Source organism: Vipera berus (genome assembly GCF_964194415.1).
Source record: "Vipera berus genome assembly, chromosome: 2".
Taxonomy (NCBI): domain Eukaryota; kingdom Metazoa; phylum Chordata; class Lepidosauria; order Squamata; family Viperidae; genus Vipera; species Vipera berus.
This window is the reverse complement of record NC_138203.1, coordinates 125524856-125596944: the sequence shown is the minus strand read 5'-3', so window position 1 is coordinate 125596944 and position 72089 is coordinate 125524856. Positions and strand designations below refer to the sequence as shown.

General features: G+C 42.0%; 2 protein-coding genes across 9 annotated transcripts; both read right to left on the bottom strand.

Moving 5' to 3' along the window:
* Positions 1–25679: 25679 nt before the first annotated feature.
* Positions 25680–44851, bottom strand: LOC308663862 (uncharacterized protein). Of its 2 annotated transcripts, XM_081320631.1 has the most exons (8): positions 44729–44851; positions 43259–43482; positions 42910–42998; positions 42644–42761; positions 29292–29516; positions 28814–28902; positions 28548–28665; positions 25680–25930 (listed from the first exon to the last, which is right to left on the bottom strand). In XM_081320631.1, the coding sequence occupies exons 2-8, from the start codon at positions 43386–43388 to the stop codon at positions 25800–25802; spliced, it is 900 nt and encodes a 299-aa protein (XP_081176757.1). In that variant the 5' UTR covers positions 43389–43482; positions 44729–44851; the 3' UTR covers positions 25680–25799. The 2 variants fall into 2 exon arrangements, with proteins under 2 accessions (XP_081176757.1, XP_081176758.1); XM_081320632.1 differs by lacking the exon at positions 44729–44851 and having other exon boundaries at positions 43264–43311.
* A 2664-nt stretch (positions 44852–47515) lies between these two features.
* On the bottom strand, positions 47516–70435 carry ARAF (A-Raf proto-oncogene, serine/threonine kinase). 7 transcript variants are annotated; one of them, XM_081320626.1, is made up of 16 exons: positions 70404–70435; positions 63945–64176; positions 58182–58288; positions 56935–57037; positions 56293–56447; positions 56096–56182; positions 55159–55306; positions 53919–53946; positions 52812–52954; positions 52324–52526; positions 52047–52223; positions 50425–50471; positions 50019–50137; positions 49730–49861; positions 49087–49221; positions 47516–48034 (listed from the first exon to the last, which is right to left on the bottom strand). In XM_081320626.1, exons 2-16 carry the CDS (start codon positions 64164–64166, stop codon positions 47942–47944), a joined length of 1899 nt encoding a protein of 632 aa, XP_081176752.1. In that variant the 5' UTR covers positions 64167–64176; positions 70404–70435; the 3' UTR covers positions 47516–47941. The 7 variants fall into 7 exon arrangements, 6 of the variants coding, with proteins under 6 accessions (XP_081176752.1, XP_081176756.1, XP_081176753.1 ...); XM_081320630.1 differs by having other exon boundaries at positions 63945–64105; positions 70404–70431; XM_081320627.1 differs by lacking the exon at positions 70404–70435 and adding an exon at positions 70241–70308.
* Between the last annotated feature and the right edge of the window lie 1654 nt (positions 70436–72089).

The following is a 72089-nucleotide window of genomic DNA, read 5'->3' as shown; positions in this document are numbered from 1 at the left end:
TAAATATGTAAAGGCTACTGCTAAGCTTGTAAGCCGCCCTGAGTCTTCGGAGAAGGGCGGGATATAAATGGAATAAAAATAAATAAAATAAAATAAAAATAAATCTTTTAAAGTCAATACAGATGCAGCAGCTTCGGGGGGTAACTTCAAAGACTGCGTTCCAGATTGCTGAACTAACAATGCCTCCGGACTTTTAAAAACAGGTCTATGCGGTTTGGGAGCCATTTTTGCAACTAATGACTTTCAGTACACACTTTCACTTTCTAGTCCATTTATTACTTTGTAGTAAAACTGTGAAATAACCAAGTCTTGAAAATAACTTTTTAGCACCTCCAAATTATAACTAGCTCTTTTAAGGTTTAAAAGTCCATTTTACATATTCCTACTCAGTTCAAACAATTACTTTACTTTGAAGAAAAACACTTTCATTTCTTGTTAAAAAGAGGAAAAAAATCAGTCAGGCGCCATCTTCCCCTTCTTTCAAAATGATCGTTGGAGCAGGAAGAGAGTTTAAGTTTCAGAGTTAAAGCTTTGTACTTGATATTTATACTGCTCCTGCATCAGCTCTGCTGCTACCATCACTCAAGATGTCAATCAGATCTGGCAGGAGTGGATTCAGCATCTTGTTCTGCTAAAGCAGAAGAGTCCTTCGTCCGGAGCATTTCCAGGCTTCGGGGGGGCTCTCACACTTCATGCCCCAGAACATTTGTTCTGGGGCTCTAGGGGAGCTCTACCCCTACCTGGAAGCTCCCCCTCCCCTCTTTGCCCAAGGAGAAGGGTTTTCGAGCGGCGGAACAGCTGATTGTCAGCTATTCCGCCGCTTCAACGGGATCTAAGGGCCGGCGGTCAAATCCGACCGTCCTTGCCGCTGAAGCGTCACCCGGAAGTCTGCTGCTGAAATTTGTTGTTGTTGTTGTTTGTTGCGAAGTCATGACCGACCCATCGCAACCCCATGGACAATGTTCCTCCAGGCTTTCCTGTCCTCTACCATCTTCTGGAGTCCATTTAAGCTCACACTTACTGCTTCAGTGACTCCATCCAGCCACCTCATTCTCTGTCGTCCCCTGCTGAAATAGACAGGGCCAAAACCGATGTCTGCACAGTGGATGGCTGAGCGCCACATACTGTATATAAATTTATCAGTTTTCTGATAATTTTATTCCTTTAGCCTTAGTATACAGGCAGTGTAGTTTAAAGGAAAGTGTCCTATCATGTGTCACACCCAGATACTTTGGTGTAGTGCAATGCTGTATTCGATTCTCCTGTCATGAAACATTCAACTCGACCCCTGCATCTTGATTTCAACGATGAAAAGCTCACACTTGGGTCTTGCTTGGATTGGATCTCAAATGATTAATGGTGTGATACCATTCTAATTTTTCAAGTGCTGCAGTGAATCTTTCAACTAACTCATCAAAACCTGATCCTTGTGTGACCACTGCTATATCATCTGCATAGATAACAAATCATGTTAAGTCAGAGACTGGTTGACCATTTGTATATATGTGATGCAACATCGGAGAGAATGCACTTCCTTTCCTAGGGCTGAAATGGCTTATGTCACCAGCTACTTTTATGCCTGACTAGAAGTTCCTAACCTACCTGCCTTGCCCACTACACCAAACTGGCTTTCCTAGAGAGTTTTTTCCTCACCTTATTCTCCGTTACTCCTGGGTTCTTCTCCAGAGGCAAATTTGGTTCCCTAGTGCATTCTCCTGGTATTTAAAGCTTCCCCTCACTCCTTCTCCCAATTTTTCTTTTTCCTTGATATTAATAGTTGCCATTCAAACTAGCCACACTTGATTTCTCAAAGAACTGGCAGCATAATATGTCCCCGTTTGGTTTGCTTGAATAGATCAGATTTCTGGAAGACAGGTTTGGACACAGCATATCTTATGTTATCTGAGCATAAAAATCAGCCATTTGTGTTTCTGGCATCAGCTCTTCTCTTCAGTAATTAATGGGGGGAGGATGAGGAAAAAATATCTCTGCTAGAGAGAAGTTCCCCGAGTCCAAAAGCCTGGAAGACTAACCCTCTGCTCCCAGTGACTGAGCCAGGCTGGATCCTGCAACATTATACTGGGACACGTTTATTCACCTTCATTCAAAAAATAATAATAATAACTGTCCAAGACTTTTGCAGACTTCATGATATAGGGATCTTGGCTGCCAAACCTATTTGTTTATTAACAGATGAGCAGTTATGCTTTAATCCCAAATCACGTGAGAAACTGAAGTTGTGGAATAACCAGATTTAAAAATGACAGAGAAGATGTTTTGCTAGAAAACCTGGGCTAAATAAGAGATCAAAATCAGTTGATTTCAAATGTTTTAACAGTTTGAGTGATTCTGACTTGAATATTATCTACAATTATGTACAATCTTTCCTTGGCTAGATATGCAGCTGAAACATAAGCATAGAAGAGTATGGCCCAGAACTTCTAAAAGCCTCCTGCAACTTGAGGAGCTGTAAGAAATGCAGTGGTTGAACCAACAATTCATTTTTATCAAAAATTAAAAAGTAAGATGGAACCATTAGTTACATATCTGAACTGTGGAATGAAGAATTGGACTATCTAGTTTTAGATACTCAATGGTTTCAAGTGTTAAGAAATGTCAAATATACTCATGACCTAAACATGACATTAGCTGCTCAGAAAATATGATTTTCCTTATTGGACCCCGTGAAAGAAAATTTAAAAAGACCTAGATGATCATATTTTTTATACCATTGTTGTAATAAATGAGGTAACTAATTAACTAAGGTTCTGTACCCAAGACTGGACAGTGGCAAGAGGAGGATACTATTAGATTTGAGATCCCGGTGGATTATATTGTTAGCATGACTATGTTTTCTTTACATAATCATTCTTAGGTGTGCCCCTGATTTCTCTGTGTGCTTGGCCTGCATCTATGTTGGGGAATAGATTATATGGATTAAGCGGTGTTATGTATGGGGTTTAAGCAGCAGCTCAGCAAATACCACCAGGTGGCGCTGTACCATTACCGTATTGGCTGGTTAGCTTTCGGTGGGAGATTCAGTTGAACGGATTGGCCGACAGCGTACCTGGCAAGGTATATAAGGGGTACAGGTAACCCCCTTTGTTCAATACAGTCCTACTCACAATAAAGAGCTGTTGCTGTACTCATCTGCCTGCTGTCTTCCATGGGGTCCAGAACCCACTACACAATAAGCGGGTCTTCCTTTCTTTCTTCTGGCACCTCACCATTCTCTTGTATCAGTTCAATTCCTCAGAGCTCAGCCCCCATGAATATAAACGTGGTTCCCAGGTTATGACTTCTCGTTCAGCAACTTTTTAAAACTATGGTAGCCCTGGGCAAAGGGTCCTGGTGATGGGTCCTCAGCATTCCAGCCATTGCAATGTCCCAGCGGTCATGTGATTGCAAGTAAGACTCTTTCTGATTATGTCCTGACATATTAGCAGAAGAATCCTTTTGCTTCCTGTTTACTTCGGCTGCTCAGTTGCTTATTGAATGTCTGCAGTGAATTGCACTGCTGAATACTCATTGCACCTTGGATCCCCTTGTAGACATTCTTCAGATGTTCAAATATTACAGTAGTGGCCCAAATTGTGGAAACCTTTTGGGAAAATTGTACAGTAGAAATGCCACCTTTGGTTAGGTTTCCACCAATTTTTCTTCTATATAACTGTAGCCTTGTTCACTTAATAATACTATTTTACATTGCTTTCTGGGCAACCAGTCAACTCTTTGCAACATTACTTTAATTTTATTATCTTTTACAAGCTCACTAAACGAACGAACACAAAAAAACCCAACCAACTTGATAGCATAACACATAACACACTGACAAATGTCCTCCTCTCAGGTTCAATACATGACATCGATAACTGAATCCTACTGTGATCTGATTGGCTCATTGCTAAAACAAGATGACACCTGATTGGCTCTCTAAACACTCATGCTCATTGGCTACAATCAGATAAAGGAAAGCTACCTGATATCAACCTAAGCAGGTTGTGCATTCTTGATTAAATTATCTTTCCATTGATATATAATTTTATGGTACTACTCCAAACAAAAGTGGTGTTATTAGCCATCAAACCTGAAAAGCACACTTTTCCCAAAATGTTTCCACAATTTTGGCCACTAGTATAGATACAGAAATGGTGATCTCCCTTCCTTTGCTGCCAGTATGGGTTGTGGTCACAGAATCTCCTATTCCCCAGTTGAAAATCTGTAGAGCTAGTTTGAGAGTTATTCTAAATTAGGACTACCAGATGTGGGCAAAGAGTAGGCAGCAACAAGCAGTTGTTACTTTCTGTTTACTTCTGCTGCTGAGACACATTGAATCCAGAAAGTGGTGAATGACTCAGTGTGGGTGAGAAACTGCAATACCCCCCCTCTTTAAGAGCCACAGCCCACATCTGACACATTGGAAGACCACCCCATCAGAAGCCTTCCTTCTGGGGAGAAGATACTGACAAGGCAACCACAAAACTCTGGAGAAACTGTGTTTTTGGGAGGGTCCCTTTCAGTCAGGATTTATTCCCAGGCCGGTGAAAAAAAAAACTTTGGTTGTATTGATAATGACCTTTTCCAGGACTTTGTTTGGGGTAGTTCCCCACTTCTAGTACTGTTGTACTATTCAGTAGTTTGTATACTATCAATCCTGTTATTCTTTAGATCACCTGCAAAGTTTGGGGACTGGTTTTGGGCTGGTTTTGTCTAATAGAGCCCTACGTGGCAGGCATTACAGTATCTTCAGGACCACCTTCTCCAACCAGGTTTGACATTTAGAATACATAGATCATAATCACAGCAGTCCCAGATTTCTATGAACTAAATGGGACTGAAAGGAGATTAGGAGATTATGCCATTCCATCACAGCACCGACTCTAGGGAACAGCTTCCCTTTTGGAGAGAAGAGGGTCTCCCCTACCTCACTCTCGCAGAAAGTGATAAAAACTGAGCTTTTCCATACTTGAATGGCACCTTGCTATTCAATTAACTTGTGAGCTGTTGGGAAATTATCATAGAATTGCTATGTCTCAGGAAACTGTTTTTAGCATAGTAAATTCTAGCGTTTGTTTACCTGCCTTATCAATGATATTTACTGTGGATGGTTTATCATTTGTATATAAGAAGTTGGAATGACATTAAAAACATACACATCTGATAAATAAATAACACTCTGAAATCAATATTTTATTTCATTTCATTTATTAGATTTATTTGCCACCCAGCTTGTTTTGAACATTTGCATTCTTGTAAGAAGCATTCAGCTTCATCTAGTTTATTTGTCCTTCTCTAAGCATTAGCATATTGTCAGCGATGGCCCTGAAGTTTATACCTTTGCACAAATGTTGCTGCAGTCCTTACCAGCGAGACCCTGGAGGTTCATTTTCTGTCTATCACTTACTTTATCCCACGGTTTTGCAAAGCTGCACATTGTGATGTGAGCACGATCTTCATAAAATGTCCCTTTTGAAATAGAAAAGATACATAAAAATGGAGTCAATATGTGACTGTAAAGATTTGTTCACAGTGACTTGTCAAAACCTCTTGAAAATTTGTTGGTGTTTGCTCTACATTTTAAGTAGGGAATGATGTCAGTTCCAAATAAGCCATGTTTCTCCTTTTCTCAACATTTATTATTTGTTTAGCCTATGGCATCCAATGTCAGGGAAATCTACACATACTAGACCCAATGCAGGCTTGGCAGCCTAGATTGCTAGTTCATCTATTTGATGCTTGAGTGCATATCCTTGGTGGCAAACTAGCTTTACACCAGCAAAGAAGCAGTGCTCAGGTTGCTGGCTCTTCTGGGCCCATCCTGTAGTCTCGCCTCACCTCAGGTCACAATGGCTTGCATCTGGCCAGGTCCAGCTTTGACTTCTGCTTTCTGCATACATGGATGCAGGTTTCCCATTGAAGTGGTACCCATTTATCTACTTGCAATATTGTACACTTTGTGTTATGTACAGTATGTGTTCCTGTGTCATGTATATGTTCCACTTGTGTCATGTATGTGTTCCACTTTGAGAGCATGCAACTAAATTTCATTTTTTACGTGTGCCGTTGTGCCCACAGTAAAAAAAATGACAATAAAGGTCGCCTCGCCTCGCCTCGCCTCGCCTCGCCTCGCCTTATCGAATGGCTGGGTGGGAAGGAGCTAGGGATCTAGTTATGGGATCTCATTCTGTCTCACAGAGCTGGGCTCTAACCACTTCTGGCCTGCAGTTCCAGTGTCATTAAACCACTGTGTCACCCCATCCCCTCTTCTCAGAAAATCTATAGCAGACATGTCAAACACAAGGCCCGGGGGCCAGATCCGGCCCGCGAAGTGGTTTCATGCGGCCCGCAAAGCCATCCTGGAAACAGTGAGGGAACGGCCCCCACTGCCTTGGCCCTGGCCCAGAGACCCTCCTTCTGCCAGAGACCCTCAGATCTGTCCCACTCCTGCCCAGGCCCCCATAGGCACCCTTGATGCGAACGATGTAGAGTTGGCCACGCCCACCCAGTAGGCCATATGCACTCTAGCCACGCCCACCCAGTAGGCCACGCCCACCCTGGCCATACTCACCCGGCCCCTTGAGGGCAACCGCAATGCTGATGCGGCCCTCAATGAAATTGAGTTTGACACCCCTGATCTTATCCCTCTAAAAATGGGATGGAAAGTGACCAAGAAATAACATAGACTAGATTAGGAATAACGATAATGTTGAAAACATTGGTATGCAATGTGCCATCCTTTTTAATTTATATACAGTATGTATTAATTGTGTTGTTACTAGATTATTGGTATTCTCTACCTGAAATTAGGTAGTCATCTTCTTGGAAAGGGCCTTTATGTGTATATCCACAGAAAGTATCTGATCCTGGCGAGTAGAGAAACCGTGCATTTACTGCTGGCCATGAACCCTTGAATACCTTCAGAAAGAAAAATAATTCAGTATATGATAGAGTACATCAGGAGAATTCGTCATGAGAGGAACAATATCCCTTCACAAAAGGTTGAACATCTGCCATCTTGCTCTTCGTCATATATTTCAGGAAGATGAGAGGCTTACCTGAACAGGCTGAATAGAAAATTTATTTATGTGTATATACGAAGGAGTGTTAGGATCTCGCTGGACACCCATAAATAGGACCCTCATCACTGGAGAAGGAAGGAGAGAGGGGGTGTATGAGAGATATTTTTCAATAAGAGGTTTTAAATTGCAGATTTTTCAATACAGAACAAACTCAGTGGTGCTGGTTAGTCTTATTCACAAAGGATTCTGAAATAAGTAATGTACTCGGCTTTCATGACATACTGTAGGAATGCTTTTGCTACAGCTGGAGGGATTAATACTGGCAGCAAAACCTACAAAGTAGAGAAATGGGGAGTGGTAAGGGATGGGAGAAAAATATTCATTTCCAAAACTCACCAAAGGTATGTTGGCAACATGCTTTCCGGAGACCCATTGGCTTACACATGCAGGCCTCAGTGAGATCCCCCAAGAGCACGAGGACAAGGAAGCTGGCTAGGAAAAATCCACATGATCTTGTAGTATCCATTTCTTGCTTTGTATGAAGCCACTTGCTTAGGACAGAGGTAATCTTTCCTTTCTGCAGCGGTCTTTCTGGAAGAGCGTTGAATGAGAGAGCACCAGCTACAGATTAAGGACAAATTGTGACTCCTAGTTGGAAATGGATGATTCAAGTACTGAAGTATAAGGGAAGGTCACGGGTGTTTCATCTTGTGGAACAACTTCTTTACAAGTCTGAGTTGTAAAGAAGAAAAGTGTGACAAGTTAGGCTCAAGGACACTTCAACTCTCAACAACAACAGAGCTTCCTATGCCAGCCCAGGAAAGACAGTTTTGCTACTTACGTCTTCCTAGGGCATTATTTTATTTCTTTATTTATTTTGTGTCCAGAACAAACCTTAAACTACCAAAATGAGGCCACCTTTTTAGCTTTATTGTTTGCCAGAAACTAATTTCTTTTGGTGCACTCTATTGGTAGTAATGGAGAGACCAACAAATTCTTGTCTCCCACATTCACACTGCATGTTCTTATCCTGCTGCAATCTCTATTTGAGCACATTGGTCTTACATTTAGGGACTCCCACCCTCAGCCTATTCTATGTCCTCCACGTAACATAGGGGATATCAAATCCCTCAGTCATGTTTTCCTCTGGGCTTATTTCTTGTTCTGTAAATTCTCTGATCCATCTTCTAATTCGGTTTTTCTCCTGCATGCCCTCAAGCATATTTGTTCTTGCCACAAAACTCTTTCTAGATCTAAATCAATGAATTTGGGGCATGTATCTATTCAGAGGATGCTGGAGATCATTCTGTTGCTAGGTTCTCTCCACATCTGCTATTACGTCTTTCCTAATTCTAGGTGGAGCAATACCAAGAAGAGGATACACTTTCTCAGTTGATGTGGGTTTAAGGAATCTTGTCACTATGCACGCTGCTTCATTGGCAGCAATGTCAACTTGCTCTGCATGTGTAGATGCACTGTGTAGGAAAGGCAAATTGGTGTAGGGGGGCATGGCACTGGCTCAGAAGTACCTTGACCGCCACACCTCTGCTGCTGATTTTTTTTATTTTTTTTATTAAAAAGTTTTAAAGTACATTTTTGAACATAAACCCCATCCCCCCTACCCCTAACCCATACCCTAACCCACCCAATACCCCTACCTCCCCCAGTCCCCCCCCGACTTCCCAAAGCAGAATACAGGGTATTATTTTCACAATCTTAATCTAAAATATACTAACTAACTATAATTACACTTTAAATCCAGTCGCGCTTTAACTCTCCTTAAACATCATAATATATCTCCATTACAAATATTCTTCACATATTCCAAATTCTACTATTTCTGATTCAAAACTTTCAAAATCTATTCTTCTATAATAAACAAATCAGCCTTCTACCAATATAACAGTACCAAAAATTCTACTATAGTTATTAGTTCTTACATATTCCACTAAATTACTTTAACTTTTAAAATTGTAATCTTTTACAATTCAACCATACATAATAATACATTGCATCATCGCAACCACATCTTCAACATTTAGACTTAACAATTTAAATACATACATACTAATTTTTAAGATAACAAGTTCCATTTCTAAATCTTATTTCTATCAAAGTCCTCCTTTAATCTCTACTGTTGTTATTATTATTATTATTATTATTATTATTATTATTATTATTATTATTATTATCATTATCATTATTATTATTATTATTATTATTGTTATTATTATTATTATTATTCTAAATGCAGCCCATGTCATTCTTTGAATCTTAAGATCTTTAAATAAAACCAAGGATTGCACAGCTTCCGAAACTATTTCTTGTAACTGTTGCTCTCCTTCTTCCTTTCCTTTTTTGACTTCTGAGGATGACGGTAAGCCTGCTTTCAATACCTTAAAATAAAAATCACGTGCCTTCCCTACTGTATTAAGACAATATCTTTGTCTAGAATAATTCACCGCAATCCCCATTGGTATCTCCCACTTGAACCGAAGCTGTTGTTTCTTTAATTCATCTGCCAGAAAGAAAAAATCTTTCCTTTTTCTCAAAATTCTTGAAGGAATCTCTTTCAGAATCAAAACCTCCTGATTAGCCACTTTAAGTCTTTTATTATAAGAGATTTGAATGATCTCATTTCTAATCTTTCTCTTTGTAAAATACACAACCACATCCCTTGGCAGTTTCCTTTGTTTAGCAATCCAAGAATTAACACAAAATACTTTATCTATCTTCCCAAAAAAATCCTCAAGTTGAAACCCCAAAATAGGCGCCAGGGCATCCACTAACGTCTCTTCCAGATTCTCCTGTGGATTTTCTTTCAAACCTCTGATCCTCAGGGCGAATTCCATATCTTTATATTGCATCATCATCATTTCATCTTCACGTTTTTCCATTTTATTCTCCACTTCACCCATTTTAGCCTCCAGCATCAGATTGTTTTGTTTCACTGCTTCCACACGTTCCCTCCAGATTCTCAATACAGCCTGAAAACACTTGAAGTGCCATCAAAGTATCCTCCCTTATTTTCTTGCTCTCCTTTCCAATAAATTCTGCCACCTTCTCAAATATTTTTTCAGACTGAATTTTTAAGGCATCGTTTAGAGCATATTGTAAATATGTAAAGGCTACTGCTAAGCTTGTAAGCCGCCCTGAGTCTTCGGAGAAGGGCGGGATATAAATGGAATAAAAATAAATAAAATAAAATAAAAATAAATCTTTTAAAGTCAATACAGATGCAGCAGCTTCGGGGGGTAACTTCAAAGACTGCGTTCCAGATTGCTGAACTAACAATGCCTCCGGACTTTTAAAAACAGGTCTATGCGGTTTGGGAGCCATTTTTGCAACTAATGACTTTCAGTACACACTTTCACTTTCTAGTCCATTTATTACTTTGTAGTAAAACTGTGAAATAACCAAGTCTTGAAAATAACTTTTTAGCACCTCCAAATTATAACTAGCTCTTTTAAGGTTTAAAAGTCCATTTTACATATTCCTACTCAGTTCAAACAATTACTTTACTTTGAAGAAAAACACTTTCATTTCTTGTTAAAAAGAGGAAAAAAATCAGTCAGGCGCCATCTTCCCCTTCTTTCAAAATGATCGTTGGAGCAGGAAGAGAGTTTAAGTTTCAGAGTTAAAGCTTTGTACTTGATATTTATACTGCTCCTGCATCAGCTCTGCTGCTACCATCACTCAAGATGTCAATCAGATCTGGCAGGAGTGGATTCAGCATCTTGTTCTGCTAAAGCAGAAGAGTCCTTCGTCCGGAGCATTTCCAGGCTTCGGGGGGGCTCTCACACTTCATGCCCCAGAACATTTGTTCTGGGGCTCTAGGGGAGCTCTACCCCTACCTGGAAGCTCCCCCTCCCCTCTTTGCCCAAGGAGAAGGGTTTTCGAGCGGCGGAACAGCTGATTGTCAGCTATTCCGCCGCTTCAACGGGATCTAAGGGCCGGCGGTCAAATCCGACCGTCCTTGCCGCTGAAGCGTCACCCGGAAGTCTGCTGCTGAAATTTGTTGTTGTTGTTGTTTGTTGCGAAGTCATGACCGACCCATCGCAACCCCATGGACAATGTTCCTCCAGGCTTTCCTGTCCTCTACCATCTTCTGGAGTCCATTTAAGCTCACACTTACTGCTTCAGTGACTCCATCCAGCCACCTCATTCTCTGTCGTCCCCTGCTGAAATAGACAGGGCCAAAACCGATGTCTGCACAGTGGATGGCTGAGCGCCACATACTGTATATAAATTTATCAGTTTTCTGATAATTTTATTCCTTTAGCCTTAGTATACAGGCAGTGTAGTTTAAAGGAAAGTGTCCTATCATGTGTCACACCCAGATACTTTGGTGTAGTGCAATGCTGTATTCGATTCTCCTGTCATGAAACATTCAACTCGACCCCTGCATCTTGATTTCAACGATGAAAAGCCCACACTTGGGTCTTGCTTGGATTGGATCTCAAATGATTAATGGTGTGATACCATTCTAATTTTTCAAGTGCTGCAGTGAATCTTTCAACTAACTCATCAAAACCTGATCCTTGTGTGACCACTGCTATATCATCTGCATAGATAACAAATCATGTTAAGTCAGAGACTGGTTGACCATTTGTATATATGTGATGCAACATCGGAGAGAATGCACTTCCTTTCCTAGGGCTGAAATGGCTTATGTCACCAGCTACTTTTATGCCTGACTAGAAGTTCCTAACCTACCTGCCTTGCCCACTACACCAAACTGGCTTTCCTAGAGAGTTTTTTCCTCACCTTATTCTCCGTTACTCCTGGGTTCTTCTCCAGAGGCAAATTTGGTTCCCTAGTGCATTCTCCTGGTATTTAAAGCTTCCCCTCACTCCTTCTCCCAATTTTTCTTTTTCCTTGATATTAATAGTTGCCATTCAAACTAGCCACACTTGATTTCTCAAAGAACTGGCAGCATAATATGTCCCCGTTTGGTTTGCTTGAATAGATCAGATTTCTGGAAGACAGGTTTGGACACAGCATATCTTATGTTATCTGAGCATAAAAATCAGCCATTTGTGTTTCTGGCATCAGCTCTTCTCTTCAGTAATTAATGGGGGGAGGATGAGGAAAAAATATCTCTGCTAGAGAGAAGTTCCCCGAGTCCAAAAGCCTGGAAGACTAACCCTCTGCTCCCAGTGACTGAGCCAGGCTGGATCCTGCAACATTATACTGGGACACGTTTATTCACCTTCATTCAAAAAATAATAATAATAACTGTCCAAGACTTTTGCAGACTTCATGATATAGGGATCTTGGCTGCCAAACCTATTTGTTTATTAACAGATGAGCAGTTATGCTTTAATCCCAAATCACGTGAGAAACTGAAGTTGTGGAATAACCAGATTTAAAAATGACAGAGAAGATGTTTTGCTAGAAAACCTGGGCTAAATAAGAGATCAAAATCAGTTGATTTCAAATGTTTTAACAGTTTGAGTGATTCTGACTTGAATATTATCTACAATTATGTACAATCTTTCCTTGGCTAGATATGCAGCTGAAACATAAGCATAGAAGAGTATGGCCCAGAACTTCTAAAAGCCTCCTGCAACTTGAGGAGCTGTAAGAAATGCAGTGGTTGAACCAACAATTCATTTTTATCAAAAATTAAAAAGTAAGATGGAACCATTAGTTACATATCTGAACTGTGGAATGAAGAATTGGACTATCTAGTTTTAGATACTCAATGGTTTCAAGTGTTAAGAAATGTCAAATATACTCATGACCTAAACATGACATTAGCTGCTCAGAAAATATGATTTTCCTTATTGGACCCCGTGAAAGAAAATTTAAAAAGACCTAGATGATCATATTTTTTATACCATTGTTGTAATAAATGAGGTAACTAATTAACTAAGGTTCTGTACCCAAGACTGGACAGTGGCAAGAGGAGGATACTATTAGATTTGAGATCCCGGTGGATTATATTGTTAGCATGACTATGTTTTCTTTACATAATCATTCTTAGGTGTGCCCCTGATTTCTCTGTGTGCTTGGCCTGCATCTATGTTGGGGAATAGATTATATGGATTAAGCGGTGTTATGTATGGGGTTTAAGCAGCAGCTCAGCAAATACCACCAGGTGGCGCTGTACCATTACCGTATTGGCTGGTTAGCTTTCGGTGGGAGATTCAGTTGAACGGATTGGCCGACAGCGTACCTGGCAAGGTATATAAGGGGTACAGGTAACCCCCTTTGTTCAATACAGTCCTACTCACAATAAAGAGCTGTTGCTGTACTCATCTGCCTGCTGTCTTCCATGGGGTCCAGAACCCACTACACAATAAGCGGGTCTTCCTTTCTTTCTTCTGGCACCTCACCATTCTCTTGTATCAGTTCAATTCCTCAGAGCTCAGCCCCCATGAATATAAACGTGGTTCCCAGGTTATGACTTCTCGTTCAGCAACTTTTTAAAACTATGGTAGCCCTGGGCAAAGGGTCCTGGTGATGGGTCCTCAGCATTCCAGCCATTGCAATGTCCCAGCGGTCATGTGATTGCAAGTAAGACTCTTTCTGATTATGTCCTGACATATTAGCAGAAGAATCCTTTTGCTTCCTGTTTACTTCGGCTGCTCAGTTGCTTATTGAATGTCTGCAGTGAATTGCACTGCTGAATACTCATTGCACCTTGGATCCCCTTGTAGACATTCTTCAGATGTTCAAATATTACAGTAGTGGCCCAAATTGTGGAAACCTTTTGGGAAAATTGTACAGTAGAAATGCCACCTTTGGTTAGGTTTCCACCAATTTTTCTTCTATATAACTGTAGCCTTGTTCACTTAATAATACTATTTTACATTGCTTTCTGGGCAACCAGTCAACTCTTTGCAACATTACTTTAATTTTATTATCTTTTACAAGCTCACTAAACGAACGAACACAAAAAAACCCAACCAACTTGATAGCATAACACATAACACACTGACAAATGTCCTCCTCTCAGGTTCAATACATGACATCGATAACTGAATCCTACTGTGATCTGATTGGCTCATTGCTAAAACAAGATGACACCTGATTGGCTCTCTAAACACTCATGCTCATTGGCTACAATCAGATAAAGGAAAGCTACCTGATATCAACCTAAGCAGGTTGTGCATTCTTGATTAAATTATCTTTCCATTGATATATAATTTTATGGTACTACTCCAAACAAAAGTGGTGTTATTAGCCATCAAACCTGAAAAGCACACTTTTCCCAAAATGTTTCCACAATTTTGGCCACTAGTATAGATACAGAAATGGTGATCTCCCTTCCTTTGCTGCCAGTATGGGTTGTGGTCACAGAATCTCCTATTCCCCAGTTGAAAATCTGTAGAGCTAGTTTGAGAGTTATTCTAAATTAGGACTACCAGATGTGGGCAAAGAGTAGGCAGCAACAAGCAGTTGTTACTTTCTGTTTACTTCTGCTGCTGAGACACATTGAATCCAGAAAGTGGTGAATGACTCAGTGTGGGTGAGAAACTGCAATACCCCCCCTCTTTAAGAGCCACAGCCCACATCTGACACATTGGAAGACCACCCCATCAGAAGCCTTCCTTCTGGGGAGAAGATACTGACAAGGCAACCACAAAACTCTGGAGAAACTGTGTTTTTGGGAGGGTCCCTTTCAGTCAGGATTTATTCCCAGGCCGGTGAAAAAAAAAACTTTGGTTGTATTGATAATGACCTTTTCCAGGACTTTGTTTGGGGTAGTTCCCCACTTCTAGTACTGTTGTACTATTCAGTAGTTTGTATACTATCAATCCTGTTATTCTTTAGATCACCTGCAAAGTTTGGGGACTGGTTTTGGGCTGGTTTTGTCTAATAGAGCCCTACGTGGCAGGCATTACAGTATCTTCAGGACCACCTTCTCCAACCAGGTTTGACATTTAGAATACATAGATCATAATCACAGCAGTCCCAGATTTCTATGAACTAAATGGGACTGAAAGGAGATTAGGAGATTATGCCATTCCATCACAGCACCGACTCTAGGGAACAGCTTCCCTTTTGGAGAGAAGAGGGTCTCCCCTACCTCACTCTCGCAGAAAGTGATAAAAACTGAGCTTTTCCATACTTGAATGGCACCTTGCTATTCAATTAACTTGTGAGCTGTTGGGAAATTATCATAGAATTGCTATGTCTCAGGAAACTGTTTTTAGCATAGTAAATTCTAGTGTTTGTTTACCTGCCTTATCAATGATATTTACTGTGGATGGTTTATCATTTGTATATAAGAAGTTGGAATGACATTAAAAACATACACATCTGATAAATAAATAACACTCTGAAATCAATATTTTATTTCATTTCATTTATTAGATTTATTTGCCACCCAGCTTGTTTTGAACATTTGCATTCTTGTAAGAAGCATTCAGCTTCATCTAGTTTATTTGTCCTTCTCTAAGCATTAGCATATTGTCAGCGATGGCCCTGAAGTTTATACCTTTGCACAAATGTTGCTGCAGTCCTTACCAGCGAGACCCTGGAGGTTCATTTTCTGTCTATCACTTACTTTATCCCACGGTTTTGCAAAGCTGCACATTGTGATGTGAGCACGATCTTCATAAAATGTCCCTTTTGAAATAGAAAAGATACATAAAAATGGAGTCAATATGTGACTGTAAAGATTTGTTCACAGTGACTTGTCAAAACCTCTTGAAAATTTGTTGGTGTTTGCTCTACATTTTAAGTAGGGAATGATGTCAGTTCCAAATAAGCCATGTTTCTCCTTTTCTCAACATTTATTATTTGTTTAGCCTATGGCATCCAATGTCAGGGAAATCTACACATACTAGACCCAATGCAGGCTTGGCAGCCTAGATTGCTAGTTCATCTATTTGATGCTTGAGTGCATATCCTTGGTGGCAAACTAGCTTTACACCAGCAAAGAAGCAGTGCTCAGGTTGCTGGCTCTTCTGGGCCCATCCTGTAGTCTCGCCTCACCTCAGGTCACAATGGCTTGCATCTGGCCAGGTCCAGCTTTGACTTCTGCTTTCTGCATACATGGATGCAGGTTTCCCATTGAAGTGGTACCCATTTATCTACTTGAAATATTGTACACTTTGTGTTGTGTATGTGTTCCTGTGTCATGTATATGTTCCACTTGTGTCATGTATGTGTTCCACTTTGAGAGCATGCAACTAAATTTCATTTTTTACGTGTGCCGTTGTGTCCACAGTAAAAAAAATGACAATAAAGGTCGCCTCGCCTCGCCTCGCCTCGCCTCGCCTTATCGAATGGCTGGGTGGGAAGGAGCTAGGGATCTAGTTATGGGATCTCATTCTGTCTCACAGAGCTGGGCTCTAACCACTTCTGGCCTGCAGTTCCAGTGTCATTAAACCACTGTGTCACCCCATCCCCTCTTCTCAGAAAATCTATAGTCTCATAAAGCAAGCTTTATATCTCTACAGGAACTGACAATATCTCACTGACACTTGCTTATCCCTCTAAAAATGGGATGGAAAGTGACCAAGAAATAACATAGACTAGATTAGGAATAACGATAATGTTGAAAACATTGGTATGCAATGTGCCATCCTTTTTAATTTATATACAGTATGTATTAATTGTGTTGTTACTAGATTATTGGTATTCTCTACCTGAAATTAGGTAGTCATCTTCTTGGAAAGGGCCTTTATGTGTATATCCACAGAAAGTATCTGATCCTGGCGAGTAGAGAAACCGTGCATTTACTGCTGGCCATGAACCCTTGAATACCTTCAGAAAGAAAAATAATTCAGTATATGATAGAGTACATCAGGAGAATTCGTCATGAGAGGAACAATATCCCTTCACAAAAGGTTGAACATCTGCCATCTTGCTCTTCGTCATATATTTCAGGAAGATGAGAGGCTTACCTGAACAGGCTGAATAGAAAATTTATTTATGTGTATATACGAAGGAGTGTTAGGATCTCGCTGGACACCCATAAATAGGACCCTCATCACTGGAGAAGGAAGGAGAGAGGGGGTGTATGAGAGATATTTTTCAACAAGAGGTTTTAAATTGCAGATTTTTCAATACAGAACAAACTCAGTGGTGCTGGTTAGTCTTATTCACAAAGGATTCTGAAATAAGTAATGTACTCGGCTTTCATGACATACTGTAGGAATGCTTTTGCTACAGCTGGAGGGATTAATACTGGCAGCAAAACCTACAAAGTAGAGAAATGGGGAGTGGTAAGGGATGGGAGAAAAATATTCATTTCCAAAACTCACCAAAGGTATGTTGGCAACATGCTTTCCGGAGACCCATTGGCTTACACATGCAGGCCTCAGTGAGATCCCCCAAGAGCACGAGGACAAGGAAGCTGGCTAGGAAAAATCCACATGATCTTGTAGTATCCATTTCTTGCTTTGTATGAAGCCACTTGCTTAGGACAGAGGTAATCTTTCCTTTCTGCAGCGGTCTTTCTGGAAGAGCGTTGAATGAGAGAGCACCAGCTACAGATTAAGGACAAATTGTGACTCCTAGTTGGAAATGGATGATTCAAGTACTGAAGTATAAGGGAAGGTCACGGGTGTTTCATCTTGTGGAACAACTTCTTTACAAGTCTGAGTTGTAAAGAAGAAAAGTGTGACAAGTTAGGCTCAAGGACACTTCAACTCTCAACAACAACAGAGCTTCCTATGCCAGCCCAGGAAAGACAGTTTTGCTACTTACGTCTTCCTAGGGCATTATTTTATTTCTTTATTTATTTTGTGTCCAGAACAAACCTTAAACTACCAAAATGAGGCCACCTTTTTAGCTTTATTGTTTGCCAGAAACTAATTTCTTTTGGTGCACTCTATTGGTAGTAATGGAGAGACCAACAAATTCTTGTCTCCCACACTCACACTGCGTGTTCTTATCCTGCTGCAATCTCTATTTGAGCACATTGGTCTTACATTTAGGGACTCCCACCCTCAGCCTATTCTATGTCCTCCACGTAACATAGGGGATATCAAATCCCTCAGTCATGTTTTCCTCTGGGCTTATTTCTTGTTCTGTAAATTCTCTGATCCATCTTCTAATTCGGTTTTTCTCCTGCGTGCCCTCAAGAATATTTGTTCTTGCCACAAAACTCTTTCTAGATCTAAATCAATGAATTTGGGGCATGTATCTATTCAGAGGATGCTGGAGATCATTCTGTTGCTAAATTCTCTCCACATATGCTATTACGTCTTTCCTAATTCTAGGTGGAGCAATACCAATAAGAGGATACACTTTCTCAGTTGATGTGGGTTTAAGGAATCTTGTCACTATGCACGCTGCTTCTTTGGCAGCAATGTCAACTTGCTCTGCATGTGTAGATGCACTGTGTAGGAGAGGCAATTTGGTGTAGGGGGGCAAGGCACTGGCTCAGAAGTACCTTGTCCGCCACACCTCTGCTGCTGAAATTTTTTAATTTTTTTTTATTAAAAAGTTTTAAAGTACATTTTTGAACATAAACCCCATCCCCCTACCCCTAACCCATACCCTAACCCACCCAATACCCCTACCTCCCCCATTCCCCCCCCCGACTTCCCAAAGCAGAATACAGGGTATTATTTTCACAATCTTAATCTAAAATATACTAACTAACTATAATTACACTTTAAATCCAGTCGCGCTTTAACTCTCCTTAAACATCATAATATATCTCCATTACAAATATTCTTCACATATTCCAAATTCTACTATTTCTGATTCAAAACTTTCAAAATCTATTCTTCTATAATAAACAAATCAGCCTTCTACCAATATAACAGTACCAAAAATTCTACTATAGTTATTAGTTCTTACATATTCCACTAAATTACTTTAACTTTTAAAATTGTAATCTTTTACAATTCAACCATACATAATAATACATTGCATCATCGCAACCACATCTTCAACATTTAGACTTAACAATTTAAATACATACATACTAATTTTTAAGATAACAAGTTCCATTTCTAAATCTTATTTCTATCAAAGTCCTCCTTTAATCTCTACTGTTATTATTATTATTCCTTAAATCTAAATGCAGCCCATGTCATTCTTTGAATCTTAAGATCTTTAAATAAAACCAAGGATTGCACAGCTTCCGAAACTATTTCTTGTAACTGTTGCTCTCCTTCTTCCTTTCCTTTTTTGACTTCTGAGGATGACGGTAACCCTGCTTTCAATACATTAAAATAAAAATCATGTGCCTTCCCTACTGTATTAAGACAATAGCTTTGTCTAGAATAATTCACCGCAATCCCCATTGGTATCTCCCAACTGAACCGAAGCTGTTGTTTCTTCAATTCATCTGTCAGAAAGAAAAAATCTTTCTTTTTGCTCAAAATTCTTGAAGGAATCTCTTTCAGAATCAAAACCTCCTGATTAGCCACTTTAAGTCTTTTATTATAAGAGATTTGAATGATCTCATTTCTAATCTTTCTCTTTGTAAAATACACAACCACATCCCTTGGCAGTTTCCTTTGTTTAGCAATCCAAGAATTAACACAAAATACTTTATCTATCTTCCCAAAAAAATCCTCAAGTTGAAACCCCAAAATAGGCGCCAGGGCATCCACTAACGTCTCTTCCAGATTCTCCTGCGGATTTTCTTTCAAACCTCTGATCCTCAAGGTGAATTCCATATCTTTATATTGCATCATCATCATTTCATCTTCAAGTTTTTCCATTTTATTCTCCACTTCACCCATTTTAGCCTCCAGCATCAGATTGTTTTGTTTCACTTCTTCCACACGTTCATCCAGATTCTCAATACAGCCTGAAAACACTTGAAGTGCCATCAAAGTATCCTCCCTTATTTTCTTGCTCTCCTTTCCAATAAATTCTGCCACCTTCTCAAATATTTTTTCAGACTGAATTTTTAAGGCATCGTTTAGAGCATATTGTAAATCTTTTAAAGTCAATACAGATGCAGCAGCTTCGGGGAGTAACTTCAAAGACTGCGTTCCAGATTGCTGAACTAACAATGCCTCCGCACTTTTAAAAACGGGTCTATGCGGTTTGGGAGCCATTTTTGCAACTAATGACTTTCAGTACACACTTTCACTTTCTAATCCATTTATTACTTTGTAGTAAAACTGTGAAATAACCAAGTCTTGAAAATAACTTTTTAGCACCTCCAAATTATAACTAGCTCTTTTAAGGTTTAAAAGTCCATTTACATATTCCTACTCAGTTCAAACAAGTACTTTACTTTGAAGAAAAATACTTTCATTTCTTGTTAAAAAGAAAAAAAAATCAGTCAGGCACCATCTTCCCCTTCTTTCAAAATGATCATTGGAGCAGGAAGAGAGTTTAAGTTTCAGAGTTAAAGCTTTGTACTTGATATTTATACTGCTCCTGCATCAGCTCTGCTGCTACCATCACTCAAGATGTCAATCAGATCTGGCAGGAGTGGATTCAGCATCTTGTTCTGCTAAAGCAGAAGAGTCCTTCGTCTGGAGCATTTCCAGGCTTCGGGGGGGCTCTCACACTTCATGCCCCAGAACATTTGTTCTGGGGCTCTAGGGGATCTCTACCCCTACCTGGAAGCTCCCCCTCCCCTCTTTGCCCAAGGAGAAGGGTTTTCGAGCGGCGGAACAGCTGATTGTCAGCTATTCCGCCGCTTCAACGGGATCTAAGGGCCAGCGGTCGAATCCGACCGTCCTCACTGCTGAAGCGCCACCCGGAGGTCTGCTGCTGAAATTTGTTGTTGTTGTTGTTAGTTGCGAAGTCATGACCGACCCATTGCAACCCCATGGACAATGTTCCTCCAGGCCTTCATGTCCTCTACCATCTTCTGGAATCCATTTAAGCTCACACTTACTGCTTCAGTGACTCCATCCAGCCACCTCATTCTCTGTCATCCCCTGCTGAAATAGACAGGGCCAAAACCTGCACAGTGGATGGCTGAGCACCACATACTGTATATAAATTTATCAGTTTTCTGATAATTTTATTCCTTTAGCCTTAGTATACAGGCAGTGTAGTTTAAAGGAAAGTGTCCTATCATGTGTCACACCCAGGTACTTTGGTGTAGTGCAATGCTGTATTCGATTCTCCTGTCATGAAACATTTGACCCCTGCATCTCGATTTCAATGATGAAAAGCACACACTTGGGTCTTGCTTGGATTGGGTCTCAAATGATTAATGGTGTGATACCATTCTAATTTTTCAAGTGCTGCAGTGAATCTTTCAACTAACTCATCAAAACCTGATCCTTGTGTGACCACTGCTATATCATCTGCATAGATAACTAATCATGTTAAGTCAGAGACTGGTTGACCATTTGTATATATGTGATGCAACATCGGAGAGAATGCACTTCCTTTCCTAGGGCTGAAATGGCTTATGTCACCAGCTACTTTTATGCCTGACTAGAAGCCTTGGTGGAGCAGTGGGCTAATGCCTCCTTAAGTAACACCAGCTGCCTGCAATTAGTGCAGGTTCGAGTCCCACCAGGCTCAAGGTTGACTCAGCCTTCCATCCTTCCGAGGTAGGTAAAATGAGGACCCAGATTGTTGGGGGCAATTAAGCTGACTTTGTAATAATGCCGCTTGGGGAGTGTGTGAAAGCCCTAATAAGCAGGCATATACATAGAATGAAGGCTACTGCTAAGCTTGTAAGCCGCCCTGAGTCTTCGGAGAAGGGCGGGATATAAAAATGGAATTAAAAAAAAAAAAAAAAAAAAAGTTCCTAACCTACCTGCCTTGCCCACTACACCAAACTGGCTTTCCTAGAGAGTTTTTTCCTCACCTTATTCTCCGTTACTCCTGGGTTCTTCTCCACAGGCAAACTTGGTTCCCTAATGTATTCTCCTGGTATTTAAAGCTTCCCCTCACTCCTTCTCCCAATTTTTCTTTTTCCTTGATATTAATAGTTGCCATTCAAACTAGCCACACTTGATTTCTCAAAGAACTGGCAGCATAATATGTCCCCGTTTGGTTTGCTTGAATAGATCAGATTTCTGGAAGACAGGTTTGGACACAGCATATCTTATGTTATCTGAGCATAAAAATCAGCCATTTGTGTTTCTGGCATCAGCTCTTCTCTTCAGTAATTAATGGGGGGAGGATGAGGAAAAAATATCTCTGCTAGAGAGAAGTTCCCCGAGTCCAAAAGCCTGGAAGACTAACCCTCTGCTCCCAGTGACTGACCCAGGTGGGATCCTGTAACATTATCCTGGGATACATATATCCACCTTCATTCAAAAAAATAATAATAATAACTGTCCAAGACTTTTGCAGACTTCATGATATAGGGATCTTGGCTGCCAAACCTATTTGTTTATTAACAGATGAGCAGTTATGCTTTAATCCCAATTCATATGAGAAACTGAAGTTGTGGAATAACCAGATTTAAAAATGACAGAGAAGATGTTTTGCTAGAAAACCTGGGCTAAATAAGAGATCAAAATCAGTTGATTTCAAATGTTTTAACGGTTTGAGTGATTCTGACTTGAATATTATCTACAATTATGTACAATCTTTCCTTGGCTAGATATGCAGCTGAAACATAAGCATAGAAGAGTATGGCCCAGAACTTCTAAAAGCCTCCTGCAACTTGAGGAGCTGTAAGAAATGCAGTGGTTGAACCAACAATTCATTTTTATCAAAAATTGAAAAGTAAGATGGAACCATTAGTTACATATCTGAACTGTGGAATGAAGAATTGGACTATCTAGTTTTAGATACTCAATGGTTTCAAGTGTTAAGAAATGTCAAATATACTCATGACCTAAACATGACATTAGCTGCTCAGAAAATATGATTTTCCTTATTGGACCCCGTGAAAGAAAATTTAAAAAGACCTAGATGATCATATTTTTTATACCATTGTTGTAATAAATGAGGTAACTAATTCACTAAGGTTCTGTACCCAAGACTGGACAGTGGCAAGAGGAGGATACTATTAGATTTGAGATCCCGGTGGATTATATTGTTAGCATGACTATGTTTTCTTTACATAATCATTCTTAGGTGTGCCCCTGATTTCTCTGTGTGCTTGGCCTGCATCTATGTTGGGGAATAGATTATATGGATTAAGCGGTGTTATGTATGGGGTTTAAGCAGCAGCTCAGCAAATACCACCAGGTGGCGCTGTACCGTTACCGTATTGGCTGGTTAGCTTTTGGCAGGAGATTCAGTTGAACGGATTGGCCGAGAGCGTACCTGGCAAGGGATATAAGGGGTACAGGTAACCCCCTTTGTTCAGTACAGTCCTACTTACAATAAAGAGCTGTTGCTGTACTCATCTGCCTGCTGTCTTCCATGTGGTCCAGAACCCACTACACAATAAGCAGGTCTTTCTTTCTTTCTTCTGGCACCTCACCATTCTCTTGTATCAGTTCAATTCCTCAGAGCTCAGCCCCCATGAATATAAACGTGGTTCCCAGGTTATGACTTCTCGTTCAGCAACTTTTTAAAACTATGGTAGCCCTGGGCAAAGGGTCCTGGTGATGGGTCCTCAGCATTCCAGCCATTGCAATGTCCCAGCGGTCATGTGATTGCAAGTAAGACTCTTTCCGATTATGTCCTGACATATTAGCAGAAGAATCCTTTTGCTTCTTGTTTACTTCGGCTGCTCAGTTGCTTATTGAATGTCTGCAGTGAATTGCACTGCTGAATTTTCATTGCACCTTGGATCCCCTTGTAGACATTCTTCAGATGTTCAAATATTACAGTAGTGGCCCAAATTGTGGAAACCTTTTGGGAAAATTGTACAGTAGAAATGCCACCTTTGGTTAGGTTTCCACCAATTTTTCTTCTATATAACTGTAGCCTTGTTCACTTAATAATACTATTTTACATTGCTTTCTGGGCAACCAGTCAACTCTTTGCAACATTACTTTAATTTTATTATCTTTTACAAGCTCACTAAACGAACGAACACAAAAAAACCCAACCAACTTGATAGCATAACACATAACACACTGACAAATGTCCTCCTCTCAGGTTCAATACATGACATCGATAACTGAATCCTACTGTGATCTGATTGGCTCATTGCCAAAACAAGATGACACCTGATTGGCTCTCTAAACACTCATGCTCATTGGCTACAATCAGATAAAGGAAAGCTACCTGATATCAACCTAAGCAAGTTGTGCTTCCTTTTTCTGGTTATTTGGCTATAACCTTTCATAGAATACAGTACAGATACCGTAATTGAATAAACATTGTTGCATTACATTCTTGATTAAAGTATCTTTCCATTGATATATAATTTTATGGTACTACTCCAAAAAAAAGTGGTGTTATTAGCCATCAAACCTGAAAAGTACACTTTTCCCAAAATGTTTCCACAATTTTGGCCACTAGTATAGATACAGAAATGGTGATCTCCCTTTCTTTGCTGCCAGTATGGGTTGTGGCCACAGAATCTCCTATACCCCAGTTGAAAATCTGTAGAGCTAGTTTGAGAGTTATTCTAAATTAGGACTACCAGATGTGGGCAAAGAGTAGGCAGCAACAGGCAGATGTTACTTTCTGTTTACTTCTGCTGCTGAGACACGTTGAATCCAGAAAGTGGTGAATGACTCAGTGTGGGTGAGAAACTGCAATACCGCCCTCTTTAAGAGCCACAGCCCACATCTGACACATTGGAAGACCACCCCATCAGAAGCCTTCCTTCTGGGGAGAAGATACTGACAAGGCAACCACAAAACTCTGGAGAAACTGTGTTTTTCGGAGGGTCCCTTTCAGTCAGGATTTATTCCCAGGCCGGCGACAAAAACAACTTTGGTTGTATAGTTAATGACCTTTTCCAGGACTTTGTTTGGGGTAGTTCCCCACTTCTAGTACTGTTGTACTACTCAATAGCTTGGGTTGTTATCAGCCTGCTATCCTTTAGATAGCAAAGTTCGGGGACTGTTTTACAATAGTTTAACTCTTTTCTTAGGCAGTTGCTATGAGAGGGTAAAAGGGACGCAGTGGGTTAGGACGCTGAGCTTGTCAATCAGAAGGTTGGCAGTTTGGTGGGTCGAATCCTGAGTGAGCACCTGTTACTCGTCCCAGCTTCTGCCAACCTAGCAGTTCGAAAGCACGTAAAAATGCAAGTAGAAAAATAGGGACCACTACGGTGGGAAGGTAACAGCGTTCCGTGCGCCTTTGGTGTCTAGTCATGCCGGCCACATGACCACGGAGACGTCCTCGGACAAGCGCTGGCTCTTCGGCTTTGAAACGGCCCCTAGAGTCGGAAACGACTAGCACGCATGTGCGGGGGAACCTTTACCTTTACCTTTATGAGAGGGTAATGTGTTCAATGCCCTGCACAAGTTACTGATAATTTTCTGAGTGAATATCCAAGGGCTGGTTTTGTCTGACCCCCACGTAGCTGGCACTACAGTATCTTAAGGACCACCTTCTCCAACCAGGATTGACATTTACAATACATAGATCATAATCACAGCAATCCCAGATTTCTATAAACTAAATGTGACTGAAGGGAGATTAGGAGATTACGTCTTTCCACCTTGCTATTAAATTAACTTGTGAGTTGTTGGGAAATTATCATAGAATTGCTATATCTCAGGAAACTGTTTTTAGGATAGTAAATTGTACAGAGTTTGTTTGTTTGTTTACCCAGGCTTATCAATGATATATATTGTAGATATTTTATCCTTTTGTATATAACAAGCAGGAATTGCATTGACAACATGCACATACGATAAATAAAAGATACTCTTAAACAACATTTCATTTCATTTATTAGATTTATTTGCTGCTCATCTTGTTTCCAGCATTTGCTTTCTTGTAATAAGCATTCAGGTTCATCTGGTTATTGTCTTTCTCCAAGTATTAGTATGTTGACAGTAAAGGTCATGAAGTTTATAAGTTTGCACAACTTGTACTGCAGTCATTACCATTCTTTAGTTTATTTTTCATTTCAGAACTTACTTTTTTCCATGGTTTTGCAAAATTGCACATTGAGATTATGGGGCGGTTGTCAAAAATTGACCCTTTTGAAATAAAGAAGGTAAAGGTGGTGTCAATATGTAACTGTAAAGATTTGTTCACATCCCTAACCCTAACCCTTATACATTTTTTGATGTTTGCTCTACATTTTAAGTAAGGAATAATGTCAGTTCCATATAAGCCAACTTTCTCCTTTTCTCAACATTTATTATTTGTTTAGCCTATATGGCATACAATGTCAGGGAAATCTACACGTGGCCAGACCCAATGCAGTCCTGGCAGCTTAGATTGCTAGTTCATCTATTCAGTGCTTGAGTGCATATCCTTGGTACCCCTAGGGGGCAAACTAGCTTTACACCAGCTAACTAGCACTGATCGGTTTGCTGGCTCATCCGGACTCATCCGCTGGTCTCACCTCGCCTCACCTCATGTCGTGATGCCTCACATCTGGGCAGGTCCAGCACCAACTTTGACTCTTTGCACACACGAATGCAGCTTTCCCACCAAAGTGGTACCCATTTATCTACTTGTAATATTGTATGCTTTCAAACTGCTGAATGGGCAGGAGCTAGCAGTTTAGTTATGGGATCTCACTCTGTCTCAAGGAGCCACACTCGAACCACCAGAGTGCAGACCATTTCTAGCCAGCACTTCCCGTGTCATTAAGCCACTGCACTACCGCATTCCCTTTTCTCACCAAATCTATAGTCTTGTAGAACAAGCTTCCTATCTCTATGGGAACTGACAATACCTCACTGATATTGGCTTATCCCTCCAAAAGTGGGATGGAAAGTGACCAAGAAATAATATCAAAGTAGGAATAATGGCAATGTTGAAAATATTTATTTATTTATTTATTTAATAATATTTCTATACCGCCCTTCTCCCGCAGGACTCAGGGCGGTGAACAGGGCAAGAATAAAAATACAAATTACAAAAGTTAAAACTAAATTAAATAAATGCCCACATACTAAAATACATATTTAAAACCTAATAAATAGCAATAGCAAACCCACCCCCCGATCCCCTCATCAGGCCAGGCCAGCTTGTTTAAAAAAGTATGTTTTTAGCTCGCGGCGAAAGGAGCGAAGGTCGGGCGCCGTCCGGAGCTCAACCGGGAGCTGATTCCATAGCTCCGGGGCGCCCACAGAGAAGGATCTCCCCCTGGGGGCCACCAGTCGACATTCTCTGACCGGAGTCACCCTGAGGAGGCCCTCTCTGTGGGAACGCACAGGGCAGAGGGAAGTCGATGCCGGCAGCAGGTGTTCCCTCAGGTACTCCGGACCCCTGCCATGTAGGGCTTTGAATACCATTACTAGTACCTTGAATCTCACCCGGAAGGCAACTGGTAACCAATGCAGCTCACGGAGCAGAGGTGTAACGTGGGACTATCGGGAGACTCCCAACACAACTCTCGCGGCTGCATTCTGTACCAGGTGGAGCTTCCGGGTGGTCCTCAAGGGCAGCCCCATGTAGAGAGCGTTGCAGTAGTCAAGTCGAGAGGTCACGAGCGCATGAGTGACCGTGCATAGATCATCCCGGCTTAGATAGGGCCGCAACTGGCGCACCAGGCGAACCTGGGCGAAAGCCCCCCTAGTCACAGCTCCTATATGGTCTTCCAGGGTGAGCCGTGAATCTAGGAGGACTCCCAAGTTGCGAGCCCTATCTACGGGGGGTAATAATTCACCCCCCATAGTGAGAGGTGGAATGTCCGAATAAACCCGGGATGAAGGTATGCAAAGCCACTCGGTCTTGTCGGGGTTGAGTTGAAGTCTGTTCCTCCCCATCCAGACCCGAACCGCCTCCAGGCAATGGGACATCATGTTGAGGGCATCACTGGGGTGGTTTGGGGTCGAAAGGAAAAGCTGGGTATCATCAGCATACTGATGATACCCAACTCCAAAACCACGAATGATCTCACCCATCGGTTTCATATAGATGTTGAACAGGAGAGGCGAGAGGACCGACCCCTGAGGAACTCCACAAATGAGAGACCTCGCGGTCGACCTCTGCCCTCCTGCCAACACCGACTGCGAACGTCCCTGGAGATAGGAGGTGAACCACTGTAAAACCGTGCCTCCCACTCCCAATCCCCTGAGACGCCACAGCAAGATACCATGGTCGATGGTATTGAAAGCCGCTGAGAGGTCTAACAGGACCAGAACAGAGGAATGCCCCCTGTCCCGAGCCCTCCAGAGATCATTCACCAGCGCGACCAATGCCGTCTCCGTGCTGTACCCGGGCCTGAAACCCGATTGGTACGGGTCTAGATAATCCGCTTCATCCAGGACCAGAGGGAGCTGATGTGCCACCACACTCTCAACAACCTTCGCAAGAAAGCGAAGGTTGGAGACAGGACGAAAGTTGTTCAATACAGCTGGGTCCAAGGCAGGCTTCTTGAGGAGAGGCCTCACCACCGCCTCTTTCAAGACGGCGGGGAAGCTACCCTCACTCAGAGAAGCCGATATAACTGCCTGGAACCAGCTGCGTGTCCTCTCCCGGGCTGCATAAACCAGCCAGGAAGGGCACGGGTCCAATAAACATGTGGTGGTGCTCAGCCTCCCCATGATCCTGATCCTCCATATTGGTTTGCAATGTGCCATTCACTTTAATTTATCTATGTATTAATTATGTTGTTACTAGATAATTGGTATTCTCTACCTGAAAATATGTAGTCATCTCCTCTGAGAGGGCCTTTGTGTACATATCCGTAGTATTCACTTGAGATTGGGCTGTAGAGAAACTGTGCTCTTCTTAGTTCCTCTGGACCCTTGAATACCTTCAGAAAGAAAGATAATTCAGTATATGATAAAGACAAGAGTAGGTCAGGAGAATTTTTCATGAAAGGGATAATATCCCTTTACAAAAGAATGGATGCCTGCAAACTTGCTGTTCCTGATAATGTTTCAGGAGGAGGAGGGGCTTACCTTGATGGGCTGAATAGTATAGATATGTTTTGGAAAATACGATGGAGATTTAGGATCCGGCATGACACTCATAAACTTGGCCCTCATCACTGGAGAGACAGCAAAAGAGAAAGAGATTTTCTAGTAAGATAGGGGTGTCAAACTGCTGGCCCATGGGCAGGTTGCATCATGTGGAGATTGCGCCCACCCCAGCTCCAGTAATGCGAAAAAAGTCATGATACATTGTGACACGTCACATGACGCGACACGTTTGACAACCAAGTAGTAAGAGATATCTTCAGATTCTCAGTACAGAGCAAATTCAGTGGTGCTGGTTAGTCTAATTTACAGAGGCTTATGAAATAAGTATTATATTCAGCTTTCATGACATAGAAATGATTTTGCTGCAACTGGAATGATTAATGCTGGCAGCAAAACCTACAAAGTAGGGAAGTGGTAAGAGATGGAAGGGAGAAATATATCAATTTTCAAAACTCACCAAAGCCAGCTGAGCAACATGCTTCCCGGAGAGATGTTTCTACACATATGCAGGTCTCTGTGAGATCCCCCAAGAGCATGAGGACAAGGAAGCTGGCTAGGAAAAATCCGTGTGATTTTTTAGTATCCATTTCTTCCTTTGTATGAAACCACTCACTTAGGACATAGGTGATGTTTCCTTTCTGCAGCAGTCTTTCTGGAAGAGCGTTGAATAAGAGAGCACCAGCTGTGGATTAAAGGCAAATTGTGACTCCTAGTTCAAAATTGCCCTATAATTGGTCTTAGAACAGTACTGATATAGAAGGGAGGATCATGGGTGTTTCATCCTATGAGAGAAATTCAGATTTAAAGCTTTGTTCCTGTTAAATAGCAGGTTCTTTGGCGCAGGAATGAAGACACGTAACTGAGTACAGGGTAACTCATAGTTTATTTCGTGCAGAAACTGTACTGGGGGAAAAGGCTGCAACTAGCCACAATATATAGTCTAGCCCCTAGGCGGCAGCCAATAGGTTTGAATCAACCATTGCCACCTGGAGATAGCCAATTGCAGCACAGGAGACTTGTAGTCTGGGTTGCTGGAGAGCCGTTAGCTGCTCCAGCAACCCACGTGGTATTCATCACGAGCCTAGTACATAGTACCCCTCCCCTCTTAGAACAAACCATAATAACACCAGTTAGTCTCAACAATTATCAAGACTCATTATCCAAACATACTAAAGTAAAAGTGATAATAATAAAATAATAAAAAACAATATAGGTTACAATGTTATTAAACAACGTCTGAATGAATAGGCTTCAAAGATGGCACTTTTAGACAGTTACACCATAGCACTAGTTTCTGTAGTATAGTGGCAAACAGGAATTACAACAATATATAGCTCTTTATTTTACAACATAATCTGCAAGATATGAAGGAGGCTTGTGTGCCCTAGAGGAACGTCTCGGAGTTCCCATCACTTTGTGGTCTACCAGCTTACCAAGTGGGCTGGTTAGACTTGTGTCGCTTTGTGCTCCTGAGTCAAGGGGATTTGATGCACTCTGGCTGGCCTCTCCAGGTTGGCCCACCCCAGAGTCAGACTGTTCGGCAGAGTAGGCACAGCAGTTGCTGAAGTTCTGTTGGCTTGCTCCTTCAGGGGATCCATGTTGCATTCCAGGGCTCCCCAGTTCTCCCTCCAGTTCCACCTCAGTCAAAAAGAAAAAGTCCTGATAGTCCATGTGAGGACTGGTTTGGCCACAGGTTTGAGGACCTTGGGAGGGACTTATGATGCAGTCCTCACTTAGTGGCCGTTCTGGAAACTGTTTCCTGAGCTGATCAATGTGACGTCTGACAACTCGCCCTCCCTCCAACCCCACTTCATAAGGTAGTAGTCCGGATGCCTTGGTAATTTGACCAGGAACCCACAGATTCCCATGACCATAGTTCCTGGACCATACCCAATCGCCCATGTGCAGCCCCCTTGGGGGTTTTGGTCGAGAGGCTTCTGCTGCCACTCTATCTGGATGCAACCTGTCCAGTTTAGTGATCAAACGCCTCCCCCAATGTAGTTCTGCAGGACTTTTGCCTGTAGCAGTGCAGGGCGTAGAATGCTGGCAGAGTAAAAAATCTGCCAATCAGTGATGCCAGTCACCTGTGACAATGCGCTTGAGTGATTCCTTCGTTGTCCTCACCATGCGTTCAGCTTGACCATTAGAAGATGGATGAAAAGGCACAGACGTTGCATGTCTGATGAGATTAGCTCTAAGGAAGGCCTGAAATTCAGCAGCAGTGAATTGGGCCCCATTGTCTGAAACTAAGACATCTGGCAACCCATGTGTTGCAAAGAGTTTTCTCAGCACCTGGATGGTCCTAGCAGTAGTCATGTTAGGAACTGGAATTACTTCCAGCCATTTGGAGTGACTATCCACTACTATAAGGAAGAGCTGCCCCTGAAAGGGCCCAGCATAGTCTATGTGAACCCTAGACCAGGGAGTGTGCGTTTCCTCCCACCTGTGAACTGAAGCCTGTGGCATTTCAGGCCTAGATTGCTGGCATGTATAACAACCATGGACTTGAGCCACAATGGCCTTATCAAGGCCAGGCCACCAGAGGTAGCTTCTAGCTAAAGCTTTCATTCTGACAATGCCTGGATGGCCTTCATGTAATGATTGTAAAACCCTGACTCTTAGGGAAGTGGGAATTATGACTCTGTTTCCCCATAAAATGGGCAGATAACTCATGCCTCCTGACAAAATAGCTTTGAAATTCTGAGCCTGGACTTTTATCCAACCAGCCCGTGTATACCCATGACAACACTCTACTAAGTAATTTATCTGTGGCAGTTTCAGCAGCAATGTCCACTGCATGGATGGGAAATTCATGTATGTCCTGTATGGACAATATTCTAGCAGCTGGAGCCGGATCTGGATCCATTAGTCTGCTGAGGCCATCAGCATGGCCCATTTCCTTACCCGGTTTGTGAATTAATTTAAAATTGTATGCAGATAGGAAAATAGACTATGTCAGCATTCTTGGAGATAGTATGTGGGGGGTTTGTTTGTCTGTTGTAAAAAGTCCCAACAGAGGTTTGTGGTCAGTGTAGACCATGAAATCCCTGCCATATAAATAGTCATGGAATTATTTTATTCCAGCAACGATGGCTAGGGCCTCTTTGTCAATCTGAGCATAGTTGCGCTCAGCAGAAGACAATGTCCTTGAGTAAAAAGCTATAGGAACCTGTTTCCCATTTTTTTCTATGTGACTTAAAACTGCCCCTACCCCATAGGGAGATGCATCACATGCAAGACATACAGGTTTAGACTCTTTGTAGTGAGTTACAGTGAACTTTTCTGACAATAGTGCTTTTAAGTCCTGGAAACTTTTTTCATGTAAGTTAGTCCATTTCCATGGAGCTTTCTTATCTAGAAGCCTGTGGAGGGGCTCTGCTATTGTGGCCTTATGAGGTAGAAATGTGTGATAGAAGTTTAGGCGGCCCAAGAATGCTTGTAGCTCTCCTTTTGATTTGGGCCTAGGAGCCATTTTAATGGCCTTCACTTTAGAATCAGCAGGATGAATGCTGTTAGCATCAATTCAGAAACCCAGGAATTCTGTTGAAGAAACCCCGATACCATACTTGTTCTTTTTTAATTTGAGGCCTGGTTCATGAAGCCTCTGCAAAACAGCCCTGAGCCTACTGGCCAACACTTCTGGGGATTCCCCTGCAACAAGAACATCAACAAAATAAGGGCAGACACCCTGAATACCCTTGAGTGTACACTCCATGATTCCCTGAAAAATACCCGGTGCAACACTGACTCCAAACTGTAAGCGTTTAATTTTGAAAGCCCCCCTGTGAGTCACGATCATTTGAGCCGCAGCTGTGGCCTCATCAACCAGCAATTGCTGATAGGCCTGTGCTAAATCAAGATTAGCAAAAATAGTACCCCCTTGCAAGGAGGCTAAAATATGGTTGACCACTGGGACCGGGTAAGCTTGTTGCTTGAGAGCTTTATTTAGAGTGCATTTATAGTCAGCGCAAATGCGAATTTCCCCGTTGGCTTTAAGTGGAGTGACTATAGGAGTTTCCCACTCGCCACCATCAACAGGCTGTAACACGCCCTGTTCTACAAGCTTATAGATTTTGGAATTAATTTTATGTTTTAAGGCAAAGGGGACCCTACGAGGCTTAACCCTGATTGGAACTATGTTGGGATCTAGCTTAAATGAGATAGGCGGGCCTGTGTATGTTCCTAGGGTTCAATCAAAAATATCCGCATAGTCCTCGCATACTGACGCAAGGTCTGTAGTTTGTGTCCAGTTTATGCCAGTAATCTGAATATCTAAGGCATCAAACCAATCGAGTCCAATGAGACTCATTCTCTGGCCCCCTACTACTATTACATCCAGGTGCCCCAAAAACCCTTTAAACTTTTCCAACAAAGTGGCTTCTCCCTTAACTTTAACGTGAGCATTTTGAAAGTCCGTTAGGATTATATCTGAGGGTCTTAGTTTGGCCCAATTGTTACTGCGCCTACACACGAAGTTAAAAGTGTCTTGAGAAATAATTGAGACTGCAGAGCCAGAGTCCAATTCCATCTTACATGGAACTCCTTCAAGCTCTACCATGAGCTTAAGTTTGGGTTTGAGGGGGCATTGAGCCCCGGTGCGGCATACACTTCTATGGCTTCTGAAAAACCCCACACTAACTGACCATGGGCCCCAGTACCTCTTCTAGTCGGTTCTTCCGACTGGTGTTTGGGTGGCTGGTCTCTCTGGTGGGCTCTGCAAACCACTGCGATGTGGCCTGTCCTTCTGCAAGCTCTGCACGTGGCTGATTGAAATCTGCAATTGGCATGAAAATGGTTGCTGCCGCACCCCTTACATCTCAATAAGAGAACTGCCTTGTAACTGTCCTCTCGCTGCTGGCTGTTGTGTTGTTGCACGTTGGGTTGCTTTTGGAGTCGGTTCATTTCAGGTTGTTCTTCCTCGGAAGATTCTTCAATGCGTTTGGTATCCTCAAGGTGGACCGTTTCTTCAAACTTTGTCGATTTGGCAGGCTGTACGGTTTGAACTGCACCCCCAGTGCCTTCGTCAGCCATCACTTGGTCTTGTGTTCAGAAAATGTTACATTTGGCCTAGCAAAGAGTCTCTGCTGAAATGTTCTGTTCCATAGGCCGCAGACGAGCCGGTCTCGTAGTCGCTCTTCTAAATTTGAAAATTTGCATAGGCGTGCAGCCTGCCTTAGGCCCGCTATGAATTCCAAAGCTGATTCACCGGGTAGCTGCACTCTTTGGTCGAACTTGAACTGCCAAGCCATTTCAGACATCTTGGGCTGGAAATGTCCGGTTAGCTTCTTTTTGAAATCTGCGTAGGAGACCGCTTCAATCGTTGTCGGCACGAAAAGGTTCTCAGCGAAATCAAAGGTTGCTGGGCCGCACACGCAAAGTAGCCCTGAGGTAGTTTTCTACTTGTGATAAATATGATGGCCATTCCTCCGGATGTTTCATGTCGAATTCTCACAGTTTTCCGACCTTCAGCATTCTTTCTTGCTGGTTCCTGCGTTCTTCCGAATCCTGCTTCCAGGCTCAGGGAATGAGTCCACTGAGCACAAGGTCGCTAGCGTAGCTTGCTAGCCAACCTTGAGAGGGGGGGTGAAATGCCTTTTCCCTCCGGCGTGCGCTGCCTTTCCCTTGTAGACTTCAACTCTTTATTCAGTGAAGCAGGATCCCACCTTCGTCGCCACTGTTAAATAGCGGGTTCTTTGGCGCAGGAATGAAGATGCGTAACCGAGTACAGGGTAACTCATAGTTTATTTCATGCAGAAACTGTACTGGGGAAATGGCTGCAACTAGTCGCAATATATAGTCTAGACCCTAAGCAGCAGCCAATAGGTTTGAATCAACCATTGCCACCTGGAGATAGCCAATTGCAGCACAGGAGACTTGTAGTCTGGGTTGCTGGAGAGCCGTTAGCTGCTCCAGCAACCCACGTGGTATTTCTCAAGAGCCCAGTACATAACAGTTCCTATAGGTGATCACTCTCCATAGGAACAAAGCAGAGCCAAAAGAACAAGTCTGAGTTGTAAAGAAGAAAAGTATAACAAGTTAGGCTCAAAGACACATCAATTCTCAACAAAATCAGAGGTTCCTATGCCAGCCCAGGAAAGACAGTCACCTTCTATATGGAGATGGGGGCTGAAGCATGAAGGAAGACCTTACAATAAGAATTATTGTCTAGATACAGGTATTTTATTTTCGTAAGTTTCAAATCATGCCTTCTGGTGTCTGCATGTTCAATTCCATACATTTTCTTGATAACATTTCCCAGAAATGTTTTGCTATTGACTTCTTCCTAGGGCATTATTTCATTCATTCATTCATTCATTCATTCATTCATTCATTCATTCATTCATTCATTCATTCATTCATTCATTCATTGTCCAGATCAAACCTTAAACTACCAAAATGAGGCCACCTTTTTGGCTTTATCACTGGCTGAAAACAAATCTGGACGGTATCTCTTTACTCTCCTATCATCCGGTAGGAGATATAGGAGTATAGCCAGCTGTGCCAACAGGTTGAAAAATAGCTTTTATCCGTGGGCTGTTAGGCTTTTAAATGGGATATAATCTCTGTGAACTTATGCAGAATTGACTTGGGAGGCCGGTGTGTGGTGTAGTTGGTTCACATGGTGTGGTAGGATGGAGGGTTTGTTGTCACTGTGTGTTGGGGGGAGGGAGCACGGGGGGAGGCTCAGCTAATCTCAATGTACACATGTTATACTTTGACAATAAAGGTTTATTTATTTATTTTATAAAATCTCTTCTGGTGCACTCTATTGGTAGTAATCAACAGACTAACAAATGGGCCAGTCTCTTGTCTCCCACACTCACACTGCATGTTGTTATCCTACTCCAATCCCCATTTGAGCATATTAGTTTTACATTTAGGCACTCCCACCCTCTGTTATTCAATGTCCTCCACGTAACATGGGGGATATCAAATCCTTGAGTCATGTTCTCTTCTGGGCTTATTTCTTGTTCTGTAAATTCTCTCCTCCATCTTCTAATTCGGTTTTTTTCCTGCGTGCCTTCAAGAATATTTGTTCTTGCCACAAAACTCTTCCTAGATCTAAATCAATGAGTTTGGGGCACGTATCTATTCAGAGGATGGTTGATCAGCTGTTTGATCATTCATATATACAGTGCATTCAGAAACTATTCAGACCCCCTTCACTTTTATCAATTTTGTTATGCTGCAGCCTGATTCTACAGTTGTTGAAATTCGTTTTTTCCCCTCATTAATCTACACTTAGTACCCATAACAATAAATTGACAAGAGAATTTTAGAAATGTCTGTAAATTTATTAAAAAGAAAAATCTGAAATATCACATTGGCATAAATATTCAGATCCTTCACTCAATACTTTTTTGGGCAGCAATTGCAGCCTCAGGTCTTTCTGGGTATGACGCAACAATCTTTGCACACCTGGATTGGGGGATATTCTGCCATTCTTCCTTGCAAATCCTCTCAAGCTCAGTCAGGGTTGATGGCATCCATCAGTGGACAGCCATTTTCAGGTCCCTCCAGAGATGTTCAATAGGGTTCAAGTCAGGGCTGTGGCTGGGTCACTCTAGGACATTCACAGAATTGTCCCTAAGCCACTCCCATGTTGTCCTGGCTGTTTGCTTAGGATCGTTGTCATGTTGGAAAGTGAACCTTTGGCTCAGTCTGAGGTCCTGAGTGCCCTGGAATAGATTTTCATTGAGGATATCCCTTTACTTTGCTCCATTCAGCTTTCCCTCAACCCTGACCAGTCTCCCAGTCCCTGCTGCTGAAAAACACGGCCACAGCATGATGCTGCCACCACCATGCTTCACTGTTGGGATGGTATTGGGCAGGTGATGAGCAGTGCCTGGTTTCCTCCCAGACATAACATTTAGAATTGAGATCAAACAGTTCGATCTTGATTTCAGCAGACCAGAGAATCTTGTTCCTCACAGTCTGACAGTCCTTCAGGTGCTTTTTTGAAAACTCCAAATGGGCTTCTCTGTGTTTTGCATTGAGGAGAGGCTTCCATCTAGCCACTCTGCCAAAAAGCTCAAATTAGTGGTGGGCTGCAGTGATCTCCCATCTCCACACAGGAATTCTGGCGCTCAGTCAGAGAGACCATTGGGTTTTCTCTCCCGATTGCTTAGTTTGGCCATGCTTTCTGAATGCATTGCATGGGATACATCAGAGACTATACACTTCTTTTCCTAAAACTGAAACTGAGTGAATGGCTTAGGTCACCAGCTACTTTTATGCCTGACTAGAAGTTCCTAACCTACCTGCCTTGCCCACTACACCAAACTGGCTTTCCTAGAGAGTTTGCTACAAAAGAAATTTGGCTGTTTTATTCCTTACCTTATTCTCTGTTACTCCTGGGTTCTTCTCCAGAGGCAAACTTGCTTCCCTAGTGCATTCTCCTGGTATTTAAAGCTTCCCCTCACTCCTTCTCCCAATTTTTCTTTTTCCTTGATATTAATAGTTGCCATTCAAACTAGCCACACTTGATTTCTCAAAGAACTGGCAGCATAATATGTCCCCGTTTGGTTTGCTTGAATAGATCAGATTTCTGGAAGACAGGTTTGGACACAGCATAACTTACGTTATCTGAGCATAAAAATCAGCCATTTGTGTTTCTGGCATCAGCTCTTCTCTTCAGTAATTAATGGGGGGAGGATGCTAGAGAGAAGTTCCCCGAGTCTGAAAGCTTGGAAGATTAACCCTCTGCTCCCAGTGACTGACCCAGGTGGGATCCTGCAACATTATCCTGGGACACGTACGTATGTTCACCTTCATTTAAAAAAAAACTGTCCAAGACTTTTGCAGACTTCATGATATAGGGATCTTGGCTGCCAAACCTATTTGTTTATTAACAGATGAGCAGTTGTGCTTTAATCCCAAATCACGTGAGAAACTGAAGTTGTGGAATAACCAGATTTAAAAATGACAGAGAAGATGATTTGTTAGAAATCTTGGGCTAAATAAGAGATCAAAATCAGTTGATTTCAAATATTTTAACTCTTTGAGAGAGTCTGTGATTGTAGTCTCTCTACAATCTTTGCTTGGCTAGATATGCAGCTGAAACGTAAGTATTGAACAATATGGCCAGATCTTCTAAAAGCCTCCTGCAACTTAAGGAACCTTAAGAAATGCAGTGGTTGAACCAACAATTCATTTTTTATAAAAAAAATAAAAAGTAAGATGTAACTATTAGTTATATATCTGAATTGTGGAATGAAGAATTGGACTATCTAGTTTTGGAGACTCAATGGTTTCAAGTATTAAGAAATGTCAAATATAACCTAAATATGACATTAACTGGTCAGAAAACATTATTTTCCTTATTGGACCCCGTGAAAGAAAATTTAAAAAGAGATAGATGATCAATTTTTTTATACTGGTGTAACAAATTAGAAAAAGGCTCTGTACCCAAGACTGGTCAGTTGCAAGAAGAGGATACTATTAGATTTGAGATCCCGGTGGATTATATTCTTAGCATGAAGGTAACTGGGGAAAAAAGATAATGAGTTATGACTATGTTTATGACTATGCCACTCATTTCTCTGTGTGCTTGGCCTGCATCTATGTTGGGCATAGATTATATGGAGTAAGTTTTTTTGCTTAATTTTTCTGATTCAGGCATCTCACCATTCTCTGTGGTATCAGATTGATTGGTCAGAGCTCAGGCCCCATGAAAATAAATGTGGTTCCCAGGTTATGACTTCTCGTTCAGCAACTGTTTAAACCTGTGGTAGCCCTGGCAAAGGGTCCTGGTGATAGGTCCTCAGCATTCCAGCCATTGCAATGTCCCAGTGATTGCATGTAAGACATATTAGCAGAAGAATCCTTTTGCTACGTATCCTTGTATTCAGTTCTCTCTCCTTAGAAGCCTCGGTGCACAGGTTCCATATATCCTTCAGAAAGACGGCTCAGTTGCTTACTGAATGCAATGAATTGCACTGCTGCATTTTCATTGTACCTTGGATCCCCTTGTAGACATTCTTCAGATGTTCCCATCTTAGATACAGAAAAGGAGATCTCCCTTTCTTTGCTACCAGTAGCTGGGACATGATGACACATGGAAGGAGAGTGCAATACCCCCCCCCTCTTTAAGAGCCACAGCCCACATCTGGCCCATTGGAAGACCACCCCATCAGAAGCCTTCCTTCTGGGGAGAAGATACTGACAAGGCAACCACAAAACTCTGGAGAAACTGTGTTTTTCGGAGGGTCCCAGGCCGGCGACAAAAACAACTTTGGTTGTATAGTTAATGACCTTTTCCAGGACTTTGTTTGGGGTAGTTCCCCACTTCTAGTACTGTTGTACTACTCATTAGCTTGGGTTGTTATCAGCCTGCTATCTTTTAGATCACCTGCAAAGTTTGGGGACTGTTTTACAATAGTTTAACTCTTTTCTTAGGCAGTTGCCACGAGAGGGTAATGTGTTCAATGCCCTGCACAAGTTACTGATAATTTTCTGAGTGAAAATCCAAGGGCTGGTTTTGTCTAATAGAGCCCCACTACAGTATCTTCAGGACTACCTTCTCCAACCAGGATTGACATTTACAGTACATAGATCATAATCACAGCAATCCCAGATTTCTATGAACTAAATGGGACTGAAGGGAGATTAGGAGATTATGCCATTCCATCACAGCACTGACTCTAGGGAACAGCTTCCCTTTTGGAGAGAAGAGGGTCTCCCCTACCTCACTCTCGCAGAAAGTGATAAAAACTGAGCTTTTCCATACTTGAATGGCACCTTGCTATTCAATTAACTTGTGAGCTGTTGGGAAATTATCATAGAATTGCTATGTCTCAGGAAACTGTTTTTAATATAGTAAATGAGCCTTGGTGGAGCAGTGGGCTAATGCCTCCTTAAGTAACACCAGCTGCCTGCAATTAGTGCAGGTTCGAGTCCCACCAGGCTCAAGGTTGACTCAGCCTCCCATCCTTCCGAGGTAGGTAAAATGAGGACCCAGATTGTTGGGGGCAATAAGCTGACTTTGTAATAATGCCGCTTGGGGGGTGTATGAAAGCCCTAATAAGCAGGCATATACATAGAATGAAGGCTACTGCTAAGCTTGTAAGCCGCCCTGAGTCTTTGGAGAAGGGCGGGATATAAATGGAATTTAAAAAAAAATAAAAATTGTACAGAGATTGTTTGTTTGTTTACCCTGGCTTATCAATGACATTGTACATATTTTACCCTTTAGTATATAACAAGCTGTAATTACATTGAAAACATAAACATCTGATAAATAAATGACACTCTTAAATCACATTTTATTTCATTTCATTTATTAGATTGATTCGCCGCTCATCTTGTTTTGATCGTTTGCTTTCTTGTAATAAGCATTCAGGTTCATCTAGTTTATTTCTCATTCTCTAAGCATGAGCATATTGATAACAGCCATGAAGTTTATGACTAAGGGCAGGAGAGACTGCAGCCCTTACCACCACCACTTTTCAGGATTTCTTTCTGTTTAGAAGTTAGTTTATCCCATGGTTCTGCAAAGCTGCACAGTGAAATTTTAAAACGATCATCTGAAATTGACCCTTTTGAAATAGAAAATATACATAAAGATGATGTCAATATGTAGCTGCAAGGATTTGTTCACAACCCAAACCCAAACTGTAGTGTATGCTCTTAAAGCATACACAGAATGTCAGCACAGCAGGGGGCTGGACACCTCCAGGCTATAACCGCTTTTGGCGGGAAAGCCTGAATAGAGCAAGTCGTTGACAGCCCCAGGGCATGGTCAGCTCTGGCGGGAAGCCAGGGTTTAAATCCATTGGCCACCTGCACTGGCGGGAAGCCCAGGTTTGAATCTATTGGTCGTGATTCACCTGGGCAGGTATAAAGAGACGCCAGGTAACCCCTTCACCCTAGCTTCATTCCTGATCCAATAAAGAAGTACTACCCAGCTCAAGTGTCCGTCTCTCTGTGCGACCACGCGACATTGCACAAACCCTTGAAAATTTGTTGGCATTTGGTCTATATTCTAAGTAGGGAATGTGTCAGTTCCAAATAAGCCGACTTTCTCCTTTTCTCAGCAAATCTACAGTCTTTTTAAAGCAGGCTTCAGTCTCTACAAGAGCTGACAATATCACACTGACACTGGCTTATCCCTCCAAAAATGTGATGGAAGGTGACCAAGAAGGACAATAATAACAACAACAACAACAACAATAATTGATATTGCTGTACCAGGAGATGCCAGAGTCGAAGAAAAAGAACTGGAAAAATTATGAAATACTGCAACCTGGCCATCGAAACTGCGCGATTATGGATGAAACATGTAACAGTGATACCCATTGTCATCGGGGCACTGGGAACTATGTCCAAAAACTTTGCAAAATACATCAAGAAATTGCAGCTTCCTGCAATAACTCCAGCAAAGCTACAAAAAACTGTGCCACTCGGAACATCTTACATTTTAAGGAGATACCTGGTTGATACCTAGGATGCTGGCAGCAACCCATGTCAACCATTAGTGCCAGTCAGTTTGCGTGTTCAGTTGACTGAGTTTCATGTTTTATGAATAAAAGTTTTATATAATAAAGTTGGAAGGGACCTTGGAGGTCATCTAGTCCAACTCCCTGCTCAGGCAGGAAACCTTATACCATTTCAGACAAATGGCTGTCCAGTCTCTTCTTAAAAACTTCCAGTGTTGGAGCATTCACCACTTCTGGAGGCAGGTGGTTCCACTGGTTAATTGTTCTAACTGTCAGGAAGTTTCTCCTTAGTTCTAGGTTGCGTCTCTCCTTGACTAGTTTCCATCCATTGTTTCTTTTCCTGCCTTCAGGTGCTTTGGAGAATAGCTTGACTTCCTCTTCTTTGTGGCAGCCCCTGAGATATTGGAACACTGCTATCATGTCACCCCTAGTCCTTCTCTTCATTAAACTCCATATACCCAATTCCAGTAACCGTTCCTTATATGTTTTAACCTCATCTTTGTTGTTCTTCTCTGTATTCTTTCTAGAGTCTCAACATCTGTTTTACATCATGGTGACCAAAGCTGGATGCAGTATTCCAAGTGTGGCCTTACCAAGGCATTGTAAAGTGGTATTAACACTTCACGTGATCTTGATTCTATCCCTCTGTTAATGCAGACTAGCACTGTGTTGGCTTTTTTGGCAGCTGCAGCACACTGCTGGCTCATATTTAAGTGATTGTCCACTAGGACTCCAAGATCCTTCTCACAGTCACTACTATTGAGCAAGGTACCACCTATACTATACCTGTGCATTTGGTTTGTCCTGCCTAAATGTAGCACCTTACTTTTTTCACAATTGAGTTTCATTTTATTAGATAGTGCCCAGTGTTTAAGTCTGTCCAGATCCTCCTGTATCTTAAGCCTGTCTTCTGGAGTATTGGTTATTCCTGCCAGCTTGGTGTTGTCTGCAAATTTATTGAGTTCCCTATCTATCCCCTCATCCAAATCGTTGATGAAGAAGTTGAAGAGCACTGGGGCACCCCACTACCCACTACACACTTCTGTCCATGTAGATGCAGTTCCATTGAGGACCACAAACTGAGTACGGCCGGTCAGCCAGCTACGAATCCATCTGGTGGTGATGCTGTCTAACCCACATTTTTCTATCTTATCGAGTAGTAGGTTGTGCTCTACTTTATCAAATGCCTTACTGAAGTCCAAGTAAATTATATCCACAGCATTCCTCTGGTCCACTAATTTTGTCACTTGGTCAAAGAATGCAATAATATAGAGCAGATTAGTAAAAATGATGGTTGAAAATAATGTTTTGCAATTTGCCATCTTTTTAATTTATATGTATTAATTATTACTAGATAATTGGTATTCTCTACCTGAAAATACGTAGTCATCTCCTTTGAGAGGGCCTTTGTGTACATATCCACAGTATTCATCTGAGGTTGAGCTGTAGAGGAACTGGGCTTTTCTTAGTTCTTCTGGACCCTTGAATACCTTCAGAAAGAAAGAAAATTCAGTATATGATAAAGGCAAGAGTAGGTCAGGAGAATTTGTCATTAGAGGGACAATATCCTTTCACAAAAGATTGGATGTCTGCAAACTTGCTGTGCCTGATAATGTTTCAGGAGGAGGAGGGGCTTACCTCAATGGGCTGAATAGTATAGATATTTTTTGGAAAATACGATGGAGATTTAGGATCCGGCTCGACACTCATAAATTTGGCCCTCATCACTGGAGAGACAGAGACAGAGAGAGACAGAGATTTTTCTAGTAAGAGGTACTTGCAGATTCTCAGTACAGAGCAAACTCAACAATGCTGGTTAGTCTTATTTACAAAGGCTTCCAAAATAAGTAATAAGTTCAGGTTTTGTGACATCGGAATGATTTTGCTGCAACTGGAAGGATTAATGCTGGCAGCAAAACCTACAAAGTAAAGAAGTGGGGAGTAATAAGAGATGGAAGGGAGAAAAATATTCATTTTCAAAATTCACCAAACTTAGCTGTACAACATGCTTTCTGGAGAGATACTTGCACACATCTGCAAGCCTCTGTGAGATTCCCCAAGAACATGAGGACAAGGAAACTGGCTAGGAAAAATCCATGTGCTTTTGTAGAAACCATTTCTTGCTCTTTATGAAGCCACTTGCTTAGGACAGAGGTGATGTTTCCTTTCTGCAATAGTCTTTCTGAAGAGGGTTGAGTGAGCGAGCATCAACTGTGGAGTAAAGGCAAATTATGACTCTTAGTTCGAAATGGTCCTAGTATTGACTACTCTGCTTCCAGCAAAGTGATCAGTGGGATGTTTTGTGGGTTGGGAAGACAAGGCAGACTCCAAAATCAGTACAGGAACATTTAAATATTGAAATATAAGGGAGAGCCATGGGTGTTTCATCCTGTATGACAAATTCAGATTTAAAACGTTGTTCTTGTGCGAATCACTCTTCCCAGGAACAAAGACTTAGCAGGGCCAGGATACCAAGTCTGAGTTATAGAGAAAAGAAGTGTGACAAGATAGGCTGAAAGATGCAGCAACAGGCAACAAAGGCAGAGGGAGATGGGGCAGAGGCAGGAAGGAAGACATTAGGATAAGAATTATTGTCTGGGGTTTTATTTTTAAAAGCTTCAAATCAGTCATGCCATTTTCAGTTCCATGCATTTTCTTGATAACCTTTTCCAGAAATGTTTTGTGATTGACTTCTTCCTGGGGCTGAAAGTGAGCGAATGGGTAATGGTCACTAGCTAGTTTTTATGCTTCACTAGAACTCTAAGTTCCTAACCACTTTACAATGCCTTGGTAAGGCCACACCTGGAATACTGCATCCAGTTTTGGTCACTACGATGTAAAAAAGATGTCGAGACTCTAGAAAGAGTACAGAGAAGAGCAACAAAGATTATTGGGGGACTGGAGGCTAAAACATATAGGGAACGGTTGCTGGAATTGGGTATGTGTAGTTTAACGAAGAGAAGGGTGAGGGGTGACATGATAGCAGTGTTCCAATATCTCAGGGGCCGCCACAAAGAAGAGGGAGTCAAGGTATTCTCCAAAGCACCTGAAAGCAGGACAAGAAGCAACGGATGGAAACTAGTCAAGGAGAGAAGCAACCTAGAATTAAGGAGAAACTTCCTGACAGAACAACTAACCAGTGGAACAATCTGCCTCCAGAAGTGGTGAATGCTCCCAACACTGGAAGTTTTTAAGAAGATACTGGACAGCCATTTGTCTGAAATGGTATAGGGTTTCCTGCCTTAGCAGGGGGTTGGACTAGATGGCCTCCAAGGTCCCTTCCAACTTTATTATTATTATTATTATTATTATTATTATTATTATTATTATTATTATTATTATTATTATTATTATTATTATTATTATTATTATTATTATCTACCTGCCTTGCCCGCTGCACCAAACTGGCTCTCCTAGAGAGTTTGCTACAAAATAAATTGGCTGTTTTTTTCCTCACCTTATTCTCTGTTATTCCTGGCTCCTTCTCCAGAGGCAAACTTTGTTTCCCAGTGTACTCTGCTGATATTTAAAGCTCCCCCTCACTCCTTCCCCCACAACTTCCTCTTGCCTTGATGTTCATAGTTGCCATTGAAACTATCATACTTCATTTCTCAAAGAACTGGCAGCATAATACGTCCCCATTTGATTTGCTGAGCAGATTAGATTTCTGGAAGACAGGTTTGGACACAGCATAACTTACGTTAATGTTATGTTAATGCTGACCATAAAAAATCAGTTTATTCCTTATCTAGTTGTTTAATTTTGCTTTAAAATGTGAACCCTAGCTCTAGAATTTCCTCTTGAGACAGAGAGAACAAGACGTAAAGTGCAGGAATATAGAAATGGTATTTTCAGTTTCCAAAGGCCCTGTCCCCATTGACCATAGCACAATCACATCCTAACAATGCTGGTCTGGTTTCCCAACACTGCTCTCCTCTCATCCCCTGCTATGATGAGGTAGGCTTAAGTTACTATTAGATAGATTTGACAGTACTGTAGTACCTTCCTCCCTAAACTGATAGAATTCCAATTTTCCTTCCTACTGTTTGTAGCTATTTTAACTATTCCAGTCCATTTCCTCCAACTCCATCGGGCTACTTCTTTTGAGCCTCCCACCTCATCCCCCAGTGTCATGGCCTCCGTAACCCTGAGGTGCCATGTCTGTCATATTTTGTTTTGGAAACGCTGTACAGAAGCTGGTTTCTTGGTCATTGGTGGCCATGACACCCTGTGGATTATGTCTTTAGCATTTCAGGCTTCCTGAACCTTTATGCCTTTTATCATCCACTTCTACAGAGCTGCAGATCCCTAGCAGCCATTTGTGTTTCTGGCATCCACTCTTCTCTTCAGGAGTGGACTTCTGTCTAATGGGGTGAGTGGGGGAGGGGGAAAATAACTGTCCAAGACTTCTGCAAACTTCAGGATATAGGGATCCTGGCTGCCAAACCTACTTGTTTATTGATAGCTAAGCAGTTATGCTTTAATTCCAAATCATACAAGAAACTGAAGTTGTGAAATAAAGCAGATTTGAAAATAACAGGAAAGATGTTTTACTCAAACTCTTGAGGTCAAAATCAGTTGATTTCAAATGTTTAAATGCTTTGAGAAATTCTGTGTTGAATACTATCTACAATGTTTGCTTGGTAATACAAGCAGCCGAAACATCTGAATTAAGCACTATGGCCCAGATGTCCTGCAACTTTAGGAGCCTTAAGAAATGCAGTGCTTGAGCCAGCAAATTCATTTGTTTACAAAAATTAAGAAGTTGAATGGAAGAATTATACATCTGAATTGCGGAATGTGGAATTGGAATATCCAGTTTTGGAAAGTCAGTGGGTCCAAGTGTTAAGAAATGTCAAATATACTCATGATCTAAAAACATGACATTAACTCCACAGAAATATTAGTTTATTGGACTTCCTGAAAGAAAGTTTAAAAAGAAATAATCATATTTTTTTTATGCTGGTAAGAAATTTCAAGGATCTTGAGCTTGGACAAAGTGGTCTTTCCCACCTATGGCTATATTGTTTTGGTTTGAAATTATTATGGATGCCAGTACAACTTTGGAAAGAGTGCATTCTTTGACTATATTCTTAAAATGTGAAGCTTATCATCTCATGAAGTGCTCTGGTTTAATTGAGCCTGGGGCATGACAATAAGATATTATACAAGATAGCTGTCAACACTGCTAACATCGGATGTTTTTGCATTGACAACAGATGGGAGATGTAGCTATTTTCTTCCTTTTGCTTTTAGAGTTAGATGATGCTGGGGAGGGGGGGGGATGTGCATGAGAGCCTAGCTAGACATAATAACACTGAACCTAGTGTGAGAACCAAGGTTGCTGAAATAAAAGATGATAAAGAATTGGCAGGCTGGAGAGGAAGCCCGCACTTCAAACTAATTGGGGAATTTGATTTATGACTGTTAATTGGAGGAGGGAATTGTGTTTTGATACTCTGTGCTCAGGGGAGGGGAATTCAGTTTTTGGCTTCGATTATGTTAGTGTTGATGCTATGCTACTCAAATAAAGATTCTTTAAGGTAAACAATGCCTCGAAGTTCTTTGAAGAGTTTCATCTGTCAGAACCATGACAATAGCATTATATAATATTATATAAAGCAGCTTACATCTTGATTTTAAAGAAGGATCCAATATATGAATCTGTTGTGTATTTCTGATAACATTCTGTGTTCCAAAAATGAGAATAGGAAAGAAAATTCAGATGTTTTTATTTCTTTTCCTTTTTTTCTTGTTACCATGGTAGCTCTTAAACTGATTATAGAGAGGGTTTATGAGAGCTGACTTTATTTAGCAGTGTCTGATCTTGGAAGTATCACCATATGGCACCAGATATTTTGTTTTCATCGGGGAACACAGTCATTGCCACATTCTCTAAACATATTATTTCATTTAGGTCCTTGTACATGAAAGGCCTTGGTATTTGGCATAGGGGGCAATAGTCAGAAACACTAATTATTTTGAAGATACCAAAGCCTACAAATTACGATAGAATTCTAGCAGCATCTCCCTAATGCAAATTTTTACTCTCCAGAAGCTCTTGAAATGAAGGACCGGTTAGCAAGATTTTGTTGTTGATACAGCCTTAAATCTGTAATTTGATATAAGACTGAACACACAGAAGAAGTCCCTAAACCAGACAGGTCTTTAATCTTCTGATATCATTGCTTGATAATTCTCAGCTTTGCTTAAGGAGTGTCTACAAACCCCACATGGTAGTTACTTTCATCGTTATTGTTTTTTTTAATTATCATTATCATGTTTCTGTTTTACATTTATTTTCAAAACAAATGAACAAGAGTTCCTGAAACAGGTTGAGCCTGTTAAAAAAGTGCTCCTGGAGAAGATGGAGCCCAGATCACCTTACAGTGGGCTCTTTACAACACTGCAGCTGCTGTTGGGAATTCCTTGGAGCCGTAGGGCTAAGGATAGAATAGAGACCAGTCCACACAAAACTCCTCAGTGGGACTTCCTCTGTCCATTGGTGTAGAAAAAGACAATGCGATGCCAGGTGACCTCGACTGCACCGAGTTCCCGACTTTACGGAAGGGCTGAGCACAGTAGCTATTGGCCTCCAGGCCTGCATGGAACCCTCAGCAGCCCCACTTTCTGCATTCACATCAGCTGCAGAGCCACAGAGCTAAAATGGTCAGTTGTGGGCCACACGGTGCAATGCAGGTTCAGAGGCGCTGCGCTCTATCTTGGGCAAGGAGTGCTGAAGTGACTCAATAGAGGCCAGAATCTGAAAGAGAAGAAAGAGAGTTTTTCCCTCAGAACTAGCATCTCACCAAATGCTATCTTGGCGGAGTTGAGTTCTGGAATCATAACTCTAGAAGTGATTCCATACTTCGGGCTTGCTATTCAATAGGTACAAAATTTGCAAACTTGAAGGCCGTCGAAACTCAGCAGAATGCCTCTCTTTATGTGACACAGATGAAGAGAGACAACGTGTAAATATGCACTTTATTGTTCCCATTTCTTTTCCCTCCTTCCAAAGCTCCATGAAGTAGAAGGGTGTACATTATGTGAAGATCTGCATGATTTATGTTTCTAACTTTTCTCTGAACTTGGGAGTTTTGGTTTGTCTTTAGAAAGAAGTTATATGTTAAAAAGAACACAGAGATGCTGCAATGGTGTTGGCCTGCCTCAGAATCAAAAATCCTGGGAGGGAAACATGAAAATGAAGTCAGGTATGGTAGCAGTTTATATAATTATATATGGAGATGAGAAGGTCAAGAGAGGAAAATGACTCTTTCTCTTTGGTTATGCTATGACATTTAATCAGCAGCTTTAGGACACACGGAAAAAAAGCATTTCTTCATATAAAACTCATAATTACCTCTGGAGAACTTGATGGACAAGAGTGCATGGAAAACCGAAGAACACCAGCCTGAAGGCCCATCCTAATCCAGCCAGCATCTCTTGTCCACCAAAGCAGGAGATAAGAGCAACGATAGTATTTCTGGCTTGCATTTCTCAGCAATTGAAAGTCAAATAAGAATATATTGAAGAATATAACTGTTCTGATTAGTTGCTTTATCTTTCAAAGATTTGCCCATTGGCCTTCAGGACAAAAGATATGAAACACCTTCAAAAGAGGAACAGGCCAATCCATGTGCACGTGCTCTGCACCTCTGTTACTACGATTGCTGGAGATACTTTCTGCCACGACATTTTGCTGATTAGTTTCTCAGAGACGTACGTTTGGCCATCAGCTAAAACATCATCCTGACTGATGGATCTTATATACTGATGGACTTCAAACACTGGTATCCCAATCCCTTATGGCCTCACCTGAGGGAAGAGGGGTCTTTCTTCACGATTGAATTTAAGGCAATCACTCATTAGCCTGCGCATGGCTTTGGGGCAGTTGCTTGGCACCTTGCTAAGGTCAGGAGACAGATACCCCCGACCAACCATGAATATGATCTAGAAGAAAAAGAGAGATGCAGTGTGATTTAAACATTATGTAGGAAAACTATGCAGAGCGGAGTTTCTGACATTGTTTCCAAGCCCCTCTCCCCTCAAATAGCTCCACTCCGAATCATGTGACCAGTAGAGAGGGAAGCTTGAATGGAGGAGTTGGCAGCGTTCCGCACCAAGGCCCAAAGAGAGGCCTATTGGAGGAATTTTCCAAGTATGTTTCTCTCCTCAGTTTTGGGCTGATAAGGCCCAATTTTGAACATGAACTTTCTAGTAAAAAGGGGGACTCTCTATCTGAATAAGATAGCGTCTCTCCTTGAAGAACACTTCAGAGGGAGAAGAGACCACAGGCAGAAGATGAGGAGACCCAGCAAAGACCTTAGCTGCTTTGAGAGTCACTTGAGCCCCTTCTGTTGACTGCACTGAATAGCCAGTGAGGACCATTTGGAGAAACTGAACACAGGATGTGGCTGAACCCTGTTGAATCCCAGTATTCCCTTCCTTTCTTCCTTACCTGGTCCCGGTTGTTGATATGACTATATGGAAGAGTCCCGGAGAGCAGCTCATAGAGGACAACTCCATAGGAGTAGACGTCTGACTGGAAGCTGTAAGGATTGGGGTCCTGCATTCGAATCACTTCTGATGCCTGAGGGAGTGCAGTGGGAAGGCATTAAGACTTGCAGATGGGGTAAGCCAGACCTTTCTATTTTCTAGAGGATAAACACCGTCTTTCTGCTACCCATCTCTTCTGCTCATCCCCAACCCTGGCCCTGTTTCAAAGCTTTACCTCCCAACATACACACCATCCAGAGGATGGAACCACTGGGTTGTTCCACTTGCTGTGAGCCACTCCAGCGTGTCTTCACTGTGGCAAGGCCAAAGTCACCAATCTTTACTGTCAAGCCTTCGTGCAGGAAGATATCTGGCAGCAGTAGGTGAAGGAACTTCACAGATATTTTGGCCTGAGTAGGTAATCACTTGTCCAACAAGAAGCACCAGTTATCTATTCCTGACCTCAATTCCCCAAAGTCTAACTTTTATCTCGTGCAGCATCTTGGGAGATATTTACAGTTTTGGAGCTCCGACAATGTAGTTAGTGCAAACCCTCTTTATTCTGCTCTGACGTGCTGGCTCTTAGGTAACTAATTCACTCAGGTTTCCTAAAAAAGGATTCCCACCCAAGACTGAACAGCTGCAAGAGAAGGATACTATTAGATTTGAGGTCCCGGTGGATTATGTTCTTGGCATGAAGGTAACTGGGGAAAAGAGACGAGTTATCACTATTTTTTCTTTACATAATCATTCATAAGTGTGTCTCCCACTTTCCTCTCTGCCTGCATGTATATATATTGGACATACATTATATGGAGTGATTTTTTTTGCTTAATTATTTTGATTTTTTTGCATCTCACCATTTGCCACAGGGCCATTTCTGTTGTATCAGGTCCATTTCTCAGAGCTCAGACCCCGTGAACATACATTTGGTTCTCAGGTTATGACCTCTCGTTTAGAAACCGTTTAAAGTTGTGGCAGTGCTGGACAAAGGGTCCTGGTGATGGGTCTTCAGCATTCCAGCTGCTGCAATGGCCCAATAGTCACATGACTGCACCTGGGTGCTTGGAGCCTGGCTCATGATGTTGCTTAGCAAGCCACAGTCATGCAATCGCAATTTCTGACATTCCCTGCTGGCTTCTCCCAAGGAAAACCAATGGGGATGCTGACAGGAAGTCAGAGGTCACAATTAATTTAATTTTAATTTTAATCCCATTCATATCCCGCCCTTCTCTGAAGACTCAGGGCGGCTTACAATCTAAAGCCCAAATCAATGTGCTTAGCAATAGCCTTCATTCTATGTATATGGCTGCTTATTATTAGGGCTTTCGGGGGGGGGGGAAGCGGCATTATTACAAAGTCAGCTTATTGCCCCCAACAATCTGGGTCCTCATTTCACCTACCTCGGAAGGATGGAAGGCTGAGTCAACCTTGAGCCTGGTGGGACTCGAACCTGCACTAATTGCAGGCAGCTGGTGTTACTTAAGGAGGCATTAGCCCACTGCTCCACATGAGCACCAGGCACAGTGACAACAGGACTGCTGCAGTTGCCACTGCCTAAGTGATTTGGTCATGTGACATCACATTTTATAATACATTCATTAGGAATAGCAATTCTGATCCTACCTGCTGTTGGATCTGTGACATTTATTTCAAACCCAGTGGAATCTTATGACCTCTGCCTACAGTTTACTGGATGTTGTGGAGTTCAACATAATGCTACAGCTCAAGTGCTGAGTCTCTATGCTATGCCTGCAACACCAGGAATATTGTAGTCCAGCCTTCCCCAATCTAGTTATTCTGGGAATTGCAGCCCCAACACAACTGGTAGATGTTTGGCTGAGCAAAAGTATTGCAGACAGTGTGGGCTGAAACTAATGTTGGTTCTGGAAGTCAGATGATTTCAAAAAGCCAATCCTAAACCTGGTCTGCAAGAGTTCTTAACTGGATGGATGCACTGGCGATTTTGGTAGCACATTTAATTAGTTCTGCTCTTTTAATGACTGGTAATTGGTGGGTTTTTTATTGGTTGGTTATGCTTTTATAGTGTTATCACAAGGAGTTGTGATTATTTAAGGTGTTGTTTGTTGAAAGATGTCCTATAAATAAATATATCATTTATTGCTACTAAAAATCCTGTGGATTATTAGGTTTCCACCTCAATTAGCCAAGAGGCTCTGAATAGACCATAGCCAGGAACATTGTTCACAGTCTGCTTTCTTCCTTTGCAACTGATCTTCAAAACATGCTGCCTTAAGACTTGATGGCTCTACACTCACTCCATGCCCTGTGCTGTCTGTCGGGCCACATCAATCCGTTGCACCATCTCTAGGGGTGTTTCTTGTACATGCAAATGCTGATAAAGGCTGTTGCCTTCACACCACTGGGTGATGATGGCGAAGCTAGGTCGAGTCATGAACCCCATAAAGAGCAGTATGTTCACATGGCGTGTCTTCCTGAAAAGTAGGAATGAAACAGGTGTCAATGACTTCCTAGGCAAAGTTGGCCTTCAGTTCATCCTTTCCCCAAATGGCTGCCAGAACATACTTGGCCTACCTAAGCACCTGCATCTCATTTTTGAAGGCTTGCACTTGCTCACTGGTGGGATTGGTGACCTTGAGGATCTTGATTGCCACGTCCCCATGCCAGCGGCCTTTGAAAACAGTGCCGAAGGATCCAGCCCCAATGCGTTTCTGCAAGGTGACCTCATTCGGGGAAACCTCCCAGTAGTAGCTTGAGTCCCGATAGCCCAAAGATTTCTATGAGAAGCAAGGTGGCACCAAGGAAGAAGAGGAGCCATAAAGACAAAATGTTTGCAATCAAGTGTCAGCTCTCACCACAATGAAACACTGTTCCATGTATTACTCCTGTTAAAAAACCCTTGCTATCAACACTGTAGCACCTCTTGTTCCACCCAAACAGCCCAGCCATTAGTGGTACTATGCTTACCGGTACAGACATTATCACTTCTTGTGGCTACTATTTTGAAATGTCCACTCAAGAACCACTTGTCAAATTACCTACTTTCCCACCTCAATACTCACAGGTTTCTTTTTGTCTTCGGAAGGCATCTTGCGCTCTCTCGGAGACTCGCCTGGGGATTTGGGGTGTGGAGAACGTCGACCAGGAGAAACGGCAACTGAGGGAGCTGGTGGGGTGTTAGGAAGTATCTCAGGCCCACTCATTGCTGTGGCAAGAGGAAAAGAGGGGTGACACCTTCACACAACCTTTATTATTAAGGAACTTACAACTATTACAAAAGTTAACTAAAAATCAATGAGTACGTAAAAGAATTCACAGAAAGCATAGATTAGAAAATCAAAAAATTTGTCCTTCTCATAACAAGAGTTTAGGATCATCTTAGGAACTGGACCAATATCAGTCTCTGCACTAATGAAATGGCATGGTTTCTTTACACACTGCACAATTAATTTATGGAACTCATTTCACATATAAGAAGACACAAATTGTCAGCCAGGCTTTGTCCAGTATCAACACATTTGTAATATCAGGTACAGGTTGAAACCAAACTTGGTAAAATAAAATACAACCACAAACATCAGTGAAGCTAACATAAGGTATCTCTAAGTCCAATTAATAAATTGTCTCACCTTCCCATGAATTTGTCTGTAACTTAGAAAAGTGGACAAATATTAATGTCACAACATTAGATTGCATATTATAATATACTCTTGCATCTTCCTATAACTGGAAGCTTGATTTTTAAACTAGCATTTGAAAAGAATCAGATGAGTCTTTGCAGACTGCAGAGGAGGGGAAGATAGGCTGTTCAGATACTATTGGTCTCCAAGCCTTAATAGTTTCTGCTAGCACAGCTAATGGCCAAGTGATGACAGCTGCAGTCCAACAGGTAGAGAACCACATGCTTATCATTTGTGGTGATAAATCATCTGGATCTCTAGCAGTCTTTCTCATTACAAATAACCTGATCCTGTTAATATTTAGGACCTGCAGCTCTGGTGCAGCTGCTGTTGCATGATATTGACTGTCAATGCAAGCAAAAAATCATTCCCAGAGACTGTTATCCCCGCTCTCTGACACTTGGTCCCTATGCTACAGACCACCCCATATAGAAAAGCCATACGCCCACAAGGCCCCCCATTCAATTATTACTTTGTTGAAAAACTCACCATCTGTGTTGTGGTTCCTGGCTATGACCTGGAAAAGGAAAAGGAAGACTCAGTAGGTGTCTAAATAGAACTGGATTCTCAAAACAGGAAGGTTGCTTGCTTGCCTGCTTGCACCTTGATATCACTTTTTCTTCAAAGCATTAGGCTTACTTCATACCATGACAGCAAACAGATAGGACTATACAATACAGTTTCAGAAGCCTCCTCTGTGAATATTTCTCTGTTCAATCCTATCCCCAGAGCAAGTCTGAGTGGGTTAAGGATCTTCTCGCATAAAAAGTAGAATGCTATGGCTTCACCAAATGAATTTGGAATCCTGATTTCACAACATCTAATTTTCTAGGTACAGAAAATATGTGGCGAAACATTTCACCAAAATAGAATCTACCTATAGGCTGAAAGATAACAGCTCATGATCCTTTTTTAAAAAAGCTGAATTCAAGCATCTTATTTTTTTAAAAAAGACAAATGCAAAAGTAAACTAGATCAGAATAACTGCACTTTAGATCTACCTTTCAGAGGTTGAGGGATCAACAAAGAGGACCTCAAACAACATGTCAGAATAAGAAACCTAGTTTATAGGCCTACTATCTTTACAAGACCTATGATCTCTTAACTGTCTAGATCAGGGGTGTCAAACTCAATTTCATTGAGGGCCGCATCAGCATTGCGGTTGCCCTGAGGGGGCTGGGTGGGTATGGCCAGGGTGGGCGTGGCCTACTGGGTGGGTGTGGCTAGAGTGCGTATGGCCTACTGGGTGGGCGTGGCCAGCTCTACATCGTTCGCATCAAGGGTGCCTATGGGGGCCTGGGCAGGACAGATCTGAGGGTCTCTGGAAGAAGGAGGGTCTCTGGGCCAGGGCCAAGGCAGTGGGGGCCATTCCCTCACTGTTTCCAGGATGGCTTCGCGGGCCACATGAAACCACTTCGCGGGCCGGATTCGGCCCCCGGGCCTTGTGTTTGACATGTCTGGTCTAGATACATTTTAAGATATTTAAAAAGGAACCAAATATTCTGAATAGATTAACTTATAAATATGCCACAAAACTCATATGTTTTCATATCTAGACTAATTTTAACCAATAGATGTTAGCTCACTAAGACCAGTCTCTGGATTTCACATTTGCTGCAAAGCCATCAGGGGACTAATGTCTAGATGACACTTAGCTGGTAACAAATAACCTGAGAAAGAGAGAAACATTTTAGAGATGAACTCATGCTCCAGGTTCAGATGTTCTCACCTCAAGGATGCTGCTGTCCACAGGGCTGATGGTGCTGATCATATGGACATTAGGGGTAGAAGTTGAGCGGTGCCGTTGTAGACGCCCATCACTATGAAGGCTGGGAAAATTGAAGGCATCTTGATTGAGGGGTGAATGTTTGTTTGAGCTGCAAAGGAAAAGGAGGACAAGAGTTTACACTTTCCAAATGAAAATTCTTAAATCTTAAGATTAGTTATTCTTAAATGTGTCATGAGAGCTCTCCTCAAGTTTTATTTTTCTTTTAGTAGGGTATACATTTCTGTCCTCCATAAAGGAAATCAAGGAACTTGTCCCTATAAATAAATGCCACCAATGCTTTCTTGAAATTCTCAAGCATGTGTTTTGACAGGGTCACAATTTACCTGGATGGCCTATATTTTTTCCTCTCGACAAAGAGGATGAGCTGGTGAAGATGTATTTTATGTCCAGGTTCACCTATCATGCTAAACTAATAAGCAGAGTTTCAAATAAATAATATATGGGTTTACACAACATGCTAAGCTAACATCAAATAAATCACATTATATACTGCTCAGAAAAATAAAGGGAACACTTAAACAACACAATGTACTGTATTTAATTAGTAGGATGTCTTATTTTCTGTTCCCTTTATTTTTTTGAGCAGTATATTTTAGCATAATGTATAAACGCTTAATGCAACAGAACAATTCAGTGATGTATTAACAGGTGCCTCCCTCTTGCAATTACCTACAGCCCCCTGGAAGTTTTTATCTGAATACTTTCCAGATGTGTTGACTCCAAGGATTGCTAATGACTGTGTTGCTTTCCTAACACATGTTGACATTACTAGTGGAGTGCAAATTAGGCACTCTTCCCTCTGGCTTCATACTATTCCCTGGTGGAGATTTCAAGATCACCTGCCCCAATGCAGTTGTCTAATGAACAGGTGGCTTACCTGACTGCTTGAGGGGTCATGGGTTTGTAGATAGGCTGGAAGGGGATTGTGGGGATATTGTCTTGACACAATTCGTGGCTGTAAACACTACAGGGGAGGGAAAAAAATGTCTTCAATACCAAACTAATGAAACCAGTTTTTATGAGCTGATCTTCACAGCAGGTGAAAGGGAAGGCCCCCAAGAGAGGGATACTCACGGTTTGTGGGTTGTAGCCAGGTCCACACATACTGTAGGCACTTTGCTACTGCAGTGTTCGTGGAACTTGTAGCCACATGTTTGACATCGAAAGCCATGGAATATGAATTTAAGGCAGAAATCACAAAAGGCCAAATTGAAGTAGGTCTTGCGGACCTGTACAAAGGAATGGATTAGGAATATGAGAAATGAAATGGAGGCGGAAGGGTTGGTGTGTGCCTGATGGTGTGTGTAGTAGGCCGTGAGATTATATGACGAGATTTGGAAAAATTATCCAAAGTCCTATCAATTCAGAAACAAATCAATTCAGACTATCAAAGTCTTTAACGCTCTTGGCTCTCGTACTAGAATCCAGTGATTTTGCAGAACAGCAGGGGACTCTTTGAGTTGCTGCAGTTGATCTTGGGGGCAGAGAAAGTTAAAGCACTTTTGTAAGATGGGAAACCTCCAGCCACGTTGCTGGCCTGCCATTCCCACCACTCCCAGCCAGCCAATAAGACACCCAGTCATCAATGAGGAAGACTTTGATCCAAGAATATCTTCAGGGCTGCAGATCCCCCATTCCTTTCTACACATTATTCTGGGAAAGAGCTACAGCACTCAAGTATAGTAATGTGATGTTGTGGAGTTTTACAGGACTCACAAAATTGTGCATAGTAAGAGGTACATTCTCCAGAACCTCTACAGAAAGTGCAGTCCCCTCCAAATTGACCAAGTCTGTCTCCCAATCTGTGATGGTTTTTCGCCTGCATAGAAGAAAAAACAAGAAGACACTAAGCATCATCTAGCTTTGCGACACACACACACACACACACCGCCCCCATGCCTATCAATGTAACATTTCTTCCAATTCAGCTCTGATATCAGAGTCCATAATTGCTCCTCAAGGGCAAAGCAATCCATTTGAGAGAGAACCATTTAAAATGTGTTCACATGTAAGCAAGTTCCATGTAGGTCACTAGTACACAAGGTGCAGATTAGGGGAACCAAAATATTAAATTGCCTGAAGTATTACCTAAACACAGTAAAAGTATTAATGGGTAAATAACCTTCAGCAGGCAGTGAGGAAAACAAGATATTTTCCCCAAAATATTATAAGCCCTTTGTTCTATATTTGTGTCTCCTAATTATTCTCCACTGTAACTGTTTATTCCCCAAATTGTGATTGGGGAAATGATGGGAAAAGCTTTGACCTCATGATGGAATGTTGACAAGTATTACAATGGCTCAGGAAACAAAACGTGCCAAATGTCAGCACACAAATTCTGTGAAAGAAAGGGAAATTGTCAAATTAGATGGAATTAAAATCTCACATATGCCCAGAGAGCAAGTGTGCCTTTGGCTGAAGGGGAAGCTTTCCTAAAAGAAAGTGGACTGTGAGGAAAGACTGTGTGGAATAGGGACAGGGCAGACAGGCTAATTGGGAAGGTTGCAAAGCAACCCTTCTTCTCCCTAAAAATAGGGATCAAATTCCAGATTTACCAATCTGAGCCTCAGGACTGACTTCATACTTCAATGACTAGACTGTTTTCTTGCTTTCTCTTTACAACTAAAAACCAGAGCCTTGTGGCCTAATTAGTGAAAGCTGGAGATGGAGTTGCTACTAGTATGCAGAGATTTGGTCCCATTTCACAATTCCTTGTGAAAACATGTAAACTTTGGAGTGTAACTTTGTTTGGAGTTTGGAGTTTGTTTGGGATTTGTTTCTAGATATTTATTTATGCTACTTATGAGGAATGCTTGCAAAAACCACAGAGAATGAAACAAACTGAAGATGATCTGCCCATTTTTAAGAGTGGCAGGAGACAGTTTTTGGTCTATACGCAACTAGCTCTACTCATGCTTCCCTCAATTCCTTCTCATATCAACCTCCTCATCGGGGTCACTTACCCATCACCCCTTTTCCTGTAAACCACGCAGCAGTCCTGGTTAAGTCCACGCACTTTCAGGGCCTTGTCTAAGGAGTCATATACAGTCAGACCTGGTCGGACAGTGACCTAGAAGGAAACAGCAGAGTAAGGTAGTGTGAGGGTCATTTTCAATCCCTATTTCCCACTGAGGTTCTAACTGGTTTTAAACTATTTCCTCTTCCCTGATCCCTGCAGTATAGATCTCAGCCTACTGGTCACCTGAACAAGAGTAGGGACCAGAATCCTAAATAATGCTGCCAAAATGAAATTCATTGTGATTCACTGAAGCAGGAGAGAATCCTGGCACATAATGACTAATACATTGATTAGGGCAACAGTTGTAAACGATCCTACAGGAAGTGGTTTATCTTTCTGTCAGGGTTCAGATCTGAATAAGATGGAAACTACTGTACATTGATTGCTATGATACCGTAGATAACCTCAGTAAAGACTCATACAGAGAAACTGTGGCCTTCCAGATCTTATCAGACCTCTTGGCAGTATTCACTGCCACTAATCAGGGTATATTCTTGGACTGCCTTCTTGGCACGATTTGGGAGTGGAAGACATAGTTTTATAGTGGTTCCACACGATCCTGAGCAGCCAGTTCCACATGGTAATTAAGAGGGAGGAGTGACTCCCCAAAGCCCAACTATCTGCCCCATTTTTATTTAACATCTCTATGAGAAATCACCCATCATTTTGGGAGGTTTGGCTAAGATCTAGTGATTGGACCAAAGTCACCCAGCCAGCTTTCATGCCTAAGGGAGGACTAGAACTTACGGCTTTCCAGTTTATAGCTGTACACCTTAGCCACTATGGATTCTGATGATTACAGTTGAATGAGAAAATTGGTAGGCTGGGGGGGGGGGGAGGGGGAGAGTGTCACAAAGCTGAATGGTGCTCTTATCAAGTTTTTTTTCTGTGCAGGCAAAAAAAAGAGAGTTATACATCTCAAACCTACATTAAGTCACAGATGTAATGGAGTTCCTTATCTGATATTTGGAAAGGGTGTGCGTGAGCCTAAACAAGCAGAAATTGAATCCTAACAGGATGGAGGAACTGTTCCAACATACCTACTCTGGCTTGATCATGGCTATTATGTTGAGCTTAGTTGCATTTACCCTGAAGGATGTCTATGACATGGGTGTCCTCCAGCACTGTCAGATTCTGCCTGATCAGCAGGTGGAGGTTGTGGTCAGAGGAGCTTCTGCTCAGTTCAGATGACTAACCAGCTGTGGACAATGGTCCACGGAAGCTTATGCCACTAACATTAAACTTAATGAGAGACACTGATGTTGCTGTTTTCTTTTTAAAGAAAAGCACATTAGGGTTGTCAAAGGGGTTCCGTGCACAAAATATGATTATTATAACTATAATCCTGTATTTAGCTCTGGGAAGTGGGGGGGGGGAAGTGGGCGGGTTTGGGGTGGGGGGGATTTGGGGATATATTGTAAAATTTTGTTTTTGTAAAACTCTTTAATAAAAAAAGGGGGGTTCCGTGCTAAAGCTCAGAGTTTGTATATTTTCATTGTGCACCTTTTCTCTCAGTAGACCAATATAATTCTCAGTGGCTATAGAAGGAACATTCAAAAGGTATGGTAATGCCAGGATAAAGTCAGCCTAATCCAGTTTTCTACAGCTGCCTTGTGGTAATTAGCTATGAGAACTGGCAGTGCTTTTTTTTTTCTAAAAAAAAAAAAAAGGTGCCGGAACTCAGAGGTGCTGTCACTGGGAGCGATGCCGGTGTCTTGATACGCGTCGCCGCCCGTCCTTTGCACCCCCACCCCTGCGGCTCACAGCCACATGCCACGAGGATTCCCCTCCCCACAGCCGCTGTGGGGATTCCTCTCCCTGCAGTTGCCATTGCATGGCCTGTGCTGAGCCCCCACCCGGAGCTGCTCCGAACCCTGACACAGAGCTGTGTTCCTCGTGGCAGTGGTCTTCGGTGCCAAACAGCCTCTTTCCAACCACATCCAGAAAAAATTGTAACAAAGATTGGAATTCTCAAGGCCATGTTTGGTATTTCCCAGCAATCTGTTACTGGAAGGAAAAAGCAATCCCTGCTGCGTTACTGATCCCAGAGAAGCATTTGCATGTATGCAGGTATCCTTAGGGTGCCATAGTTATGGATGAGAAATATTGGTTGCAAAGTTGGCATTTCTGGATGTAATACAGATATTTTGGACTTATTGTTGTTTCTTTGCATGTTTGATATTTTTAAAAAGGCATATGCTACTGACTACACTTATGCACAATAAGTAACATCTTTTGAAAGATTGTGACTAAACAAAATTTTAATGTATAGATAATACCACCAGAAATTATTTTAGCCTTTTTAATAAATGTTGTTATTGATGTTAAGCTCACCATGGAAAACATCATATATTGTTATGTATATACTAGGTTAATTATTTAAAGACTGAAGTGCAACATAACTAGATTCTAAATAATCTATTTTTCAAAACACACAACAGTCCAAACAGTAAAAGTAAAGTCCAAATTAAGAATATTTCATTCTTAATAATTGTTTAAGTGATTTAGTTGTAATAGGTTGTTATAGATTCAAAATAATTTTCAAGAGGGTACAAAAGATACTATTTTTTTCTAGCATCAGCTAAATTAGACATATTACATTGAGAAAAATGTTTCTCATTTCTTTCCTGTTACTTTTATTGATTTCATTGCAGAGATGTCAACATAGGAAATAGATTCTTTTGTTATCTAATTTTACCTTCCAAAAGACAGAAGCAGATGAATAATGTGAGATTCTTTCCTGTTGAGTTTTTTGAATTAGCTGTTTTAGATTCTAAAAGTTTAGTTCCTAAAGAAGTAACCTTGTAAATAATTTTAATGTCCTCCTCTAGTGCAGGGTAGACAACCTTGGCTCTTTTATGACTCAAGGACTTCAACTCCCAGAATTCCTGAGCCAGCATGGCTCAGCTTGGAAACCTCTCTCTTTCCCCTCAGCGTGGCTGGCTCAGGATTTCTGGGAGTTGAAGTCCACGAGTCATAAAAAGGAGCCAAGATTGCCTACTCCTAAAGCCAATAGAGGGAGCTTTTTTTGCAAAAAAAAAAAAAAGGTGCCGGAACGCCGTTCTGAGCGTTCTATGAGAAAAAAAGCCCTGAGAACTGGAACCTCTTCCTGGCAGTGACGGTAGACATTAGATGGATCCTCTGTCCAGCCAGGCCAACCAATTGACTGTACCTACGCAAGTACTTCCTGTTTGCGCTAGGACCTGTATCTAAGCATTTCCTTGATCAATCATTGCTTCATCAATGACCCTGAAATTTGTCACAAAAAGGAAAAGCTGCATTGAGTCAGAGTTCATAGAATCCTCTCTTTAAAATCTCTTCACATAGCCCCCTGGCCTCATTCCCAGTGTTAATATTCAAGGCTGGCTAAAGATTTGACGTATAGCTATGTCTGACCTCTGTATTTGGATTGCGCTATTTCCTGGCTGAAATAGGATAACATCAACATGTTTTGTAAGAGGCACAATTTAACTGAATATATACAGGTAGTCCTTGATTTACGAACACAAGCGGGATTGGAACTTCTGTAACTAAGAGATGTGGCTATTAAGTGTGTCATCCCTTGACTGCATCTGATTTTGCAAACTTTTTCGCTGTGGTCAATAAGGGAATCACATGTTTATTAAGCCAATCCAGCTTTCCCTGTTGACTTTGCTTGTCAGAAGATGGCTGGGAAGGTTGTAAACGGCAAAGACATGACCCTGGAATGTTGCAAACATTGTAAATACATGCCTGTTGCCAGGCACCTGAATAACAGTCACATAACTGTGGGGGACACGGTGGTGCAAAGGACCCATCATAAGTCACTTTTTTTTCTCAGGCAGGTTGCAGGTGAACAGCAGGTGAGTAAAAATGGTCTGAATTTACTCTTCACTGGGGAGGACTTGTGATCCCAAAAGAACATGAATGATGGTCTAGTTGTTTTATCGATGATGGTTTGTGACATTGTCATATTAAGTATTTAAACACAATTATTTTTTTTAAAGAAAATAGCTAACAGATCTATAGAACCCATGCTTGATCAAATTTTAAAGTAAAATTTCAAAGGCAAAATCCACAGCTTGACATTTTAGCAAATTTTATTCTCTTAAAAGTATTAAGTTTTGGTCCAGGTTTAGTTGCAGTGGCGTAGCATGGGTTGTCAGCACCCAGGGCAAGCACCCGGCCGCTGCACTGTCCCTCCCCCAGATAGTCCCTCGCTCTCTCTCCGCACCGCACCGCACGCCTGGCACCCCCCCCTCCACAGTGAGCGGCGACCCGGCGGCTCGGATCGGATTCGCAAAGCCAGCACTGCAGTGAGAGAGAGTGAGTGAGCCAGGCAGGGGCAGAGAGCTGCGAGTGCGAGCGCGCCCCCCCAGATGTTGCGCCCGGTGCGGCCGGCCCCCCCTGCACCCCCCACGCTACGCCACTGTTTAGTTGTGGTGGGATTCTGAACTCTTTTGGCTCCCTGCTTTCACTGAATAGCTGGGCTCAGCCTCAGTTCCCTTTCAATACTGATAAAAATGTTGTTCTCTCATCCTGTTGAGTCTTTGGCCGAGCATTTAATTAGAATTACTTAAGGGCTTACTTTCCTAAATTTTAAACTGACTGCAAATTACCAAAATAAATTGCCGTTGTTTTAGAACTACCGTAGTTTCCGGCGTATAAGACGACTGGGCGTATAAGACGACCCCCCAACTTTTGAGATGATTTTCAAGATTTTTCGTCTTATACGCCGGAAAATCAGCGAGCCAGGGAAGGCACGCCCTCCCCTCTCACTGTGGAGGAAGCAGGGCAGGCTGACGTCTGGCGGGAGCCTGCAGGGCAGTCGTGCGCGCGTGTGCAGGACTTCCCTGCCGGCTCCCGTCCGATGCTCTTCCCTCTTGAGGCAGCATCCCCGAGGACTCCTTAGGAGCCGGGGAGCGATGCTGCCTCAAGAGGGAAGAGCGTCGGGCGGGAGCCGGCAGGGCAGTCCTGCACACGCACGCACTCCCCAGCTGCTAAGGAGCAGCCGGGGAGTGCGCGCGTGTGCAGAACTGCCCTGCCGGCTCCCGCCAGACGCCAGACGCTGATTTTCCGGCGTATAAGACGACTGGGCGTATAAGACGACCCCCCAACTTTTGAGGTGATTTTCATGGGTTAAAAAGTCATCTTATACGCCGGAAAATACGGTATCATAAAATTAAAGCTGATTATTTTTTTTAAAAAAATAGAACAAAGCGACTGATTCATTATAAAAGAAACCAGCAAGATTTACTTTCAATTCTAACTCACAAACAATAGAATCTACATATATTGGTTACCACATGTTACCACATATGTCCTCCTTTGTCTCTTTCACTCTTCCTCTTTTGAGATTTTCCTTCTCCTCCCTTTCTGTCTGATATTCTCTCATTCTCTACCTCCATATTTTTTCCTTTCCTTAAAAAAAGGTAAACAAACAAAAAAAGAGTGGGGATTTTACTGGGCTAAAGCACAGCCCACTTTCGATCGGAGGGAAAGGGACCCCAACTCATCATTTTCATGCAGATATAGAGAACCTGAGGCTCCAGTTGTCATTGGACTCCATCATTCCTAGCCAGCCAGGCCAGGGATCATGGAAGTTGTAGTCCAAAAGATCTGGAAAGTGAGAGGATCTGTATCCCTGTCTTACAGGATATCAAGCACCTCATCGACAGGCAGCTGGAGATCCTTTGCTCTTCAGAACGGTCTGAATGGCCAAACTTACCACTGTTCGCTGTTGGTTGGGAAGATCCACCTTGATAGTGCTCCGATTCTCAGCCATGGCCCTCCCTCCTAATCTTCTCCTGCAAGAAGCAATCACCGTGGTCAGGCTCCCAGAGAAAGGCAGGATGTTCTCACTGCTACCCCCATGTGATGGGTCTCGGTCTGGAGAAGGTGAAGAGAAGCCATTGGAGAGAGAGCCGGAGGAGTGTAGGGTGCGCCTCATGTGGGTGATTCTGAGGAAGGGGGGGAAAAAAGACAACAGACTCAAATGGATATTGGAGACGTGCTTTCATCTGTGTGCATGACCTACAATACTACAGAAGGTGTCCAGTCACCGGCTGGCAATAATTTGTTTGCACCTTCTTGATTGAAAGAGGCAAACCAAATGAAACTCGTTTAATCTCGATCCCCGTTTCATACACACACGCACACACACACACACACACACAGACATGCACACACATATGGGATAACTGAACTCCAGCTGGAGCAAAAACCACACATAAACTGTCCAACAGGAAATTGGAAGTATTATTACACATTCCTGCCATTCTTGTGGGGAGAATCCTAATGACCGGAGAGGACAGGAGGCAGTACATATATTGTGCTCTAACTCAAACCTCTTCACCAGTGCCTTGTTACTTCTGGTCAGCTAAGAGACAAATCAGGAAGCATTTCAACCTTTTTCTGGATACTGGAGTGCTTCTTTGTCCCGTGCCAAGTTCAATGGGAATTACCATTGTGTAGTAGTCAGATGTAGATGAATTGTAATTTCCAACAGATTAAGACGTAGCGCTTGGTCTTTCCAGGTGAAGTTAGGGATTGACTTTTTCTGAAGAACCCAAAGAGCCTTATAAATCAGTGTGGATGAATCAGTAGTCTGAGTCAATGTAATGCAGCAGCTGATGTCCTTATGCTCTCTAATTGTTGTATTCAATGAATATTCATCACATCATAGATACCCTATAGTGAGTTTTAAATTACTACATATTACAAGAAGGGACGCGGTAGCTCAGTGGGTTAGGACGCTGAGCTTGTCGATCAGAAGGTCGGCAGTTTGGCGGGTCAAATCCCGAGTGCCGCGTAGCAGAGTGAGCGCCTGTTACTCGTCCCAGCTTCTGCCAACCTAGCAGTTCGAAAGCACGTAAAAATGCAAGTAGAAAAATAGGGACCACTACGGTGGGAAGGTAACAGCGTTCCGTGCGCCTTTGACGTCTAGTCATGCCAGCCACATGACCACGGAGACGTCCTCGGACAAGCGCTGGCTCTTCGGCTTTGAAACGGAGATGAGCACCGGCCCCTAGAGTCGGAAACGACTAGCACGCATGTGCGGGGGAACCTTTACCTTTACCTTACAAGAATACGCTTAAAAAATTAGAGACTGCTGCCCCATTATAAAGAACGTAGATGCATCACTCAATGATATCAGCTAAAGGATCTGTTTAGATCTGCTCCTCGCAGGCACTTATAGTTTAATGGTTTAAAGACGTAGTGCAAGGGTCTCCAATTGTCTTGGGCCTGTGAGGACATTTGAAATTTATTTTAAATTTATTAGAATGCTTAAAAACTATAAAATATAAAGAATCAGAGGAACAAAAAGAAAGAAAAAGAAAATATAGAATTACGACTTCTGTCCTTTCTATCAAGTCGTTACATTTTACTCTTTCCCCTCCCCCCTTTTTCTGTCATCCCCTTCCTTTATAGTCCCCAAATCCATAAATGTCTGTGAGATCATTTGAAAAGTTGAAGGTATGTTAGAACCATTCTTATAAATTAGGTCAGGCAGAAATATTGATGGTAGCCAAGGAATACAGTATTTCAGCAGGAAATCTTGCCTCCAGACATCATGCAAGGGACAAAGAATGTACTTGAACTCTTGACCTAGACTAGAGCAATAAAAATAGTCCTCAACTTACGACCATTCAAAGCTATGGAGGACTCCCCTCCAAAGGTACTTAAGACCCAGTTCCAAAGTTCCAAGCCTCCCCCATGGTCATATGACTGCACGTTGGGTGCTTGGCAACTGGCCTGCATTTACAAATTTAATTAATTTTAATTTATTAATATTTCTATACCGCCCTTCTCCCGAAGGACTCAGGGCGGTGTACAGGGCAAGAATAAAACACAGAGATTTACAAAAGATAAAAGGTAATTAAATACATGCCCAATTAAAAATACAGTTAATACATACTAAAAAAAACCCCAATAAAAATAGTAAAAAAAACCCCACCAATCCCCCCTCAGGCCAGGCCGGCTTGCTCGAACAAGTATGTTTTCAGATCGCGGCGAAAGGAGCGAAGATCGGGCGCCGTCCGGAGCTCAACCGGTAACTGGTTCCATAGCTCCAGGGCGCCCACAGAGAAGGATCTCCCCCTGGGGGTCACCAGTCGACATTCTCTGACCGGTGGCACCCTGAGGAGGCCCTCTCTGTGGGAACGCACAGGGTGGAGGGAAGTAGACGCCGGCAGCAGGTGTTCCCTAAGGATGTTTGTGACATCCTGCAGTCATATGACCATGTTTTATGTTTTTGCCAACAACTGTTATTTACGTCCAGTTTTGGGCAAAAACAACCCACAGAAAACAATGGGTTTGCTTTACAGCTGCAGAGTTCACTTAACAACTCCCGCAAAGGTGGTCTTAAAATTAGACGGGTGAACCGCTTTATGACTGTCATGACCAATGACCGTAATGGGAAGGTTCCATTACAGCCATAAGTCAAAAACTAGCTGTATAGACAGATCTTTTGCAGCTGTGGTAGAACCAGGGACAGTCTAGGTCAATCAGTTCCTCTGAGCTATTAGTAATTTCTCATCCGCAAGGAAGAATGGGAAGAAGATTCACAAAAAAACTAGGACTAGTCTATAAGTATAGAAAGATTGCACATTTGAAAATGACAAGACATCTGAGAAGTCAAATCCTCTTGCATAAAAGGATTGCATGTTATACAAACTGGTCTATTGAACTATTACTTCACTAACAAAGTAGTGATCTACTTTTGCAAGAGAACTGATCCTTTAATTCACACGTCCCTTTCTTTTATCCTTCAGACTTTGGATTACATCTCTTATCATCTCTAACCAGGCCGAAAGGAACTGGAGTTGGACATCAGTTGGGGGAGAATGCCATACAGAATATTAGAAAATCTATTTGTCAAGATCCATTTGTTATTTGCCTGATTAAATGGAAGAATAATGGCTCTGAAGCACACCACATTAATGATATGATAAATTGATTGTTTAATTAAGTGATATTGTCTTCCTCTAGGAGAAAATGCTGTAAGTGGTCACACAGATATATGTACAGTATTCCAGCTCTCTGCTCCATACAAAGAGAACAAGGAGACAGCAACATAGTCAGACCATAAAGCAGCTTTGGTAAAATAAATGTATACCCTGCTACAACCACTACTCAAATTCTGACCAGCATTTGGTCTTCAGCACTAAGAACTTCAAACTTCAACTGCTATACACGCCATCTGTATATTTCCATGTATGAAATTTATGATCTGTATGTGTACATATATTGCTCTTTATATACACGTTTACCGTATTTATAGCTCATTTGCTCTCAGTCAAACTAGTCCATAGGGAGAAGCATACTGAAATAAATTAGGGTTAATTCTATCTCAGGTCACAAAATTAGACCCTCAAGGGTAAATGCAATGTCCCTGCTATTCTTTATCCAAGAGTGTTCTGCTCAGCAATTAATTTGCATCAGCTCTAGGGACTTGCTCGTTTAAAGCCTAACCTTCAGTAGCTGCTTTCACTAGATGACAATTTTCTGCGGATAAATTGTTCTCTAATGACGTGGGAGGCATCTCCATAAGAAGAAACAAATGAGCAGTTTTGTCACTCAAGTCCATGTTAATCATAGGTATTATAAGCAGCAAACTACTATCTCAAAGTAGAAAAGCAAGATAGGCGTGTGAATGGAAAGGGTAATTACAAGGCTCACCCAAATCAAGAAGAAACTGGCTATAGGATAAATGTCCCTTTAGCAGCTCTTCTTCAATTTGCTTGTAATCAATAATCACAATCCCTTTTTTCTATTAAAACCAACTAAGGCAGTTTACAATCAGGATTAGGATACAAAGTCCATCTTCAATACAAAATAAAGATCCTCAGCGTATCCATCAAAAAGGAAATAATTCTGCAACCTGATAACTTGCAGTTATCAGCTCTCACATCCCCAGGGAGTATCCCCAATGTTTGGAGATTCTGGAAACACATCTGGAAAGTTACAGATTTGTCATCCCGATTTAAAAGCAAGGGGGGTGTCCAGCAGACATCCTATGTATGCATTGTCTTGAGTACCAGAGGAGAAACAGCCCTGCAGATTTCAGATATACCCCAACATTTCATATCTGACAGTAGAGAGGAACAAAATTGCACTGTACCTGTCAATCAAGCTAAGGCTCTACTTAGATACAGCAGTGTCTGGAGTGGAGGCAGATCTTTGTACCAAGATTTTTTTTTCTTATTAAAACTAAAAGGAAACGAGAGCTGGAATGAAGAAAAGTTTGTTCACAAAGATATCTCTTCAGTGTTGAAATGCAAGTACTGCAAAGAGAATAGCAGTCTAAGTTAAACAAACTCACTTGCTGATTAAACCCTGGTTTTTACTTTATCATCTCAATCCTTCTCAGTAGATATACTAATAGGATACCGTTGATCCATACAGACACCTTCTTTTTCCCCACAAAACATCAAGTGAATGTCCACTCTTCTGAGCATAAGGAGTCTCAAGCAACCAAATCCACTCTAAACACAGTCCAGTTAAGAGGCCATATTCATTTGGCTTCCACAGATGCCATTTATATTTTTACCGTGCAGAATCTTGGACATACTACATTTCATTTCTCAACTTAGGGATTTCTTTCTCAGCATTCTTAATGTAAGAAATAAATTCCTTAGAAGTTCCAGTCACCCAGCAAAGCAAGCAGCTGACTCAGGTGGACCAATTTCCCACGCTGCTAAGATGCAACACAACAGTGTTCTCTCCCATGGAAGCCCAATTCCAACAAACTATTCATGCATACTGAAATGCCCTCAAGCGCATGTTCTCACTGCAAGAAAACTGGCCTAGCAAAACTATTGTGTTTTGGATAGCCATTAAAACCTGGTTTATTCAAAAGCATTTGAGAAATAGATTCAGCACGAGGGGGCCTCCTGCTATGGGGCTTGAAGTTGTTGACTACATCTTAGGTGCTGCTGTTTTGTTTTGCTATTTCTTGACTGTTATTTCCATCCAAATGTTTGCATGATCATTGAAGGCACTTACAGCCTTGTTTGGATTAGAGCACCCTTTAAACTGTAGTAAAAATAAAATAATCTAGCACAGGGTCCCACTGACAGACAGAAGCACCATTAGGACTTCTACCCATCATCAAATTGTCTTGGGCCAAGGTCCTATCTTTACCTCTTAGCAGGTACAAGGAACTGTTCTGCTTACTTCCCCCCACTAAGGGGAAATTCTTCAAACAAGCACTTCTTTGACAGAAGCAGGAGCAGGAGCAGGAAAAAACCTCTGGGGCAGCTGGGGTTTTTTTCCCATTTTTTTTTCATCTAGGCATCTCCATCCAGAGGAGGAGGGACCACTGCAGAAGATGTCCAGGCATTCTTGGTTCCAGCTGAGGCTCAAGGCTTATTTAGGGAAAGGAATCCACGACAAGGTGGGCGGGGAGACTTGCGGAAGAGAAAAATCCACCGACCTGTAAATGGAACCAGAGCCCAGGCCAAATCCAGGCCGGTTCGGCAACATTCCCCAGGCACAGAGGCTAGTCCAGGGGTAGGCAACCTCGGCTCTTTTATGACTCATGGACTTCAACTCCCAGAATTCCTGAGCCAGCCAAGCTGGCTCAGGAATTCTGGGAGTTGAAGTCCATGAGTCATAAAAGAGCCGAGGTTGCCTACCCCTGGGCTAGTCACAAGCGGATCGTTTGGACTCTTGCTCTAACTGCCGGGCCACGATCCGCCACACCTATTCCAGCGCGACGCCGGATTGCCCCAACCAGTCCCCGAAATGCAACAGAACCCAGGAAGTGGCCCTCCCCGTTCACCTGCTCAAGCCCGAGAAGCTCCTTGGGCTAACGGGAAACGAGCCTCGAGGGCACTGACAGATTCCCGCACCCACGAAAGCGATCCTAAGGCGAGGAATGGGCGGAGGTCCATCAGAACCGCGCGGAAAGGGACCGACGGAGGGAACCGAAGCAGCGCCAGTTCGTATTAGGGCTCCTACTACATGGGAAGATACCATAACCGGGGGCGGGGAGGGGGGGACCCGTAAGGAAGGATTTACCTCTGTCCAGAAAGGCACGGGGGAAACCATTCTACATGACTGCAGAGGCACGCTCCAGCCGTTCCCCCGCCCGCTTGTCCACCACCGAGGGGTGGAGCCGAGCCAGACCAACGGAATGAAAGAAAACGTAAAAGAAGGACCAAAAAACTCCCCCTCTTCCTACCTGTCAGAGAGAAAAATCCACCATCTTGTCTGAACGCTCAGAAGGGGCGTGGCCAACCAACTAACGTCACAATGAAGGGAAGGGATCTCCCCGCACAAGGAAAGAGTTTTAACTCCTTCCGTGCTTCACGCTGGAGAACTCTAGGTGACGAGGCGAAGGTGCTAGACTGGAGAGAGAAGATCATCTAAGGAGAAAACCAGAACCGGTTGGCAGCCACCGGTTTCTTAGAGGCTTGAGTAAAACAACATTAAATATAATAAATTCTAAATTAAAAGTTACACTGTATGCACGGTCACCTCAGACTTTCAAAAAATGAGTCTATTAAGCATTACAATAGCACCGTTGCAAAAGTTGCTCAAAGCGGGTTGGAATCTCCTAACTAAGGCTAGCAGATCTGGGCTACAGAAATCCAGACGATTACCAGAGGGATGGTTATAGGATTCCAATTTTCCTTACCTCTGTGCTTCCTGAAGTTGGAGATAGTTGAACTTCCCCCTAAAAAGCAGCCACCCGTCTGTATCTCAACAGATGTGAGTGAATAAAATCACCTGACTTCTTTGCTCAAATCTGTTGTGGTGAATTAAATATTAAAGGGAGGAATTCTAATAGTTTGGGGAATTTTTTTAGTCCTGACATATCAGTAGTTTGGAAAAATTCTACCTTATATTTCTGCATTTGTAACTCAAGTTTGATAGCTAAGAAATGCGTTCTGGTGATTTAAGATGAGACAATTACTTTCCCCATTGACAATGGCAGTGTTCACACAACAAACTTAACCAAGTCAACCCAGGCTTAGAAAATTTATTCACACAGCAAACTGATCCTAGTTAGGGTTAATTTCCAGTTTCATTTGGCTTAGTGGGTTACTGAAGACTGAGTCTTGTGAATATATCTGCCTGAGGATTTCTTGTCAACAGTGCAGAAGATGCTTGCCGTTGACTTTTTTTCTTCTTTTCTAGTTTATTTCTCAAGTTAATATCCCATAATTCTAAGATTACTGTGGTGGTCCCACATCTAAGTGCTATACAGTCATTTGGAAAAGGCCAAACCTGACCAGCTGCTGCTACCTGGTTGAGTATACAGACCTAGAAAATTCATTTATTAAGTAAGTTGTATGAATGTAGCCAGTGACATTAAAGCTGAGGCTTCAGATATCTGTGCAAAACCAGGCCAAAGCAGCACTGCTCCGGCAAGTACTTGTCTCTTAGGATGCTGCTGGTACAGGAGGATTTTTATTGTTGACTGCTAATTATAAATTTTGGTAATGCATTTTGTAAAGCTTTGCTGTTCTCTATCTAGAGTTTGTTAAGATTGAGATGGGCTATCAATATTGTGAAATAAAAAGTTCCATGTATTCACATATATATTGCTATATTTACTTGGCTGAGAATAAACAATTCTAGAGTACTTGTTGGGCATTGTATAAAAAACCAAATGTAGAAACTTTCTGTCAACTACTTCATGATAGAATAAGTAGACCCCACTGATACCCGATTATCTGCCCCCAACAGATAGTCAGGTAGTCCTCAACTTACAACTATTTGTTTAGTGACTGTTCAAAGTTACAACAGCAGTGAAAAAAGTGACTTACAATGATTTTTCACACAACCATTGTAGCACCTCTCAAAATTCAGATAGGTGGCAACTGGTGTGTATTTATGACCGTTGCAGTGTCCCAGGGTCATA

Coding starts and splice junctions, on each gene's coding strand:
- LOC308663862 (XM_081320631.1), bottom strand. CDS start 43,388: ATGGTTTCTACAAAAGCACATGGATTTTTCCTAGCCAGTTTCCTTGTC. Junction 42,762..42,909: donor ATACTATTCAGCCCATTGAG/GTAAGCCCCTCC, acceptor TTCTTTCTGAAG/GTATTCAAGGGTCCAGAAGA. Junction 29,517..42,643: donor AGATGACTACGTATTTTCAG/GTAGAGAATACC, acceptor TTTAATCCACAG/CTGGTGCTCTCTTATTCAAC.
- ARAF (XM_081320626.1), bottom strand. CDS start 64,166: ATGAGGCGCACCCTACACTCCTCCGGCTCTCTCTCCAATGGCTTCTCT. Junction 52,224..52,323: donor AATGAGATGCAGGTGCTTAG/GTAGGCCAAGTA, acceptor CCTACTTTTCAG/GAAGACACGCCATGTGAACA. Junction 49,222..49,729: donor ATATCAACAACCGGGACCAG/GTAAGGAAGAAA, acceptor TTTTTCTTCTAG/ATCATATTCATGGTTGGTCG.